The sequence below is a fragment of the Homalodisca vitripennis genome, chromosome 5 (assembly GCF_021130785.1).
Source record: "Homalodisca vitripennis isolate AUS2020 chromosome 5, UT_GWSS_2.1, whole genome shotgun sequence".
Taxonomy (NCBI): Eukaryota; Metazoa; Arthropoda; class Insecta; order Hemiptera; family Cicadellidae; genus Homalodisca; species Homalodisca vitripennis.
This window is the reverse complement of record NC_060211.1, coordinates 142,717,465-142,789,553: the sequence shown is the minus strand read 5'-3', so window position 1 is coordinate 142,789,553 and position 72,089 is coordinate 142,717,465. Positions and strand designations below refer to the sequence as shown.

At 35.3% G+C, this 72,089-nt stretch overlaps 2 protein-coding genes across 3 annotated transcripts; one reads left to right on the top strand and one right to left on the bottom strand.

Moving 5' to 3' along the window:
* Positions 1 to 3,674: 3,674 nt before the first annotated feature.
* LOC124363643 (piggyBac transposable element-derived protein 4-like) lies at positions 3,675 to 4,694 on the top strand. The gene has a single exon (XM_046818904.1). The coding sequence runs from the start codon at positions 3,675 to 3,677 to the stop codon at positions 4,692 to 4,694; it is 1,020 nt and encodes a 339-aa protein (XP_046674860.1).
* Positions 4,695 to 44,450: 39,756 nt separating this feature from the next.
* On the bottom strand, positions 44,451 to 65,575 carry LOC124362946 (acyl-CoA Delta-9 desaturase). 2 transcript variants are annotated; one of them, XM_046817844.1, is made up of 6 exons: positions 65,471 to 65,575; positions 57,507 to 57,680; positions 55,189 to 55,319; positions 54,130 to 54,335; positions 46,916 to 47,101; positions 44,451 to 45,964 (listed from the first exon to the last, which is right to left on the bottom strand). In XM_046817844.1, exons 2-6 carry the CDS (start codon positions 57,676 to 57,678, stop codon positions 45,655 to 45,657), a joined length of 1,005 nt encoding a protein of 334 aa, XP_046673800.1. In that variant the 5' UTR covers positions 57,679 to 57,680; positions 65,471 to 65,575; the 3' UTR covers positions 44,451 to 45,654. The 2 variants fall into 2 exon arrangements, with proteins under 2 accessions (XP_046673800.1, XP_046673801.1); XM_046817845.1 differs by lacking the exon at positions 65,471 to 65,575 and adding an exon at positions 65,400 to 65,421.
* Between the last annotated feature and the right edge of the window lie 6,514 nt (positions 65,576 to 72,089).

Genomic DNA, 72,089 nt, shown 5'->3' with positions numbered 1-72,089 from the left:
AGCATGTTTTTCGCGGCTTAAATCATTTAAAACTAGCTGTAAGACAAGCAAATAAATGTTAAATCAGCGTTATCCAACTGGTTACAGATAAAGAGAGTGAAATGTCTGTCACTCTCTTTATCCGGTTATTTGACGATGATATAACTAATATTTCTATAACGTTTTAAATGTCACAGGATACGAAATATAGTATCCAAAAAAGTTATTTTCCATATTTGTTAACCCTATTGATACTGTTACATTTCGACCTTCACAAAAACTTCTTCCAATTCGAGGGAATTCCTTTGTCGATTTCAAGAAAACCAGGTTATGGGCTACAAAATTGTCTCTCGGATTCAGAATATTAAGGAAGGATACACGTTTTAGTATCTGAAGTGCGCATATTAACAGTTTATTTATTAAGTTGGTTTTATAGAAGAGTTCCAATAATATTTTCAATGCACATTCGTTATTTGTGCCACCTGTAATAATGATTAGATAATAGTTCTTTAATAAGATAAAAGGTATTACTTCTTTGAAAAGCACATCATTGTACATCATAACTGCATCATAAATCTGAGTGATATATGTCTCTTAGATAATTACTCACGTTTACACACCTGTCAATGGCACGGTCCAAACCACTTAGGATGAACCGCGGTTCTGGTTCTTCAGTTAACAGGCTAAGGTTTTCAATTAATATAATGGAATTGGGATTGGGATTAATAAAGGTACAAGTCATAACTTTGAAAGACTTGTCAAAAATTTTAATCCTGTGGCGGGTTATACGTAGAAAGTATGAGCAGCGCGAGTGCTTCTTGAACTTTCATGAAAAATGAATTTTTCAGTCGTTTACAAAATATTTTGGAAGTCCTGTTTGAAATGAAAAAACTAACGTGTTTAGTATTCCTTTTGTTATTGTTTCTAGATTGAATACTAAGGGAATAGAAGAATGAACTTGGGAAGGAAGCAAGGACATATAATTTATACTTTACAATAAAAAAACTCCGAAGGTACAAACTAGCACAGCAGCCGGATAACTCTGCAGAGCAGCTAGGAATGTCGTTTTATGGACATATCCTAATCGTAAATATTATTAATGTAAAAATGGGAATGTTTTATTTCTATCAAGTATATATTAAGATGACAACTGTATTGGCATTTTTCTTGAAGTTAGTGTAACATAGAATACTATTTAAATTAATTGTGTCGATTTACATTTTACAATAATTATTCCAGAACTTCATGGTATTACTAAAATGTGCTCTCTAAGAAAGAGATATGGACGTCAAAAACCATGAAATTTCGCACAATGATTCGATCCATCACATTTTTGGTGCTGATAGAACAATTTCACTCTCAGAATTTAAACTTATGTATATAATTATTCACGAGTGGATATTAATATGGAGAAATCTGTCATCAAATTACATAGTTGGTGTAAAATTGGAAAGGAGATACACAAATTATACAAATTACAATTACAACCTACACTTATAGTGGTCCTATCATATACCTGGGAATCGCAATGAAACTGCTGGTAATAACTATAAAAAACGATGAAATTGATTAATTATTGTATATTTTTACAAAAACTGAGTATCATGCAAAAAAGTATAAATGAGGTCACGGGTTCAATACCGTGAGAGGTAAATAATTAATTTTGCAAATGGGTTTGAACCGTGTTCCGTTAAAACTTGTAATAGTATAGAGAATATAGTTGGTGTAGAGCAAACCTCTTTTTTAAACGTCTATAAATCTATTCGGTTGTAGAAAACAAACGATTTATAGCTTTCGCTAGTGAGGAGAACATCTCCCAGAGTATATTCAAACCTAACCTAACCTTTAGCTTTTTGGTGATTTTTTGTTTGTTTATTGTTGTCTGTTAGGTACAAATATTGTATCAATTTAAACTAACTTACGCAGGCCTAGAGTCTTAAAATTTATAGCATAGCTTAGAACTGGATAGCAATGCCATAATAAGCAATTTCATGATTTACCCACAAAAAAAGTTCGTGTGTTCTTATATAAGTGTTTGCACATTCCTAGGATAGTGTCCTTCAAACTGAGGGAACATCTTCTACATAACTAGTAACTCGATAGTGCATCTGTAATGTACTTGAATAGTTTTGCAGACGCACTTGAATAGTTCTCTGTGTCTACTTGAGTATAGAATATAAAATGAAATACTATCAAATTGGTCATTGTAAAATCTACTAAAGAATATAATTTTTCCACTACAAAGTTTAATTGGCTGAGCGTTTAGCACAGTCTCTCCTACCACTTGATGATAAAGCAGATGTTTCCTTTGTTTGCGTCCGTCTGTATACATTAAACGTAATTAATTCATTAACTTTGACTGTTTGAAACTCAAACCTGTACTAACTCTGTATTACAACAGTAGACATTGGTCGATTGAAATTCTCTCTCTGAGCCGGGACGTTATCAGTTGTGATGCAAACTCAAAGACTCCCTCGCTGACATGAGTTCTGGCGTACTTTAAACTTACACGTACCTTAACACGTTCGCTACCGATATGTTAAATAAAAAACATATATATAGACCAGCTGTCCCATATATGCGCCGTACGGTTTTTACTCCTGGACCAGCGTCCCACATATGAGCCGCTCGGGCCCGCTGATACAGACCGACGGCGCATATTTGGGACAGTGTTCTATTGTTACTAATAATATCCTGACAAATCACTGGTCTATTTTAACGGTTTAATATTTTCGTATCGGTCTCTGGGGGTGTCTGGCGCAAATATGGGACGGTTGGTCTCTGGATAAGTCAAAGTCAATGACCTGTATTTACGGTATATATTTCACTGGTCTCAACAGTATTAGTTTGTGAAATGCTCGTCCGGCCGCGCCACTGCAGCAGAGCACGTGGTTCACTAAGTTTGAGGTTATGTTCAGTGAATGAGGTTACGTTCTGTGAGTAAGTTTACGTACTGTATAAGCTTCTATCTGATTTTTTTATGAACATGGAGCCAAATAGAAAACGAAGGCGTGTGTGTACCAACAGTGAGATTGACCGTGAGTTAATTGATAGTGACAGTGACACTGAAATAAGTTCTTTATTTTCATCAGATGGTAACAGTGAGTACATTCCAACCTCTAACAGTAGTGATGATTCTAGTAGTGAAGTAGACCGCAATGAAGTTGTTACTGAAGTAGAGGCACATGAATATGTGCAGAATCAAAATAATTTTACCGATGATGTTAATGTACAGTTCGTTGCCAATGAAGTCCACAATGATCATATCAGTATTAATGGTTGTTGGACTGACACGAACAAAGTCCCACTAATTCATGATTTTGTGGGTGAAGAAAAAGTGAATATACAAACAACTGATCCAGTTGAAGTGTTTGGCAATATTTTTGACACCGCCCCTGTTAGAAAAAATTGTCACATGGACAAACACCAGAGCTGGAATCATGCGAGGGACACCTCTTTCCAAACATGCTCATCTAAACTTTTGGGAAAATGTTTCTGTTGAAGAATTGAAAAAATTTTTAGGTTTGTGTATGTTGATGGGTAATGTAAACCTTCCATCTATAAAACACTATTGGTCCAAGGACGGCTTATATGAGCATCCTATCTTTGGCCGGACCATGTCCCGCAATCGTTTTGAATGTATTTTAAGATGTTTGTGTTTTTATGATCCAAACATAGACTCCACAGACAATAGGATGCATAAAATTGAGAATGTCCTCAATGATATCTTAGCAAACTCTGTTAGGGTTTACAGCCCTGGGAAGTCACTTTCTCTAGATGAGGCTATGGTCCTCTTCAGAGGCCGACTGTCGTTTCGGCAGTATATAAAAAACAAATCACACAAGTACGGTATAAAACTGTACGAACTGACAACATCTGATGGATTCATTTTAAATATCATCATCTACTTAGGAAAGGGGACACTTATTGACAAAGAAAAGGGCCACGCCTTTGAAGTTGTGAGAAAGTTAATGCAGAACTACCTCGGCAAAGGCCACATAATCTTTCTCGACAATTTCTACAACAGCGTGGACCTGGCCGAGTACCTCATGACCAACCAGACTAACATGTGTGGTACTCTACAGTCAAATAGAGTTGGGAATCCGCAAGTTGTGGTGCAAACAAAACTGAAAAAGGGGGAGTGTGTGAGCCGTCAAAGAGGTGACGTTACCGTCATGAAATGGCGAGATAAAAGAAATGTTTTGACTATTTCAACTTCAAATGGCCCCGAGATGGAGGAAACAAGAACAAAAAGGGGAGAAGTGATCCAAAAGCCCAGCATGGTTGTTCGCTACAACAAGGGTATGAGTGGGATTGATCGCAGTGATCAAATGATCTCTTATTATTCCACTCCTAGAAAGTCTCTTCGGTGGTACATAAAAATATTTTTCCACCTGCTAGATGTATCACTGTGGAACAGCACATTTATTTTTTCCAAATTGACAACGAAGACAACCTATCTGAATTTCAGAGACATTATTATAAAACAATACATTCATGTAGAACCCATTCCACGGAAACCTCGCCCCATCCGCTCTTCACAGACGACTCATGCTCCTGTCAAGCTGGAAAAGCGACTGAGGTGCCATGTCTGCCGAGAAGCACACAATACAAGGAAGCAAACCTTTTATGCCTGCTCTATTTGCAAGGACTCTAAAGACAAACCATTTGGCCTTTGCATGCCAACTTGTTTCAATCTATGGCATGAGAAGTAGGCCCAAACATCCAATTTATCTCAAGTACACTTTTGTTTGAATTTATTTGTAATCTTTGTAATGTAAAAGTTTGATTTATATGTCTTATAAAATATGTAAAATAAACTTGTTCATGGAATAGGTGTGTTTTTTTGTTAAAAATTATCCTTGAATCTAAAGTATTTCAACAAATAAATAGTGGCTCATATTTGGGACACTCGGTCTATGATACCATTTTGATGCTATAGACCGACCGGCTCATATATGCGCCGTAATAAAATAATGCTAAAAACCGCAAAAACAGAAATATACATCAAATATATATATAATTAGGGTTATTACAAAGTATAATAACCTATTTAAACAAAATCTTACCATCGGTCTGTGATGAAGGGCACACCAATATTAACTTGGTCTGTGTGTAAAGATCGTATTTCTGACGTCGGTCTCTCGTAATAACCCGGCCGGCGCATATATGCGCCGCTCGGTAGCGAACGTGTTAAACATTGCGTATTCTTATTTGTAGCCAATTTTCTGAGGGCTTAGTAGAAGATTCTTCCACATACTACGCTTACATTGCCTCAGAAATTATCTATCACAAAGATATTTTTCTTATCCTCGGAAAAAAAGTTGGAGCTGTGACAGAAATATTATTTTAAATTTAATTCTACAGAAATCTGATTGCACGACTGTTTTTAACTGCGAAAAAAACAAAAAAAAGAGCTTTAAATAACAACATCTTTATTGAAATTTTGGATAGGAGAAATTAGTAGGTACATATTTTGATGATTTCAACCAGTCACTGAAGTACTACACACAATTTATGAACCTTCTTGTACAAATTTACTCTTCAGTTGTAATGTTATCCGTGTTGGAGAGGCTGCAAGTGCAAGAGATGCTCTTCACTCTTCAACACTGCCTCTAATGAGGTGCTCAGCTCATAGCTGGGAGGAAGTCCAGAAATAGTTGTACTCCCCAAGTCGTTCCCTCCGGAACAAGTTCATTTCACGGACATCACCGTCCCGACCGAGTCTTCACTATTACTATCTGACGACACGGATTTCCTCTGTTAAAATTATCAGGATCTCACTGTGTTGTACAGGCGATGACCTAACCTTAGTTTGAATAAAAACGTAGTTGTAAGTTCAATAAATTTAATAAATAAGTTTCAATTTTTAAAATAATTTCAACACATGAGTACATATTTGAAAACTAAAAAAAAGTGTTTTAAATTAAATGCCTAAGACAAGAGTAAATATAAACACACTACGTCCAATGATGACGAAAACAAAAATTAAGGATCGTAGGTTATATTGGTTCAGTGGCGTAGCTACCTTGGGTGGTACCCGGTGCGGAAGGTGGTGGTGTCACCCCATCGAAAGTAAAAAACAATACATTTTATATGATAAAGGTCATGGATATATTTTTTTTATTATCTATCACTATAGAATAATACACACGTTTAACAATTCACGCCAACCAAACACAACTCACTTCACGAAACAAATGAGAAATGTTGCAACTGAAACGTCAAAGATCGCGAGTATGGGACGGGGAATCCCCCACGACAGCGTCAGGCTCTTTTGCGGGAATCCCCGAATTATACGTAGAGCTAAGCTAGTGCTAGTTGAGGAATCTCCGAAAAAGAAATATTTGTGCTAGTGATTTATTTTTTGTTTGTTTGTTTGTACATTGTTCTTAAAGTTGGGAGACCGGGTGGGTGTCACCCCAAAAAAGGTGACACCCGTTGCGGCCCGCCCCCGCCGCACTTTGCTACGCCACTATATTGATTATGTTGCTCGAATTCAAGATATTAGTTTATAAAATGTTTAAATGCAATTTCATAATGAACATTTTCAAATCAAGCAAACACATATAAAATTAAGAGTGTTTCAAATACATCTATTGGAATTGCAATATTGTAATCATGTAATCATGTCACTAAAATTAGCTTTCTTGTAATTCTTTACAGCTGTAGGCCCTAATAGTCCTCTTCCGTAGACTAACGGATATAGTCTCGGCTCTCTAACTGAGAGATCACGGGTTCAAATCCCGGGGAGGTCCAATCAGGCATAGACACGATTGATAGTGTACTTTGCGAGTAAATACCAGTATGATAAAATAAATCGGTGTAGCCTACATTGAAGCCAGCATAGCTTAAAGCTGAGGCTTAAAAAAAGAAACAAAACTGTAATAAAAGCCTCTTGAATATTGTTTCTCGAGGTGAATAAATACAACTTTCAAATGCATTTGCTGTAGGTTTATCATAAAAAGGTGAAAAAAATTAGCAGCACATAATCTAATCGGCTTTTAATTTCGTTGCTTTTATAAAATTTCACACAACGCTCTTTAAAATTTCTCCACTGATGTCAGAAAAATTGAAAACATGTTTTATAATCCCAGAAGTAATAAATAGAGGTTGATTTATATCTGATTTTAAAATATACATAACTATACCTATTCCCAATACAAAAGGTCCTGGTTCATTTTATTTTAGACCAAGTAAAAAAATCAAATCTTTTCCAATTCTTTAAGATATTTGAAACAATCGTGTACAACCGATTACGGAAACCTTTCTAGAAGAAAACCAGTTTTTCTCCTTCAGAGCTTGGTTTCCATTAAATTTCTCTACAATTATAGCCACTTCATCTTTCCTCAGAAAAATGATCACTGCCGCCGAAACTAGTAACCACTCTGTAGGCCTCTTCTTAGACCTGACTAAGGCTTTCGACGTTGTCGACTATACCATATTATTGCACAAACTTCATTACTATGATATCCACGAAAACATAATACATTAGTTTCAGTCGTATTTAATAAATTGAGTACAATCTATTAAAATCATTAAAATGGCAAAATCCACAGACAGGACAACCATTTTCAACATTAAAAACAGGATTACTGCAAGGCTCTATTTTAGGTCCCCTCTTCTTTAAGTTTTTATATAAAAGGCTTCTTTCTTCGGCTGGCTCTTTACATAATACATTATCAGTAACCCAATTCGCAGATGACACCAACTTGAAATTTTGTCATAATGACTCTTCAATTTTGTCCTATAACTTTGATTCCACAGTTCACTTCCTCCTGGAATGGGTCTAAGAAAATAGGTTTACATTGAATATGACTAATAGTGAGGCTGTTACTCGTAAATTTTATCAGAAACACAATACAATTGTCAGTTCGATTTCTCTGAAACTAAGAATTCTGACATTTCCTTATTATTAAATTAAGGAATGTCTCATAAACCTGGAACCTGATTCGGTGGTATTAATAGTGAAGACCGCTACTTATATAACATAGGTGAATGAAAATACACACGTTAGTTAATTGTCACCGTACCATAGTTGTACCATAATTCTGTCACAACTCATAATGCTAGAATAAACTGTATGGTCTAATTTAACCATATCTCCAGGATTTAAGATATCTCAATTACTTAAATAATAAGATGTTAATCACCATTTTCAATATAAGATGGTGGGGTAACCCTCTGTCCCTAAATTCAAATCTGGGAACCCCTTTTGTTGCATATTATTATATTGCTCTGTGGGCAGTAAAACAACAAAACTTATACGAATCCATCTGATTCTTATGACGTAATTTAAATATTTTACTTCTAAATGACCCTTTTTCAGCATATAAAAAATCTTGATTTCTTTCTCACCACACTACCATTCGTATGGGTATAATTGTATATAACCACAGAGATATTTATACAAAAATAATTTGAAGTTATATTAACAAGTTTCAAAATTATATTTCCTTTACCAAATTCAAGAAGAACTATTGAGTTCCATCTCTTGTGGTGTTAAATGTCTTGACCCAACAAAATGTAAAACTTTTGATCATGTCCTAAACGACATTGCCTATCCTCGGAGAAATAATTACTCTGACACTTATTTTTAATCGAAATTAGCGTATGAAGTCAGTTCAAACACACCTTCAACCTTGAACACTGAGGAAGGTCAAAATTCAATTTTGAATAATCATACAAATTCCTGTGGAACGCGAAATCGAATAGGAGTCCTTCCTTGAAACGACAAGAAAAGGATGTGAAATAGGATATTGTGGGAGACAGGAGACTTGCAGACCCCCTTCACTGCGTGGGTATCGCTTCTGACATTGTTTATAGCCCTTCTTCTGTAAACAATCCTGGGGATCAACACATTCACCTTCCGTCCATCTTTAGTTCTCTCTAGAAGAGCCAGTTATTTATTCTAGTGGTTTTAGACAATTAATTCGCTTCACCGTTATGGCTATCAAAGAGTATTTACATTGTAATTCCTCTATGTACAATTGATAATGGTTATGATTGATATTTTGTTCAATTTATAATAAGCTACTTACAAACACATTATACGTGTCGATGTGATCGTCATATCTAAATGATAAAGTTCCTAATACTGTTTTGAACTTGGGTCAGATTGTTGTCATTGGAATATCATACAGCGTTAGTATTCTTTCGTGTCAGACCTTTATGATATGACATCCATAATATCAAAGTTTTTTTCGATGTACATCAGGGCCTGTAAGATGGACTAAAAAATAAATATACTTTGCGAAAAGGTAAGAGGTAGAGTAGGATTTGCTCATACTACTTTTGCCTATAATCCTTCGAATATTGATACTGAATCAACGCCAATCATGGTTGATCAGTAAATACTTTTGTTTGACATAGTTTCCGTCTGCCGTTTGATCCGTCATTTTTAAATTATTTTTTTAATGTAGATAATGTATTGTGATATGTTTTTTGGTGTACTTTTTCGTTCAAAAGAAAATATATGTTAAAAATATAAATAGTACATGTAGCCTATGAGTTTGTTTGTAAATTGTTTAAATTGTAACGCTTCAAAAATTCAGTACATGATAATCAATAATAAAATTTACTAAGTTCTGACTTACGATAATGTCTTATTTTAATCCCCCAAGTACATAATCCATACATATTCATACGTGTTCATCACGTATCAGCATCAAGACGTAGCCTACTCTTCTCCTGGTATGTTTCTAGACATGATTGATGGTACGAAACCTTTATACTGTACCATAGATGAAAACCTAAATCTGCATTTACTGTATATGCGTTTGTGATTAATATTCTTAACATTCCTAAACATTTGATTCTTAAGCTGCGTTGACGTTTTAATCCCGCACTGGGAATTGAGTTTGGTAACCAGCCCAATATTTCACACTTCGCTCGTAGCGTATACGGATTCAAGCACCACAAACATAAACTTTTACTAACCACAATTTTAATAATAGGATATTTAGCAATAAAAGTAAAATGACCATAAACACTGCTGTATATAAAATAAAGTATATAGTATAAAAGTAAATTACAATTAATAAATAAAATTTAAATCAGAAATTGCTTAAATAGTAGCTGCACAACTACGAGACAAGAAAGATAAAAGAGTAACAACAGGAATAACCAAAATCAAACTGATAAGGAAAATAGGGAAAGAGAAAAAATACAGAATTAACAACAATAAAACATAGAAGTAACAAGCAGCGATATAATTTAAATTTGACATCTAAAGTACTATGTAAATCTGGAAGGAAGCAATAATATAAATAAAAACAACAAAATAGGCTAGTAAGTGATAAATAATATAACAAGTATAATTTGGAGTAACATGAGAGTAACGGTGAGTTAGGAACAAAGCGACGGGTGATTGAGCAGTATGTGCCTATGACACTGATGAGTATGGAATAAATTTCCAACTGCTCGAACAAAGGCATGGGTATCGAGAAATACCCACTTCACTACCGGTTCTATGGAGACGTAGGGCGCCGATGAAGGAATATCAGACAATCTTGAGTTTCCGTTGGAACAAGATATTCGACTTTATCTTGGAATGTAAATTTAAATATAACACAAGGTGGATGGCCACTTTATTACACCATTAATGGATGTATACAACGAAGAGGCAAAAACATAGCCAGGAAAAATGGGGGAGGGGGTCAAGACAACTGCCCAATTTTTCCAAAGTGGACAGAAAGTAAGGCCCCATTTTCTTTTTTTCTTAAAAATTTCTTTACCCATATCTCTGTAGAGAACGATCTTTCAACAGTAATTTCAGTGATACTGAATTATTTAAATAATAATCGTTTACTAAAAAAGTAATTGAAACCATTAAACATTTGGGGGAGTCCGGACACCTAGACCTCCTCGCTGGCTATGTCCTTGCGAAGGGGTTTCAAACCCTCTTCCGAATGGAGAAAGGCAGCAAGTACCCTATGAACATGTTACTGGAGTCCCATTATAATTGACTTGCTCCAACAAGTCACAGTAAACTACCTGGACTCTGATCAACAAGTCGAAATGGCCTATATGGAAGATGGATAAAATCACAAATTGATATTCCAGCATAGAGCGTACTATTTAATATTATAATAGTATAACATAATTGTGTATGTGTGTGTGTGACTTCTGTTAGACCAACACACAAACTTCTTGTTCATTTCAGGTGTTTTGTTTTATGTTTGAAATATGTAAAAAAGTGCAGAAAATTGGGCAAAGCTTAAGGAATAGCGTTATTAAAACACTATATCCAAAGAAGCGAAAATCAGTTAAAAAATATATATATATATTACTAGGAAATGTAAATGCTGCAAATAAGGATTTGGGTACGTAAACAAATTAAAAATAATTTTCACCATGGAACCTCCATTATTATTTCTAGGGGGCCTGTAAGTATAATCTTACTTAACACTACGCTCATATGTGCTTTGCTTCACAGAAGGTTTTTGTTTTTATTGTATTATTTATAAGCATTTCAGATAGTAGGTAATAGAAAAAAATTCATTATATTAAATTAATAATCTAAAACGAAACAATTTTACGAAAATTTTCAATTTGATTTATTTACAGCTTTAAAATCAAAATTGTAATTTTAATTTTAGGTCTAGTTTATATTATTTTGAAACAGTATAAAAATTTATTTCAATCCATTCTTCTGAAACATCTCAATATGTATTAAAATGTATGTTCATTATTGTAGACAACTGCGTAAAATATAATGGAATGGATGGAGTTTCTAAAAATATAAAAAGAATTATTTACTATTGCTAAATAAGACAGAAGTAAGACAGTGGAACAATTGGAGCAAGACAGAGGGATTAGAGACAGTCGCCAACAATCGGGAGGCAGAATCAAAGACAAGAGAGCGCAGTCATAATTGGCTGTCATAACAACAATGGGAGACGCCCGCCAATCATAGTGATTATAGGCGTGGCTTCTCGGCTTCAATTAGTTTTATGTGGAACCAGAACCCGGTTGGGACAGAGTGGAGGATGTAGTCATGCCATACCTAGATGGGCATGTGGCGTTAAATTGAATCTCGAGCGCTCGTTCACATTTAGATCGAATATTGACAGGGGGTATTTTTGGTAAAACGGAAAACCTCCTTGAGAGAAAATTTTGTGGGCGACAATATCTCTACTTCGGTAAAAGACCTCTTTATCCAAGGTGTAAAATGTTCAGGTTACATTAAATTTCTGATCATAATATGACATAATCGTCATATGCAAGTTACAAAATCAATTTTTTGTTTGCTAAAGGCTTCACGCTATGAATGAAATATAGGGAGAACAGAATGCGTCGAGTAATTGTCTACGATAGTTTTGTGTCGATCTTTATTGTATAATCACAAAATTTGAAATTCAACGTTAACTGTCCAAGACAACAAGGCTACTGTTACTGTATCAAGATTGGATGTTGCCACTGCTGTAATAAGATAGACTAGTGACTCTGTTTCATGATGGGCAACAGCTACTACTGCTACTGTTTCATGATGGGCCATTTCTACTACTGCCTAATAGACTCCTGATATACTGCCTGCTAGACTCCTGATATACTGCCTGCTATTGTTTCATGATATGTTAATGACACAGCTGTATGATAGATAACTGCCATTGTTTCATGCTGGACCACAGCTACTACTGCATGATATACTATTGCTAGTGTTTCATGGTGGGTTACTGCCACTGCAATATCGTATACTATTGCTGTATGACGACTGACGACGTCTGCCGCTGATACTACCACTGCTGCATGATGAGGTACTAATCCCGATTGATAAGCCACTGCTGCTGACTGATGGATTACTGTTACAGTACACTTTTCTACTCTCGCTGTATGACGAAGTACTGCCGTTGATACTGCCACTACTGCACGATGAGCTACTACTACAGATTGATGAACCACTGCTGCTGACTGATGGACTTACTGTCACTGCACAATCCTCTACTCTCGCTGTATGAAGAAGTACTGCCGCTGATACTGCCACTGCTGCACGATGAGCTACTACTACAGATTGATGGGCCACTGCAGCTGACTGATGGACTACTGTCACTGCACAATCCTCTACTCTCACTGTATGAGGAGGTACTGCTGCTGATACTGCCACTGCTGCATGATAAGGTACTACTCCCAATTGATAAGCCACTGCTGCAGACTGACGGATTACTGTTACAGCACACTTATCTACTGTCGCTGTATGATGAGGTACTGCCGCTGATACTGCCACTGCTGCATGATGAGGTAATACTCCCGATTGATGTGCCACTGCTGCTGACTGACGGATTACTGTTACAGCACACTTATCTACTGTCGCTGCATGACGTGGTACTACCGCTGATAATGCCACTGCTGCATAATGAGCTACTACTCCCAATTGATGAGCCACTGCTGCTGACTGATGGACTACTGTCACTGCACAATCCTCTACTCTCGCTGTATGAAGAAGTACTGCCGCTGATACTGCCACAGCTGCACGATGAGCTACTACTACAGATTGATGGGCCACTGCAGCTGACTGATGGACTACTGTCACTGCACAATCCTCTACTCTCACTGTATGACGAGGTACTGCTGCTGATACTGCCACTGCTGCACGATGAGCTACTACTACAGGTTGATGAGCCACTGCTGCGGACTAATGGACTACCGTCACTGCACAATCCTCTACTCTCGCTGTATGACGAGGTACTGCTGCTGATACTGCCACTGCTGCATGATGAGGTACTACTCCCAATTGATAAGCCACTGCTGCTGACTGACGGATTACTGTTACAGCACACTTATCTACTGTCGCTGTATGACGAGGTACTGCCGCTGATACTGCCACTGCTGCATGATGAGGTAATACTCCCGATTGATGAGCCACTGCTGCTGACTGATGGATTACTGTTTAAAACACACTTATCTACTGTCGCTGTATGACGAGGTACTGCCGCTGATACTGCCACTGCTGCATGATGAGGTAATACTCCGGATTGATGAGCCACTGCTGCTGACTGATGGACTACTGTCACTGCACAATCTTCTACTCTCGCTCTATGACGAAGTACTGCCGCTGATACTGCCACTGCTGCACGATGAGCTACTACTACACTTTGATGGGCCACTGCAGCTGACTGATGGACTACTGTCACTGCACAATACTCTACTCTCGCTGTATGACGTGGTTACTACCGCTGATACTGCCACTCCTGCATAATGAGCTACTACTCTCCCAATTGATGAGCCACTGCTGCTGACTGATGGACTACTGTCACTGCACAATCCTCTACTTTAGCTGTATGACGAGGTACTGCTGCTGATACTGCCACTGCTGCACGATGAGCTACTACTACAGATTGATGGGCCACTGCAGCTGACTGATGGGACTACTGTCACTGCACAATCCTCTACTCTCGCTGTATGACGTGGTACTACCGCTGATACTGCCACTGCTGCATAATGAGCTACTACTCCCAAGTGATGAGCCACTGCTGCTGACTGATGGACTACTGTCACTGCACAATCCTCTACTCTCGCTGTATGACGAGGTACTGCCGCTGATACTGCCACTGCTGCATAATGAGCTACTACTCCCAATTGATGAGCCACTGCTGCTGACTGATGGACTACTGTCACTGCACAATCCTCTACTCTCGCTGTATGACGTGGTAACTACCGCTGATACTGCCACTGCTGCATAATGAGCTACTACTCCCAATTGATGAGCCACTGCTGCTGACTGATGGACTACTGTCACTGCACAATCCTCTACTCTCGCTGTATGACGTGGTACTACCGCTGATACTGCCACTGCTGCATAATGAGCTACTACTCCCAATTGATGAGCCACTGCTGCTGACTGATGGACTACTGTCACTGCACAATCCTCTACTCTCGCTGTATGACGTGGTACTACCGCTGATACTGCCACTGCTGCATAATGAGCTACTACTCCCAATTGATGAGCCACTGCTGCTGACTGATGGACTACTGTCACTGCACAATACTCTACTCTCGCTGTATGACGTGGTACTACCGCTGATACTGCCACTGCTGCATAATGAGCTACTACTACACTTTGATGGGCCACTGCAGCTGACTGATGGACTACTGTCACTGCACAATACTCTACTCTCGCTGTATGACGTGGTACTACCGCTGATACTGCCACTCCTGCATAATGAGCTACTACTCCCAATTGATGAGCCACTGCTGCTGACTGATGGACTACTGTCACTGCACAATCCTCTACTCTCGCTGTATGACGTGGTACTACCGCTGATACTGCCACTGCTGCATAATGAGCTACTACTCCCAATTGATGAGCCACTGCTGCTGACTGATGGACTACTGTCACTGCACAATCCTCTACTCTCGCTGTATGACGTGGTACTACCGCTGATACTGCCACTGCTGCATAATGAGCTACTACTCCCAATTGATGAGCCACTGCTGCTGACTGATGGACTACTGTCACTGCACAATCCTCTACTCTCGCTGTATGACGTGGTACTACCGCTGATACTGCCACTGCTGCATAATGAACTACTACTCCCAATTGATGAGCCACTGCCACTGACTGATGGAGTATTATCACTGTATGGTGGATTACTGTTGTTGCATGATGAGCTACTTTCGTTGACTGCTTGAAGACAAAGTGCGGTAAAGGTATGTTCTCTTTTTGATATAATATGTAAAAGAAGTGACAGGTTTTTGATCTGGCACTTCCTCAGTACGGATGAGGGGGATCTGTCAACTTACATCATTGTCCACTATAAATTGACTCAATTGGTGAAGCAACTAGTTTTTAAAACACCGACGAATTTTGTCAGAAATCGTTCTTATAGTCCCATATTGCTAGGGCAAATGAAAATCCAGATCCGGTTAAAATCAACGTCAAACTAGAAACAGTGCTGAATTTCAATGACCAACCTTTCCTGACATTAATATTAAGTGGTTTTGGTGCACGATTAACATTCGACATCCTATGAAATTCCCAATAAATTGGAAATTGAGTCCTATTGTCAACATCAATCCCAGCATGGATCCAATGATATGGTTGATGCGATGACAAGTCCAGCCAAGAAGAGAGAGCATTTTCTTCTTTAGCATGAACTTCCAAGATTCTTAAACTGGACTACTTGTTATCACTTAATTCTTTATACAACAAAATCATAGAGATTCCTTCTACCATTAAGATGCTGATGGAAGCTTATTAAATGTACCAAAGTTGCTTATTTTAAATTTCGTTAATATTCTGTATCAGCCTTAAAATTTTGGAAACCACCATACTCTTCTGCTCAGTCTGCAACATCAACTTTCTTTGCATGACTGGAGAAGTCAGCGACCCGCTCTTCGCCTGCCTCACCCTATATGGCTTCGTGGACGATAATGGTGGAGGTGGGAGGTTGATGGACGTCCATCTGAGTAGACTTGCTGAATACAGGCATGAGGTGGGTCCGTCCTTGGAAGTGGGCGGCTCAGAGGAGTGAGGTAGGCGCCTCTAGTGTGTGTGTGTGTGTGTGTGTGTGTGTGTGTGTGTGTGTGTGTGTGTGTGTGTGTGTGTGTGTGTGTGTGTGTGTGTGTTGTGTGTGCCCTTGTCCGCCCCTACGTACCCATACAAGGACGCGAGAGGTCTCTCCTCCCCCGACCACGGCTGATTTAGAGCAGTTTTCATGGTCCAATGAGCTGGGTCACACCTAAAGACTGTAATCCGATTTGAAACACCGTTCATGATCAAATTTACACGCTGTGTAGGGGTTAAGTGTCCTATCGGCTCAACACAGCGAGTGATGTATAGCCTACCTTAACACAGCATTGGGACTATTGGACTATTGGGAGTGAACTCATTTTATAGTCCTTAACACTGCAGTCCTTATGGGTGGTGCTGCTTGTTGCGGTCATGTGGTCAGAGGGTTGTTAGTTTTTAATGTCTTCTTGTTCTTCATTTTGTATTTTTCTTGTAATTATTACTATTATATATATATATAAAATCTTTTTCTTTTGTATTTTAAGTTTTTAATATGTAGATTTTTACTTTAATCTTATTTAATTTTATGTAAGTCAAAAAATTTTGTTATTTTAAATTTAAATTATAATTTAATAATTTACCAAAATTGTATCATTTTCAATTTCTTTTATTTTTTTAATTTTTTTTGGGAGTGCCGATGGCCTAGCGGTCTAAGTCGTTGGACTTTGGGTCTGAGTTAGAGATAGCGCAGGTAAGGCTTTCGGTCTCTCCTTTATGTGTGTGTGTGTGTGTGTGTGTGTGTGTGTGTGTGTGTGTGTGTGTGTGTGTGTGTTTGTTTGTTTGTGTTTGTGTCGGTAAAAGTTTTTCGGAATATCCCAATGGATCAATATGGAAGCTGGCTCTTTATGAGCCAAGGAAGGTTTTCATAAAGAGAAAAATCGGAAAAGTTTGCCGAAATATTTAAGAATTTTGGAAAATAATTATAATACTTACGCAATCCAAAGTTAACTGCAACTAAAACAGCTGTTGACACTTCCAACTGGAATGCACCAAAGAGATAGACACATTTGTTTACATTTAAATTATAGAAAATATTAAATATACAGTGCTTAGTGTAATGCAGATTGCAAAAACGAAGTTACTATATAATATTTACTTTAGATTGCATCAGTGACGAATAAACTGGATTAGAAATATTATTTCAACGCTTTTGTTCACTCTACCTTAATTAACAATAGTGAGAATATTTGCATATTAGGTACTCAAAACTGGTTGGCTCCTTTGATATGATGTATGGGATATTGACTGTACCTTAAGGAAAAACAAAAGGGATAGAATACTCTTCCCCTTATACCGGAAGCAGAACACAAGTGACGGAAGTATATGTTTTATGACCAAAGTACTGTAGTCTTTTTAAGCTTACTTATGCATAACATTTCTTGATCGGGGTATAAAAATCAATTGTAGCATCAGAAATATCGTAGACCAACCAGGAATATACTTATCTTCTTGTTTATTGCAACGACATGTCGACTGTGGAACCGTAAACAAAATTAGACCAGAAGTGAATTTAAACGGCCGGAACTGACACTTTCTGACAGCAATAACGTTTCAGTTTTACTTAAGTTATATATTTCATTCTTTGGGGCAAAAAGGCAAAAAATAACTATGGCACTTGAAATATCTTAGACAGAAAGTAAATTAAAAGAACCGGAAGTAGACGCTATTTGGTCAAAGTTGGTTTTAGGTGGTAAAAAATTTCCTTGATCGTGGTGAAGCACAAGGCAAACTCAACTATGGCACTGTAAATACCGTACAGAAAATGAAAATGAATTTAAACAGACGGAATTTGACACTTTTTGAACAAATTACGTTTTTAATTTATAGGTATGTAAATGCTTTATACAATAATATCTAAAGGAGAACTAGTCCAAATGTTATTTATTTTTTTTAGTCTCTTAACTATAGATACTGAAATGATATGTACATGGTATGTTTAACTCTGTTTGAAAAAAATAGTAGACTTCCATAATATTACATAGTGCTAATATTATGGAACGCTTTCATATATTATATCAGAGACACTTTAAAACTGATCCTCTACAGACTTTTTCATGTATACGGAACTCCAGTTCTCCGACTCTAGAAGAGCTCCAAATTTATCCCTATTTTGTTTACTGTGTGTTCTTATATACTGTATATTGTTTTTATTTAGATAGCTCACTTTGTGATAATGAAGAAAACCTTTATATAATCCTTTATGATCAGAATGGCAAATTGGAAGAATTTCAGAGTAGAAGTTTAGTTCAGACATGGCTGTAAAAATGTCATCAATACAAGAACATTTGTTTCGTGTGTTGCAGATTTTCTAGTTAGTATGTTTATTGTTGGTTTGAAGCAAAAGCCAGACGTTACGTCCATCAACGCAGCAAATTAGTCATTATCTAGGAGAATACTGACATTAAAGTCCCTACTATTATAAATTGCTTCTACTTTATAGATAACGCTAGAGGTACCATGTCCAGCTCCTCCAGAAAAAGATCACGCAAACCATCCGGAAATCTATATACATATACGTAACCGTCACACACAAAAACTCGGGATGGACAATGCCGAAATTGCCGTGTGAACATCCAGAGTAAGGCACGCAACGTCCCGCCTGTGTCGCACGGCGCGAGCGGGTGGCTGGCTAGAATTGCGGCTTTTCCATTTTTATTTATCTACAATAATTGGAAAATAACTTAAAAACCGTCTACTGAAAGTGCCCCACTTTGTGCAACTGAAAGCCAGTGCTTGATGAGATTTTGCTAGCTAAAAAATGTGTCCATATGTTGAAGGCCTATTTAACTGGTCTCTTCTCTCGTCATTTCAGGCAAGAATATCCAGTAAAAGATGACTTCTAAATCCTCATTTTTTGGACAGCACTTTTTAAACCATCTGGAAATGACCATCAATTCAATATTCTAGATCAGAAAGGTAAACTCCTTCACTACTTCACCGGAACTCGAACACAAATCACGATCTTGCCGTTCGAGTATGCTACCACTACACCACAGAACCCTTACTTTTTAGGTACGAATAAATTATTTTCTATTTGACAGTTTGTGTAAAATACGTGTTTAAATAACCAAACAGACATATGATCCGAAAAGGAAATACCTGTTAAACGACAATTAACATTTATAAAATGTCTATTAACGACAATAGCCGACAATAGTGTTATTACATTTTGTATAAGTGACAATAGCCTGATTTAAATTTTCAATAAACACTGACTTGCAAAAATTACTTGCTCCGCCGGGACTCGAATTCGGACTCTCACTTGCCGAACGAGCAAGTTTCCATTACATCTTATTTTTTTAAATAATCTCATTTAAGCCTCAGCGTCAGCTATGCCGGCTTCGAAGTGCACTGGTTTTTATTTTCGAAGTACATAGTACATGATTGGACCTCCCCAGGATTTGAACCCGTCATCTCTCGGTTAGAGAGCCGAGACTATAACCATTAGTCTACGGAGGAGGACAACTACACATTAGAGCTCTTACTTTTTAAGATTCAATTATTTTTTATTTGACCGTTTCTATCTCATGTGTGTTTAAATAACCAAACTAACGTGTGATCGGAAGGACAAATACCTATAAAAACGACTTTTAACATTTGATTAAATGTGTATAAATGGTATACGAGCATATATTTAGTTTATAAATATATATATATATATATATATATATATATTTATTTATTTATTTATTTATCCTACATATATATGTGTTTTTATATATATATATACACATATATATATATATATATATACAGGGTGGAAAAAAAGTATGGAAACGCTTTCACTAATTTTGTATGGCTTCACTTATACAAATTAAATTTTGTACATCACCACTTGTATTAAGAACCTAGTTTTTGAGACCAGTGGGGACATTTTATCTTTTCAGGGGTACGGCCCGTGAGGAGTCGGATGGAAATCTTAAATGTAAGCATAGGCCGAGATTGGTATCAACTTAAAGGTCTAGTAAAGAGAAACTCATTACCGCAAACCGCACTTAAAAAGGTTGACCCTATCCAGAGTACGGGCCGTTTGAATTTCATAAGTAACGTTTGATTAATTATTATTTCTCCGCAATTTCACAGTCTCAAGTTAACTGTTCTGACTGAAAATGACACTTTATGGAACACAATTATCCAAAAGAATTAAATTTAAAATTATCTACTGATGGACTACTGTCACTGCACAATACTCTACTCTCGCTGTATGACGTGGTACTACCGCTGATACTGCCACTCCTGCATAATGAGCTACTACTCCCAATTGAATGAGCCCACTGCTGCTGACTGATGGACTACTGTCACTGCACAATCCTCTACTCTCGCTGTATGACGTGGTACTACCGCTGATACTGCCACTGCTGCATAATGAGCTACTACTCCCAATTGATGAGCCACTGCTGCTGACTGATGGACTACTGTCACTGCACAATCCTCTACTCTCGCTGTATGACGTGGTACTACCGCTGATACTGCCACTGCTGCATAATGAGCTACTACTCCCAATTGATGAGCCACTGCTGCTGACTGATGGACTACTGTCACTGCACAATCCTCTACTCTCGCTGTATGACGTGGTACTACCGCTGATACTGCCACTGCTGCATAATGAACTACTACTCCCAATTGATGAGCCACTGCCACTGACTGATGGAGTATTATCACTGTATGGTGGATTACTGTTGTTGCATGATGAGCTACTTTCGTTGACTGCTTGAAGACAAAGTGCGGTAAAGGGTATGTTCTCTTTTTGATATAATATGTAAAAGAAGTGACAGGTTTTTGATCTGGCACTTCCTCAGTACGGATGAGGGGGATCTGTCAACTTACATCATTGTCCACTATAAATTGGACTCAATTGGTGAAGCAACTAGTTTTTTAAAAACACCGACGAATTTTGTCAGAATCGTTCTTATAGTCCCATATTGCTAGGGCAAATGAAAATCCAGATCCGGTTAAAATCAAACGTCAAACTAGAAACAGTGCTGAATTTCAATGACCAACCTTTCCTGACATTAATATTAAGTGGTTTTGGTGCACGATTAACATTCGACATCCTATGAAATTCCCAATAAATTGGAAATTGAGTCCTATTGTCAACATCAATCCCAGCATGGATCCAATGATATGGTTGATGCGATGACAAGTCCAGCCAAGAAGAGAGAGCATTTTCTTCTTTAGCATGAACTTCCAAGATTCTTAAACTGGACTACTTGTTATCACTTAATTTCTTTATACAACAAAATCATAGAGATTCCTTCTACCATTAAGATGCTGATGGAAGCTTATTAAATGTACCAAAGTTGCTTATTTTAAATTTCGTTAATATTCTGTATCAGCCTTAAAATTTTGGAAACCACCATACTCTTCTGCTCAGTCTGCAACATCAACTTTCTTTGCATGACTGGAGAAGTCAGCGACCCGCTCTTCGCCTGCCTCACCCTATATGGCTTCGTGGACGATAATGGTGGAGGTGGGAGGTTGATGGACGTCCATCTGAGTAGACTTGCTGAATACAGGCATGAGGTGGGGTCCGTCCTTGGAAGTGGGCGGCTCAGAGGAGTGAGGTAGGCGCCTCTAGTGTGTGTGTGTGTGTGTGTGTGTGTGTGTGTGTGTGTGTGTGTGTGTGTGTGTGTGTGTGTGTGTGTGTTGTGTGTGCCCTTGTCCGCCCCTACGTACCCATACAAGGACGCGAGAGGTCTCTCCTCCCCCGACCACGGCTGATTTAGAGCAGTTTTCATGGTCCAATGAGCTGGGTCACACCTAAAGACTGTAATCCGATTTGAACACCGTCATGATCAAATTTACACGCTGTGTAGGGGTTAAGTGTCCTATCGGCTCAACACAGCGAGTGATGTATAGCCTACCTTAACACAGCATTGGGACTATTGGACTATTGGGAGTGAACTCATTTTATAGTCCTTAACACTGCAGTCCTTATGGGTGGTGCTGCTTGTTGCGGTCATGTGGTCAGAGGGTTGTTAGTTTTAATGTCTTCTTGTTCTTCATTTTGTATTTTTCTTGTAATTATTACTATTATATATATATAAAATCTTTTTCTTTTGTATTTTAAGTTTTTAATATGTAGATTTTTACTTTAATCTTATTTAATTTTATGTAAGTCAAAAAATTTTGTTATTTTAAATTTAAATTATAATTTAATAATTTACCAAAATTGTATCATTTTCAATTTCTTTTATTTTTTTAAATTTTTTTTGGGAGTGCCGATGGCCTAGCGGTTCTAAGTCGTTGGACTTTGGGTCTGAGTTAGAGATAGCGCAGGTAAGGCTTTCGGTCTCTCCTTTATGTGTGTGTGTGTGTGTGTGTGTGTGTGTGTGTGTGTGTGTGTGTGTGTGTGTGTGTGTGTTTGTTTGTTTGTGTTTGTGTCGGTAAAAGTTTTCGGAATATCCCAATGGATCAATATGGAAGCTGGCTCTTTATGAGCCAAGGAAGGTTTTCATAAAGAGAAAAATCGGAAAAGTTTGCCGAAATATTTAAGAATTTTGGAAAATAATTATAATACTTACGCAATCCAAAGTTAACTGCAACTAAAACAGCTGTTGACACTTCCAACTGGAATGCACCAAAGAGATAGACACATTTGTTTACATTTAAATTATAGAAAATATTAAATATACAGTGCTTAGTGTAATGCAGATTGCAAAAACGAAGTTACTATATAATATTTACTTTAGATTGCATCAGTGACGAATAAACTGGATTAGAAATATTATTTCAACGCTTTTGTTCACTCTACCTTAATTAACAATAGTGAGAATATTTGCATATTAGGTACTCAAAACTGGTTGGCTCCTTTGATATGATGTATGGGATATTGACTGTACCTTAAGGAAAAACAAAAGGGATAGAATACTCTTCCCCTTATACCGGAAGCAGAACACAAGTGACGGAAGTATATGTTTTATGACCAAAGTACTGTAGTCTTTTTAAGCTTACTTATGCATAACATTTCTTGATCGGGGTATAAAAATCAATTGTAGCATCAGAAATATCGTAGACCAACCAGGAATATACTTATCTTCTTGTTTATTGCAACGACATGTCGACTGTGGAACCGTAAACAAAATTAGACCAGAAGTGAATTTAAACGGCCGGAACTGACACTTTCTGACAGCAAATAACGTTTCAGTTTTACTTAAGTTATATATTTCATTCTTTGGGGCAAAAAGGCAAAAAATAACTATGGCACTTGAAATATCTTAGACAGAAAGTAAATTAAAAGAACCGGAAGTAGACGCTATTTGGTCAAAGTTGGTTTTAGGTGGTAAAAATTTCCTTGATCGTGGTGAAGCACAAGGCAAACTCAACTATGGCACTGTAAATACCGTACAGAAAATGAAAATGAATTTAAACAGACGGAATTTGACACTTTTTGAACAAATTACGTTTTTAATTTATAGGTATGTAAATGCTTTATACAATAATATCTAAAGGAGAACTAGTCCAAATGTTATTTATTTTTTTTTAGTCTCTTAACTATAGATACTGAAATGATATGTACATGGTATGTTTAACTCTGTTTGAAAAAAATAGTAGACTTCCCATAATATTACATAGTGCTAATATTATGGAACGCTTTCATATATTATATCAGAGACACTTTAAAACTGATCCTCTACAGACTTTTTCATGTATACGGAACTCCAGTTCTCCGACTCTAGAAGAGCTCCAAATTTATCCCTATTTTGTTTACTGTGTGTTCTTATATACTGTATATTGTTTTTATTTAGATAGCTCACTTTGTGATAATGAAGAAAACCTTTATATAATCCTTTATGATCAGAATGGCAAATTGGAAGAATTTCAGAGTAGAAGTTTAGTTCAGACATGGCTGTAAAAATGTCATCAATACAAGAACATTTGTTTCGTGTGTTGCAGATTTTCTAGTTAGTATGTTTATTGTTGGTTTGAAGCAAAAGCCAGACGTTACGTCCATCAACGCAGCAAATTAGTCATTATCTAGGAGAATACTGACATTAAAGTCCCTACTATTATAAATTGCTTCTACTTTATAGATAACGCTAGATGGTACCATGTCCAGCTCCTCCAGGAAAAAGATCACGCAAACCATCCGGAAATCTATATACATATACGTAACCGTCACACAAAAACTCGGGATGGACAATGCCGAAATTGCCGTGTTGTGAACATCCAGAGTAAGGCACGCAACGTCCCGCCTGTGTCGCACGGCGCGAGCGGGTGGCTGGCTAGAATTGCGGCTTTTTCCATTTTTTTATTTATCTACAATAATTGGAAAATAACTTAAAACCGTCTCTACTGAAAGTGCCCCACTTTGTGCAACTGAAAGCCAGTGCTTGATGAGATTTTGCTAGCTAAAAAATGTGTCCATATGTTGAAGGCCTATTTAACTGGTCTCTTCTCTCGTCATTTCAGGCAAGAATATCCAGTAAAAGATGACTTCTAAATCCTCATTTTTGGACAGCACTTTTTAAACCATCTGGAAAATGACCATCAATTCAATATTCTAGATCAGAAAGGTAAACTCCTTCACTACTTCACCGGAACTCGAACACAAATCACGATCTTGCCGTTCGAGTATGCTACCACTACACCACAGAACCCTTACTTTTTAGGTACGAATAAATTATTTTCTATTTGACAGTTTGTGTAAAATACGTGTTTAAATAACCAAACAGACATATGATCCGAAAAGGAAATACCTGTTAAACGACAATTAACATTTATAAAATGTCTATTAACGACAATAGCCGACAATAGTGTTATTACATTTTGTATAAGTGACAATAGCCTGATTTAAATTTTCAATAAACACTGACTTGCAAAAATTACTTGCTCCGCCGGGACTCGAATTCGGACTCTCACTTGCCGAACGAGCAAGTTTCCATTACATCTTATTTTTTTAAATAATCTCATTTAAGCCTCAGCGTCAGCTATGCCGGCTTCGAAGTGCACTGGTTTTTATTTTCGAAGTACATAGTACATGATTGGACCTCCCCAGGATTTGAACCCGTCATCTCTCGGTTAGAGAGCCGAGACTATAACCATTAGTCTACGGAGGAGGACAACTACACATTAGAGCTCTTACTTTTTAAGATTCAATTATTTTTTATTTGACCGTTTCTATCTCATGTGTGTTTAAATAACCAAACTAACGTGTGATCGGAAGGACAAATACCTATAAAACGACTTTTAACATTTGATTAAATGTGTATAAATGGTATACGAGCATATATTTAGTTTATAAATATATATATATATATATATATTTATTTATTTATTTATTTATCCTACATATATATGTGTTTTTATATATATATACACATATATATATATATATATACAGGGTGGAAAAAAAGTATGGAAACGCTTTCACTAATTTTGTATGGCTTCACTTATACAAATTAAATTTTGTACATCACCACTTGTATTAAGAACCTAGTTTTTGAGACCAGTGGGGACATTTTATCTTTTCAGGGGTTACGGCCCGTGAGGAGTCGGATGGAAATCTTAAATGTAAGCATAGGCCGAGATTGGTATCAACTTAAAGGTCTAGTAAAGAGAAACTCATTACCGCAAACCGCACTTAAAAAGGTTGACCCTATCCAGAGTACGGGCCGTTTGAATTTCATAAGTAACGTTTGATTAATTATTATTTCTCCGCAATTTCACAGTCTCAAGTTAACTGTTCTGACTGAAAATGACACTTTATGGAACACAATTATCCAAAAGAATTAAATTTAAAATTATCTATGTATTACAAAAAATTAACCATACCTTTTAAATGAGGTTCTCAAACTGCTCTCCGAACACTTGTTGGCAATGAGCTAGTCTAATATAAAAACCTACTGCAGTCACATTTTGAAGCATCTCGGGTGTAATTCTTCTTGCTTCTTCTAATAAAACGATTTGTCAACTCCTCAATGTTGGCTGGTTTAGTTTTATACACGTTATCTTTTAAGAAGCCCCACAAAAATACATCTAGTGGATTAAGATCCGGTGACCTAGCCGGTCACTCAACGGTACCTCTGCGACCAATCCAACGGTTAGGAAACACTTCATCTAACAGATTGCGCACCCGCAAATAGTAATGGGGCGGTGCTCCATCTTGCTGAAACCATACTGCATTAAAATTTGCCCCAAGAAGAGCACGCACTGCTGGCAAAATTGTTATTTGTCAACATATTGAAATAAATTTCGCCTGTTAGATTTAGGCCTGCCACTTCTTTCGCGAACTTTGACTGTTCTAGTTTCTTCAAATTTTTTTACTGTCTTAAACACTGTTGACTTACTAATTGGGGGTCTATCAAGAAAAGTGTCATCAAACAAATGCGCTGTTTCTTCATAGGGACGAACTAGATATCCATACCTACGCATTATAAGCAGCGTGATTCTCTCAAACTCACTAAGTGACATTGCTTTTAAAACTAGAAGAATAAAATGTAAACACTTAAGTAAACATTTGTAATACATAGATAATTTTTAATTTAATTCTTTTGGATAAATTATGTTCCATAAAGTGTCATTTTCAGTCAGAACAGTTAACTTGAGACTGTGAAATTGCGGAGAAATAATAATTAATCAAACGTTACTTATGAAATTCAAACGGCCCGTACTCTGGATAGGGTCAACCTTTTTAAGTGCGGTTTGCGGTAATGAGTTTCTCTTTACTAGACCTTTAAGTTGATACCAATCTCGGCCTATGCTTACATTTAAGATTTCCATCCGACTCCTCACGGGCCGTACCCCTGAAAAGATAAAATGTCCCCACTGGTCTCAAAAACTAGGTTCTTAATACAAGTGGTGATGTACAAAATTTAATTTGTATAAGTGAAGCCATACAAAATTAGTGAAAGCGTTTCCATACTTTTTTTCCACCCTGTATATATATATTCCAACATTCCTTGATTAATTTATTGAAGTGCTCCGACGATTTCAGTAACAATAAGAGTTAGCCTTTTTATCCCAATGACGAAAGTGAATCGTCCAACTAAAACGTTGCTGCGGTCAATATGAGTCTGTTCTGGTAGTTTAAATTTACCCTCGGTATAATCTATTTACAGTTCCACAATTGATTTATGCTATTGCACTAACCAAAACAATGGTCTTATATGTTGGTTTCGAAATTTAACTTAGATTAAATTTTTGTGATTAAGTGATTTTTACCGATCAATAAATATGTATAAGGGGTATATACTTCTAGTATGAGGGCAAGAGTGTGTTATTCCCATTTGCTTTTCAATAAACTACAGTAAAAATGCCAGACACAATTTCGTATTCACACAATAGAACAAGTTATGAACATCAAAACTACTATTAGATCAGTCATAAAGTGTCATATTAAAGTTAGCATTTTATTCGGAAACTCTAGAGGTTTCATGTGATATTTTGCATTTAAACTCGTGAAATGTTATTAGAATGATTTTAAATTTAGTAGAACACTTTGTGTAGTAGCATACCAACAAGTTAGAAGAGGGATTGTGTAGTATCTGGATTCATTATTGCGGCAAACATGTTTCAGAGCTACTATGTAGACTGTCAGGCTGGAGTATCTCAAGGATCTGATCTGGGACATTTGCTGTTTCCGCGTGGGACACAGCGCCACTCCACGGACAGCGCCACTCCGCGGGCCGGCGCCACCTGACACGTGACGTAACAATTCCAGTCCTCTTTATTGATATTGCCACCCATCCGCTCTCGCTCTATCACTAAACTGCTCGTTTACTCCGCCTTCGAGAGTTGTCCTAGTAAATTAACCTCTTTCGTGGGTTTTACTTAAGTCCCGGTTCAGTTCACTTAGCGCCCGCGCTTCTTAATTTCTCTATCTTAAAGGAAACTCTGCCCTTTTAAACGGAAACTTGTTTGTGATTTATAGTAATTAGTTGTTGGATCCGGTTAAGTGGATCGGCTCTGGCACTTCTGGTTTGTATCAATGCGGTGATATAATAGTGAAACAGAAGAATTGGCCACACAGCTTGATGATACTCATTAAATATAGATTTTTACTGTCTTATCAACTGAGTAAATTTAAATAGAAGTGACTCGTTCTTTGAAAAATATGTTTTGTTATAGTATTAATTTAAAAATGACATTTCATTGGCCAAATTAACGTATTCTTGGAAAACTACTGCCGGGGCCACTTATAAATCCCATCATAAATAACATTTAGTGGATGCAGTCACGGCTCTCTAACTGAGAGATCACGGGTTTAAATCACGAGGAGGTCCATTCATGATAGGAATAACAGCCACAATGACCAAAAACAAACCAGCCAAGAGCTGAGGCTTAAAAGAGAATAAAAAAATGGTAATCATACGTCATAAAGGTCAGATAATATTTGGTTTCGATATTTAGAAAAATCTTATGGCGTTTTTTTCTTTACTTTTTGTATTTAACTAAACAGAACCTTGTTGTAAACTATTACTATCGATATGCTAATATTGAATGTATACTTGTTTATAAAATATATTTTTTTTCTGAAGCGTATATACTTTATATTGTTAGGAATTTTGGGATGTAACATCAAAGACGTCAGAAATCAATCAATGATCAAATCGAGTTGGGAAGGCGCTGGATGCAACAATAGAACAACTGTGTACTCATTTTGCCTGCAAAACTGTATTCAAGGCGCAGTTTCTCACCTGCGTGTCTTAAAAATAAGGAGCGCAGTGTTGAGTGTATCAAAATGAACTTTCAACAGAAATGATTAATTAAAAAATAAAGGAGTATGTTTTTAATTGGGTCTAGTATTTCTGAAATCCGAGGAACGCCTACGTAGAATCCACAGGTGAAACCGGGAGGTCGTTGCTTGTTATTTGTTTATCATCAGTCGAGATGTGTATCGGGCTTATAACTCAGCGAGATTTGGAATGGCGCAGCGGCGGGGTAAGGTGTGTATCGCGTGTAGGCCGTCACGCGTAGGCTGCGGGTAGGGCGGGCAGCAGCAAGTGGCTAGAGGCAGAACGTTGTCGCCAGGTTTGGTTGTGCCGCGCCGTCGTGCCCACAGGTCGCGTGGGCGTCGTACCCGACCGAGCCGCGGCTAGACGCAGTACATCGCCTTGTTTACACCCCTTCGTGACCGTAAAGTGCGTGAGAAATTCGGTGCGAAACGTTACAAATCTTGCAAATTCGGCCGGCCGTGGGTGATCGTATTATTTACCGGCCACACCTAGCAATTACACTAGTCTCCCACACCGGCCGCTAGGCGGCGCCACCTGTGTCGCGTTTCGCGGTGTGGGAGTAACGGGCCCGGTCTTCACCTTATCTGAAGACACGGAGATCCGAGTAGAGCGTAGGCAGGAATAAATCTTTCAGATAACCACACTATAGTTACATTTTGTTTAGGAATCAGGGAAAATATAAATTGCAGGAGAAAATTTATAGTTAGAAGGTGTAAGGAATAAAATGTGTAAACAACAGCAATATTACTGAAAGTACAACTTTATAGTGTATTCCGTTATTGCATAACTTCTGCCTCTTCTACACCAACATCGTAATAATAGTCACAAACATAAATGCCAATTTCTCCAAGTAACAGCTCTACTCGTAAAAGCTACCGTTTGCTATTATCATTCGGTAGGCGAAGATAGCTGCTTGTAAAGTTCCAATGCAGGCTGACCCACATTTACAGGGAATATCCACTCTTTTGTTGGGCTGCAGACCTCTTGGATCCTCACCCTGGACCGACGTCCTCGAAGAACTAACAAATATTCCTCGTGGCCGATTGGAGTTCATTACTGTCCAGAATATCACTTGTGCACATAGCATTGGCGTATGAGTATTGTAATATTGTGTAAAGAAAACAATGTTCATAGAACAAATGTGAACTGTACGAACTTAAATTCAGTTTTAGCAGCCAAGTAAGTGAAGTATATAGATTCTTATCGTTACGTCTACCGCATTTACAACTCGATTTGGTTCATTGACTGGATTGAACCAAAAACACTCCGTGACACCAAACCAGCACGATTAGTTACGATAAGCGGGCTTGACAGGGTTGGGCTTGCAGGTGTTGGCGGCCAGCAGTGCCTAGTGTGAAGTTATGATCCGGATCGAGAGTGACCGCTACTGGTCGGACTTTGTGTCCGGATTGATCGATTATTTGGGCCTATGTGAAGGTTCTCACGAAAAGTGGCCGTGTGCGATGTGAGCATTACTTAACCTTACACTTAACCGTCGACGATTTCCTCGACCCTTATTTTGGGATACTGCTATAGACGTTTGACACGTCTTCTGGTAGGAGGGAAGGTCAAATACAGCACGTGCATGTCTTCCAGGGTGACAATCCTGCTCGATGACTCGGGCAAATATCACAGCCTCACTCGGTCTCGTGGTACAAGTCCTCCCAAGAACGACGAACTTTGCTGGCCTTTAACACGGGGAACCCCGTGAAGTATATTCCCCAGGCCTGTGAAGATTGGCGGTTCGGCCAAACCATACTCGTAAGACTTTGATAGTCGGGTGTAATATCACCTGCCGCTTTGACCTTGCAACAACACACGAAGGTGACATCAAAAACCTCTATATCATTGTCAAAACGGAATTTTTATGAAATAAAAAATACAATGTTTATAATTTGAACAGGAATACAGATGTTGTTTTTACACCTAGTAACAATTTCGTGGCTAAAAATAATAACGCTTAAATCATGAGAACCAGCAAAATAATTTGACCGTTTGAGCGGAAAACGTACAAAAAACTAATGTTTAAACTAAACACTCACAAAAATTTATAAAATATTTGAAAATTTTCTAAACTTTTTTTGTTCTCTTAGGGCAAGAAGCTTAAAAAAATTGCACCTAGTCCTATAAGGACCTTTGCGCTGCTTCCGGAGGGACAGGATATTTTGGATGGGTAAGGTTGGGAGTAGGGGCCGCCTCCAGTCAAGATTCGTGAGGAAAGGTTTTAGGGCACTAATCTTAAGTCATGTTCTCTCGGAAGAATAGAAGCCAGCTTTGAAACAGCCTCTACCGTCAAAGCAGGCAGGGGGTTGCACACGCCTATGTATAGGCTTGCAAGAACCTTTGACTCTTAGGGAACAAACCCCACAAACTCCAACAGTCATCTCCCGCAGTAGACTAGACCTATCGAATTACCCCAGAATCTCGACAATTGCGGTTAGTGATGTGCCACTCCTGGACATTCATAAGGTTGTGGAAGTGACACATCGGTTTTTGCTGTACCCACTGTGGGTTCAACTTGAAGGTATAAACCAGCCAGAAGTGAACCCTCCTGGATTATTTATAACTTATACGCAATTTACATAACTAAATATTATTAAGCCCAGTTTTATTCTCTCTATCTCCATTGAGGTTGAATTTTACCCTGAATTGTAAATTAATATATAAGGTAAACAGTTTACTGTCAGTATGTAAAGGCTAGTCCTATGCTTACCTAATACACACACTCATATACGTATATTTTCTAAAACCTTTATAGACATCAGAATGTTACAAACAATGTTATTGCAATATAACGTTTTCAGCAAAATATTATTTCATTTCCGTTTGTGCTAAATTATTTTCAGGCATGTACCTGTATATTATCAGATCTTAGCGGAAGTATTGGCTACGGCGTATTACGAACTAATTTAATCTACACAATTCCTATAGAGCAGTGTTTAGGGAAGCTTGTTCTTCTAGGGGCAGTAATAAATGTATCCAGACTTTTCAAAAAAAGATTATTATGGTTGCAAAATAGTATTTATGGAAAGTCGTGCAGACCAGCTTTAAGATGATTCCAATATTTTTCTCTACCAAGTCTCTAGGACTTGAAACAATTTTGTTCTGTGTGTTCAAAATATCCTTGACCGCAGGTGGGAATATAAACACATAATATACTAGATGCAGAAATACCTACGTGACTGGATGGCACTACTTTATGAACTGACTTCTTCAGGCAGGTGTTCATTCGCCAATAATCTGCCTAATTCAATAATAAATGTACCAAGGCGTTAAAAACTTCCCTGAGTTGTTGAAATTTTACTGCGAGACGAATAATTTATAAGATTAATTCCTGTGCTGCAACTGGGCAGGATTGGGCAAATAATGAATGAGGATTGGTGAAAGTATTATTGTACGTCTGAATGTTGCTTGTGTTGTATGAATCTCCAAATGTTATATTTAACCTTGATGTTTGCCAAGGAATGCATGTTGTTCGTACAAATAAAATATTTTATTTTATATGACACGAGCCGAATAAAGGGTGGGGGGGGGAATTACCAAGTTCTACCGGCGTTAATTTAATGAAGGAACAGTTTTGATTAACCTAGATTAATTTATTTTTCTTAAGGACTCTCGTGTGTCATATTCCCAAAATGGGATGTAGTTAGTTTACGTAGACATAGCTGAGATTTATTCCCAAGAAACCGCCATAATGTAGGTGAACGTCAGAGCCCAGCGCGTGCCGAGGCCTTCCAAGGCTCTTGATTAGTGTTGACACTGTGGCTGAATAGCTGATGAGTCATCCTCTGCCTGTTCTGGCTTGAATCAGATCGTTTGTTATTTAGTGCACAGCTATGTTATTCGGTTATATAACACGTGTATGGCCGCTGCAAACCACCAACACACACGTTTTCCTATTCGTACCACGTCAAAACATTAAAACACAATACACTTTTGAAATTTGCGTCGTCGTTACGGAGAACCATCTTCAGTAAACAGATTTTAAACCAAAACTGCCAATAATATACATCCGGTTATACAGATGAGTTGGAGACGGCGCGGCGGAGCTACATTATGATTGGCCAAAGCTTAACCAATGAACAAACCAACATTAAGTAACTGCGATCAGTATGGCTTCTTTATCGCAGACCGTTAGTGTTTTTGATCATTTGAAAACTGTCTTCTATTCGGCAAAACAAATCATCGACCGCATAAGCCCACAAACTAAAATCAACACGATGCAATCTTGAGGAGGGCGTAGGCTTAGCGCAACATCTGCCCCAAGCACTTTCAAAAAATTAGAGCCAAACAAGAGAAAATAGTTTTGCACTATAAAATGTACATAACTTTGCAATTACATCTATAAAAACTGCAGAGTTTTATACGTTCTATATCATTACTAATTTTAATCTATTCCCTCCATTTTTAGGCAAGAGACGTTAAACTGAAACACTGACGAGCAATGCTTGTCTATTTGGAGAGAGACCTTACCTCATATTCAGGGCCGTACTCAGGTTTGACGGTCCGGGGAAAACATATGTGGCTGGGCGGGCCCCAGTTAAATTGTTCAAAAAGTCCGGTCTGAGTACGGGCTTGTACCCGGTTTAAGCATAAAAACTGAGACGGTCAGCGTTTTATGTACTCGAAATTTAATTCCTTGAATTGACAATTTTAAGGTTACTTCACAGTATAATGTCTTTTATTTCTGCAATCTAAATTCAAAGGCGGATAGGAATGTTCACTGTTGAACGCAACCTTACATTTTGTACTTTATTTTTGAAACTGAATTATTCGTCACATAATTATTGCAAGTGCATATTTGCACGCTAGATACACGTGTGTGACCATGCCCATTGTTTTCTTCTTCTTCAGTTATATGCGCTAGTTATGTACCAAACCGAAAGGGAGCGTCATTGGTAGGTCAAGGGTTTTGAATGTTCCCAGGCTTAATACTATTAAACTTCAAGTATCACTTATCACAGCTGTCACAAATTTAGGTGGTGGGGGGGGGGGGGGGTGGGGGGGGGGGGGGGTGGGGGGGGGGGGGGGTGGGGGGGGGGGGGGGTGGGGGGGGGGGGGGGTGGGGGGGGGGGGGGGTAAAACATTTAAAGCTACACCTGCTTAATTTTGAATTACCTATTAACGATAAAGTACAAATTATCAAAAACAATACAGGGAATGATGGATTGTTTTTGTGAACATGAGTACAAATTACCGTTATTGTAACCGGTCGTATCCGTGTGATAAGCGACTGTTAGTCATCCAGTATTAACAAGGCTACTTACATGGTGATCTTCTATTCTCTATTAACCTTGTTACATGTGTCCGTACGTTGGGATGTTTGTGCTGAATCTCATGATGCCATTTTGTACATACGTCGATGATTATATTATACACTGGCAAAGTTAGCTTTATCTACTCTAAAATCAAACACTAGAGAATATTATTTTGTGGCAGCATTTAGAGCGTTCAGTTGTTACATGTAAGTGTAGAGTTATTGTTAGGTTGTTATATGTCAAGTACTTAGCATTAGGCTTCTAGGCAGCTCATTATACAATACTCGCCACACTTAATTAAGTGCAATCTCATTATGAATCTATTAACGTTAAGATGAGAGAAAATTGTTACTGTCAGAGAAAAACTTTTTTGTTATAATTTAATTTTTAAATGTTGATTTTGTCTATTTCTATACCAGTTTATTATGCTTATTTTATTGATTATTATGATTGAATAGTTGCCACGATTATTGAGAAGCAACTATGTTTCTTGGCTATATTAGAGTTTATGTAGTTTTTCTGGAAAAAAACTTATTGTTGTTTTTAAATCACATACTTTGTGAAATTTAGTTTATTTTTATTTTTAAATATTGATATTTTTGTTCAAGTAGTTATTTGTTTATGATTTCCGTCCCTATTACACATGGCAACTGCATCTTTTCAAATTGTTAACTCATTTTAAAAACTAACACTTAAAATTAGGGTTTGTTGAGAAGTACCCAGAATGGGGGTGAGTTTTGGTTACAGGACGTGTTGACAGTTTGTTATGTCACGTCAGTAATATCATCACAAGCTTACGTACAAATAATGCAACTTTGCTGGATTAGCAATATTGTTGGTCTTTTAGGCTAAGTCTGTTTAATTATCAAGGTCAGTAATCAAGAGATATTTATCGCAACCGTTAGTGTTATCACAAATGAAAGTGTTTTAATTTTTATGTTGTTACGAATGAAAATAAAAAGTTATCTAATTTTGTCTGTTAAATGTACAGAAAATCCACATCTATAATAATGTACTAAATGTATACCTTTCTGAAAATTGTTGGCATTTCAAGATGGTTAGTCAAATTCTTACATGAAAATAAAAAAATAAAAACCAGTCAAAGAAGTAGTACTGTACCAATATTATATACACATTTATTTAAATTAGACCATCCATTTTTTTGTATTAACCCATTGGCCTTTGACCCATTGGCCATTTGAGGCCTTATGTATATCAATTATAAAATGAGAAAATTACTTCATTGTATAAGACATTTTTCTAACTTGACTTGAGTGATGTAGTTTACTTTATTTTTAAAGTTGAATTCTACACAAATTACAGTACGGTAATAATATTGTTTAGAAAAATTATATATAAAGTAAAAAACATATATATGTAGATGTTATATAAATAGGTTTTTTACTTTGTTTTATATATATATATGTGTGAGTATAGATGTGTGTATATACATATATATATATATATATATATATATATATATATATATATATATATATATATATAAAACAAAGAAGCAACTTATCTCATATATAAAACAAAAGGTTTTAAAATAATGCAACTATTATATCATTAAAAAAATGTTTTTTTTTAAGCAAATAACACTTTTAAATAATACATTTATTTTATCAGTAAAATCAATTAAAAACCAAAAATCCAAACTGTAGAGTAGTAAACCAAATACAATGTGTTAATTATATTTTTGAATATAGAAATATAAATCAATTAAACAATTAAAATAAATAGAATATAAATATGTGAGTGTGTGTATATATCACCCTGTATATACATAGGGTAAATGGAAAAAAATATTAATTTTTAAATAGATTTAAATGGTAACGGAATATAATGTAAATATTTAACTAACATTGAATTATAATTGGCCAAGCGTTAGCAAAACCTACCATAATTGTAACATTCTTGTGTAATGTAGGCCTATATAGTTCACTTAAAACCATGGAGAACACGGTACCAAGCTCTGTCTATATACATTACTGAGTGTTTGGCTGTTTTCACCCAATTTTATGCTGACAACTACCACATAAGTTTGGTACATCAAAAAAATCTTTAATTAAGTTGTGTGAAATTTGTTAGATACAGGAACATTAGTTCCATAGAGGGATTAGTTTCCTTAAGCTAAAAATGGGATGTGCTACATCCAAACTGAATGGTTCCATCAATCAAGGCCAGTGGGTTAACACATACACCTCAAGCACCAGTAGTCTGTACAATTCATTACAGCAAATTCTTTATTGCTTATCACGATCATGCAGTAGTGAAATTGTTATCAAGTGAATGTAAATAAAACACACGTAAAAACTTGAAACACTTTTTCTGCACATTATTAATAAAATTAGTACATTTCATGTTAAACTGCTGTTATAACCCATTAAAACAACCTTAATGTTGGGTTGTCAGAAACAACCTTTCTTTGAGTACACATATGAAGATAATTAGGTTAAGTTTTTTAATTTGTTAAGGACACCTCTAATAAGTATATTATAAATATACAAAATAACTTAATTTTTGTATTTACAGGGACTTAGATATAAATATTTCAGAACATAAACATCTTAAAAAAAATTAGAACTTTAGTTTAAAATTTATTTTTGGCAGAAATTACACTCCTATAAGTGTGAGGAACACGAAATTGGTTTTGTAAAGAATAAAGTTGTGGAAATACTGTGTATTTAAGCTATAGAGTTGATATAGGGTACTGTGTGCAATGAGATACGGTGCTAGGTTGTTTGGAGTGTCTGCGCGTGCGTATGTGCGTGTGTCTGCGTGTGTGTGAGTGGTGCTTCACCGTATACCTACGCTCTCTAATAGTTGTTACTTATTCTTCAGAGTTTACATCAGATTTTATTGTAGAGATTATTTTTTAGTTAAATATTGGTACATTTATTTGTTAGTTTATATTTGTAATGTTTATTTAGTTTTTGATATACATTATTTCGATGTTGTCATTATAGTTGTGAAACGGAGTAGAAAAGTTATTTTTGTCTTAGGCTTATGTGGGTCACAGCCTCCTAGATCAGTTTAGTTGTGTTGTTCCTTATTAGTAATATTTCAAAAGGAGTTAAGAGAATAAATACTATTGTAGAAATATGCCATAGGTAATTTATAAGTGTTATTTTATTAGTAAATCATACGTATTAAATGACATTAAGCAAGAAATAAATATTTTAATTTTGACATTTGAGACAGAAAATGTAAGGAAGGATTCAATTTTATATGGTCAAGACCATTCAAAACTAAATTAAAATCATACATTTTTTTTATTTATCTTGATAAAAAGTAAATATATCAAATGTGATCATTCTATAATGGAATAGTTTTATTTGTAATATCAATTCAATGATAATCTGATATCTTTTTAACATCACTAATATATCAAAGATTTTGTTAGCATCATTATGTTCCTTATAAAAAAAAACTAATTCGTGAATTTGAAATAGGGGCAGGTTTAAAAAAACAGTGGCTCTAAAAAATATATTTTTATGAATTATCTTGAAAATAAATAAGAACAATATTGAGCCTTGGATATTGCCTTCACCTTAGGTACGGGGTTGTATGTTAAGTTTGTGTAGGATGAGGGGGTTGTGACTCTGTGCTGCTTACAAGCTAGTGTGACGTGCCATTGCGATTCGTTATCACCACCCTGTGGTCTGTACATACTCAGCAAACTTACAAGCAGATTATGTTTTCAATAAATATTTACCAATCTTACTTGTGTGTTTTATTCACCTAAACTTTCTGTTAGATTTGTTAGTTATCAATGTGTTGTGCATTTCACATGGCAATTGCTGCATCCTAACTGCATAGCAAACTCGCCTAGAGTAAACCGCACGAAAATAGTTCCATGTTGGGGTTGTTGAAAACCTGAATCCTCTTTCTATAGAGGGGTGCACCTGTGTCCAACTTTCTGTTGCGAGATTTACATGTATGGAAATTTACTGATCCGTCTCAACATCTGTTGCAATCAACAAACATCACCAGCTGTTGCCATTAACAGCAGGTATACTTGCATTTCATTTCATTCATCTGTTTGCAGACAGTATGTAAATCAAGCAGGCAGTATGTTGTGAACATAGGCATGTTACAGTGTGAACAGCTGGTGACCAACAGTGATATAGCATCACATCTCAAATGTCATCGGACTATTTTTGTGCAGTTTACAATAGTCTAAACAGTCCAATGGGGCTATGCATAATTGTAAATTGACACTTCAGTTTGGTGGTGAAAATCCAAATCTAGTCAATTCAGAGTTAAAATGAAAAAGTGAAAATGAAAAGTGAAACTTGGCACAAGTTAACTCAATCCTTTTTCACGACAAACTCCCTATTGTAATATCAAGTGGAAGTCAATGAACCGAAGTGGCATTGTGAATTGTTGAGAAGGACCACCTAATTTTGTAACCAACTTTTTCAATATACAGCCTGTTATGTTATTGAATAGAAGTTAATGAACTGAAGTGGCACAGTGCACATCATTGACAGTCAACATCAATGCTTTTAAATTAAATCAAAATCAAGGATAGTGGATAGGACATGAGAATATAACTAAATTTGAAACTTTGGTTCTAATCAAATTGTCAAAGCATGGTCATTAGTGTCCCAAACCCGGTTTTCAAATTTGGTGATGTAGGAGAGTAATCTTTTACCCCTATAATTAACGAAATACTTGCAGCTAGTGTTTTGCACAAAAGGATTTTCCTTACACATTTTAAATTTAGTAACTTATGATGTAATACATTTGACTATATCAGTAAATCCAGAAAGACATTATGAATATTTTCATACAAACCAATGTAGTTTTGCATACTAATATAACTGAATAATAATATCATATAAGTTTAGAAAAATATTATCACCTGACGTAACATATAAATTACTGGGAAAATTTCATGTAGTATTCTATTTTCCAGATACATTATTTAGTTGAGTATATCTGTGTACTGTAACTTGTGTAAAATCAGGGTCAAGTGCCGAATTCAGATTTTGAAGAAAACAACAAGAACTGAGCAAGAACCTGTAAACAACAAAGTATGCAGAAAATTTTAGTAATCATCTTAAATCATCTCGTAGGTTAAAAATAGCCAAGAAAAACTAAGACCAAATTAAGTTAAATAACTTGAGTCTGCACTATGACAATGTGATAAGATAAGAGCATTCCAGACATTTCCCAGGAGCAGGTGAGTCACAGTTATTGGAATAAGGCTTACTTGTAATAATAAGAGTTGGTGGTTTACTTAAGCCACATCTAGTCTTACACTGATGAGTTCATTCATGAATAGTTACAATAGTTGGGAATATAATTTTTTTTTTCTGAAATTCTTTCTAGATTTTTTTTCTGATAATTAATAAAATGTATTATTATTATCTTATTAGATAATTTTACTGGTTATTGTTAGATAATTATACTTTTACCAAATAGAAATTAAGTACTTTTTTATTTTAGTATCCAGTATTTTACTTTTAGGCAAGAAAGCTTAAAAATTATGTTTTTTCAAACCCAACCATGACCAATCACCTAACAATATGCCAAATAAAAAAAAAATCAAGTCATTTATATTGATTATTTGGCCTAAGGGAAAATGCTATCTGCTTCCTATCTACTTCTGGTACTAGGGGGAAATCCTTATTAAGTTTAACATTTCAACAGCTGTTCAGTGTCAGTTGAATTTGAATTATGAAACACTAGCGGGCCCGGCGCGCTTTGCTGCGCATTTCAATAATTTTTTGCAAAAGTTGCCCGCGGCTTCGCACGCAATTTCCCGTTGAAAACAGTACACTATATTCACTTATTCTTTTTCTATCACATTCTAAACATTGCTGAGATAATTGATAGTCGTTCCATCGTGAGCCTCTTGGGCGTATTATGAAGGTATGTACCATATTCCTGCCTCTATCTAGCTGTTACCCACGGCTTCGCACGCAAATCATAAGAACCGAAGTCCTTATATTACTTAGTAAATTTTTTTTTTTACTATAATAAATTTTAGATTAAATTAGTTATATCTCCGATGCCACGATTGAGCTTGCTTTGTTGTCTCGATCGAGAGAATATGTACACACGGAGTTTTGAGAACCATACTTCTGTCAAAAAAAACAACTAAGGTTGATTTTATAACATTCTTTATATTTGTAGCCAACGTAAGATAGTAATTATGATATCTGCATTGCTCTTCTGATCAAGCATGAGCATGGTTTATATTAAATAAATATTGCAGTTAAAGGTGAATTTTTACGTCAAATTTGAATTGTATTATCTGGATAGTAAAGTCTATGTTTAACAGTGATTGCAAAAACAGTTTAAACAAAATTTGTCGTTTCTCTTAAGCTTACTCTATGCTTTAAAACTATAAGTGTAATATATGTTTACAAAGAACAGCTGATTAAAAATTTGAAAAGACGTTAACATATGTTTGCTGCAATGCATTTCTTATGGGTATTTCTGTAACCAGTGGGGCGGAATCCTGAATCGGGAAAGGGATGGGCATAGCTTATAAACCTTCTCCGTGGAAAAATACATATACGTACAAATTTTCATCATGATCGGTCCAATAGTTCACGATTCCATAAAGGACAAACATACAAACATTCATTTTTATGTATATAGATTAACCCTTTGAGTGCCAAGTATTTATTGAGTGGGTATACTGAAAAGTGCCAGGTATTTTTCTAGTGGGTGTACCTAAAAGTGCCAGCCCTTTTTCAGGCATTTTGCAAGGTTTTAGTAAAAACTTCACAGTTCGATTATTTAATAAGCTATCAACATGATTCTTTTTTATTTTTCTCTGAAAACTCTGTTTAATTAACACAAAATAACAAAGTTACCATAACACTAAATTTAGGAATACCAAAAATGGACACATTGTTTCTGGTAGCTATGGCAACCAAAAATGTTTATATGTGAGTTTCATAATTTAAAGTTTGATCGGAAGTGTACTATAACAATTTATTTTGAAAAGAACGATTCTTCACAAACATTTCAATGTGATATTATTTACAAATATTAAAGGTTACAATTTTTTAGTGACTTTTTCCCGAACGTCTGGTAAAATCGGACATTGGCACTTTTCGGCCAACTTTTGTCGTCCGGTAAAATCGGACGTTGGCACTCAAGGGGTTAATACTATAATTTTTTTCTTCATTCTAAAATATTATCGGTAACTTTTCTAATCCTTCTCTTCATTTTGACCTTCCTCGGATTTCAATGAATAGTTTACAAAAAGAATTAGCTGAATAGGTCCAGTGGTCTCAAGATTAGCGCTTGGCAACAAATTTTCTAATTCACTTTTATTTATAAGATTCTATCTTCATGATAATATATTGAAATTATATAAATCTTTTCTTGTATCTTTCACAGTATTAATTCATAAATGTTACAATCTTTTCTATGATCGAAGATATTATTTCGCATTGTAGAATTTTTATAAAAAAGTTCATTCTTGAATAATGTTTTTCAGATCATGTTTTTCTTAGATTAACAAACCAAAGATTGAAAGGCCAACAAAACAATTTTTTTGAAAACTTTTTTAGTTCAATGATGATCCTTATAGATTTGTATGTGGTGAATCCAAATCTGACCTCAGTTTTTTGTATCACCCCAAGCTTTTGAACATTCTGATTTTTATTATATAGTATAAAATCCCTATAAATGGTATATGGTGAATTTAATGAAACACATATGCGCATATTCCAGATATCACAATAATAATGTTATCAATGGATTGAAAAGTTTGTAAACTTTAAGTTTTGATTAGGTACACTTAATTGGTAGTATGTGTTGTATTTTTGTATATAAATAAATATTTAAATAATATATCAAGCAAAAGAAAGAAATCGGGTATTAAGGACTATCTTGTTACAGACCTTAACTTAAAACTGTTAGAAATGTGCTTTAGATGCTTTGTCAGGAGTTGACAATGAAAAATCTTTAATGCATCAATTAATTATCAGTGGCTAGGTGAAGGTCATGCATGTTATGTATGTTGATACCGTATACATTAGTGAATAATTCACACCAAAAAAAACTAGCTGAAAACTCCACATTACTGGCACATTGCACATTGTAGATTATAATAAGCTCAACAATCCCTCAAAAATTGTTTCCAAAAAAGTTAAAAAACAGAAAATATTGCCAATTATCACTAGGGAACAATGGTGAAAAAATGGATAGAGTGGTTTATTTATAACATATCCAATCAATATGAAATTGAAATTGTAAACAATAAGAGAGGAAAATGCAAAACTCCTGCCCATTGCTAAATACAACCAATATATGAATGGATTTATCCAACATGGCGAGTTACTAAACAATTAAACTGTTCTATCCAGAAAAATCGAGGGGTAGTATGAGAAATTGTTCATACACATTTAAAATTTGGATATGTATATATCTTAATTTTTTTGTATAATACCAATAATATAGATGCAAATATGACACTATTAGAATTCAGGATGGAGGTTCTTGATGGTTTTTTGACTCAACTAAAAACTTATAGTGATAAACAGCATCTTCCTCCTAAATTAAAAATCTATGAAAAAGACTGTTCTCCGTGATGGTGCTATGTTGTTTGTATTGGCACTGGAACAAGAAAGTTACAAACTCTGCAGAGCATTTGTGTGCTATTAACTGAATAAAAGTGTGTTGTAAAATAATGTTATTTTTAGAACTTGACTATTAACTGAACCATCAAAATTGGTAATTAAAAATATTTATAAGAAAGAAGTCATCACATTTTTTATAAAAAATACAAATAGAATGCCTATTTGCATTATTAATATTTTTGTATAAAAAATCGTTAAAATTATACTAAATAACAAAGACATTTAATGTGAAATACAACAATCAAATAAAAATGACTCAAAATAACAATTTTTTTATTGCATTAAAAATCATAAATATTACTGACATTGTCACATTTACAGCTACAGCCAAGTCTGTCTTTATTTGAAAAGGCTAGCAAAAAATTTAGCTTAAACATATGTCAAACGCATATTCAGTGGGTAGAATTACGATCTCTAAAAAAAAAATACAGATTCATGACAGTTTGAAATTTTTAAGTTTTAAAAAGAGGTGTAAATGTTCTAAACTATGTGTTTCAATAATTATTCATTTGGCCTTTTTTGAGAATAAGTGTATTATTAATCTTGCTTGTGTTTCTTCATACAATCAGCCCATAGGTATGGGTGGACGGAAAACAGACAAAATAAGCAGTTTTACATACTTATCCTTGACACGTTGATTAACTCACAGAAGAATAAATATTAAGAGGGTTCCTGACAGTTGTGTCACACACGTACATGATTGTCCTAGCTGAGACTGAAAAGAGTAGGTCATTAATACATATGAAAAACAGCAGTGGCCCAAGTATGTACCCCTGTGGTACTTTATGTTTCCCTGCTGTCTCACCAGGCCATATACCATCAACATTCATTTTTTGTTTTTTACTATTTGATTAAGATTTTAAAAATGAAATTGATCTATGGCCAAAACCGTAAAGAGAGAATTTTGTAATGAGATCGTCTACATCCACACAGTCAAAAGCCCTGCTCAGTTGGCATTAGTGACATTTTTATCATTCTTAAAATGCTGACTACCAAGGACTGCTTCATGGAAGGATCAGAAGATAATTTGAGAAAGGACCTGGTCAAGGCTGCAAGGATTGTGAAAGACAAACATTATTGGGGAAACTCATGAACACAATTTATAGTGAACTGTTTAATTTCAGATAGAGAAAATCATTGAATACTTGTTTATAAATTAGAAACTTGTTAAAAAGAAAATAAATAGTGCCACAGTATAGCAGAAATTGTATCTCTTTATATAATAAAAATGGTATTTTCAACCAATTCAGAGCTGTGGAAGCTCTTCATGGAAAGTTTATTTATACATTTATATACAAAATAAAAACAAACAAAAAATTATAATTTAGTGAGTAATTTTAGTTTTAGAAAAAATAGATGTAGTTTATGCAGTTTTAATTGTATAATGGGACTAACAATAATAAGTCAATTAAATTCTTCAAATTATTTTTATTAATATTTAGACAAAAATATATTTGGGTAAAAAAATCATAATATATAAGTGGGTTATAGACCTAAGACTCTCTGGAAATATTTACAATTTATTTTTACATTCTAACTTTAATCCAACAATTAATTTTGTACTGTTTCAAATGCATTTCCAAAATATAAATCCTTTATAACTTTTGATTAACAATTAATAGTGAGACACAGTTAACCCTGCCTTTTTAAGCTTCAAATGGACTATAAACAATTCTAATTTAATTAAAACCATTTAAGCGATATTTTAGAAAATTTTAATTGTTTAGCCAATTATTTTTAAATATTTAAATGTTCAAAGAATTCATAATCGTATCTGGTGACATTAATTATACCCCAATACCAAATTTGGTCAAAGTCTATTTAATTATACACTCACAAAAAATGGGCATTTCTCAAGGCCCAAAACTTAAATTGCAATTTGGAACTAAAATTTGAGTTTTTTATAATTACAATGCTCTCTACAGTACGGAGTGTCTCGAAACACTACCAGCAGGTAATATGGTAATGCACTAACAAATAATATATGATAATGTGTGTCCTATCTAGCTTGGTTTTGAAGTTGTCTTTCTGTATGTGTGTTTTTGAATGACATTATCGTCTCCTGAACAGTTTAAGGTAAATTCATGAAACTCAGAAGAGACCTTTATCATACTGAGTTACACAATCATTTGTCTTAAACTGTTCATTAGATATATGTTTTTAAAAAACACACATACAGACAGACAACTTCTAAACTAAGCTAGATAGGACGTATGTTATACCTGCTAAACAACGTGGTTAAGTTTGATGAAATGGTTGTGAGACACCTTGTATACAAAATTAACAATGTGAAATTGTGACCCAGTTAAATTTGTATGTCAACTTTCCTTACTAATTCCTGATTGATGATGCTGTTCTCCATTTTTCTCTTCATGGATATTTGTTTTAACCTTCATTAAGTTTCTACAACCAGTGTAGCTACTACATCACTCATCACATTATCACCAAATCTGTTATATTATTAAACAATGTAAACAGCCATAGGGCCTACACTGCAACTACGTGGAATTGTAGTCTCACTCTGCTTTAAAAAGAATTTTTGTCAGACATGCTTCTTACAAACTAAACATTTACTGTACGTACACAGAATTAGAAAAATGCGAGTCCTTCAGTGCCTAAGCGCCATGCTGTGTACAGTCCAGCACTTCCGGGAGTGTTGCAAATCTCTTGTTCTCTTCCAGACACTCGAGTACAGGTCGGCCAGTCGCACTCGCAGTGGCCAGTGCTCGTTTGACCCCGTCGCTACTGCAGGTGGTCAGCTCGTATGCCACCCCCAGTGCCGCCCACACGCGGATCAGAGCAGTGGACAGCCCGGTGCCGTAGCCGCCATACTCCCCACTCTTGTAGTCCCAAGACAGCAGATAGTGGTACTGCGGCCATAGGGACTTCTCAAAGAAGAATACCAGGATGGTGTCTCCTGATTTCCTGTGGAGTTTTGGCATTCATTATCTCCAGAAATTATTAAAACATTTATACACTTGAATCATGCACATAGTCTGCCAGAGTTCTAATAGCTCTAAAATGCCATTATACGAGAATACCTGTCCCACTCTCTTAAAAAAAACGTATTACCAAAGCTATATTACAGTGTATTGTATGTAGAATGAATGTAAATGGCTTGTGTTGTCCTATTGCTCAGTACAGTCAACAGTGTTGCATTGAAGAAAAGAAAAGTTGACTCATAATTAATTGTACTGCATCCAGAGAAACTGAAGGTTGTTCTGAACTGCTTGGGTTCCAAACCCCTCAGATAATAAAATTGCTATGATTAAAAGCCAGTTGATAATTTCACAAATTTGACCGCAGTCCTTTCACTTACTGAGGTCCTAGTCTAATAACACCCTTTAGCCACACCAAACTTATCCAGTTATATCCACCTGAAATAGTCAGCTAGGCAGTGGTACCATGACAATATCACCACTGAGGTAAAACCTTTCACCTGTAATATCCAGCCTGCACTCTTAAAAAAAGCACTCTCTTCATCACAAGTATAGCAATAATATTAACATAAGAAATTCAACTTTGATGTACCCAACAATCAAATATTAATTCAATGAATTTAATATTAATTACACAGGAATTATTTTGACACAGGATTAAATGTGTCAACAATTACACACTTAATTACTTTTTTTGAATTTACAAAGTGGCATATTATGAACACTGGGATGGAGTAAATGACTCGGAGCAAAATAGGAGCCGTTGGAAGAGGGAGTTGCTAAGAAAGCTATTCAAGTCTAAAACAAACTGTTTAAAAGCTGTAATTATTTTAGTTACAGAATATATCTTGTTCAAGTTAAACAATACAAAATTCGTGAGGTTTAAAAATACTACTACAGTAACACATACACTATGTTTTTGTGTATTAATAATCACCTGTCTAAGGGATCCAGGCCCCAGAGTATGTTGGCAGAATTAACCAACCAGGCAGCATGCCAGAGTACAGACAGTCTCAGGAACCCCACCAAAGACAAAGACACTAGCACAGTCTCTCCCCAGTACTCTACTGGAGCGTTAATAGGCAGCAACAGACCCACTATTGGCATGACTAGCCAATATAATCTGGAAACAGGGCACAGTATCCAAAATAAATCATCACAGACTCTCCCTAGTATTCTGCTGAAATGTTGAGGGTAGTACCAAACCCACTATTGGCATGACTAGCCAATATAATCTGGAAACAAGGCGCAGTATCCAAAATACATCAGCACAGACTCTCCCTAGTATTCTGCTGGAATGTTGAGGGTAGTACCAAACCCACTATTGGCATGACTAGCCAATATAATCTGGAAACAAGGCACAGTATCCCAAAATACATCAGCACAGACTCTCCCTACTATTCTGCTGGAATGTTGAGGGTAGTTAGTACCAAACCCACTATTGGCATGACTAGCCAATATAATCTGGAAACAGGGCACAGTATCCAAAATACATCAGCACAGACTCTCCCTACTATTCTGCTGGAATGTTGAGGGTAGTAGTACCAAACCCACTATTGGCATGACTAGCCAATATAATCTGGAAGAAACAAGGCACAGTATCCAAAATACATCAGCACAGACTCTCCCTACTATTCTGCTGGAATGTCGAGGGTAGTACCAAACCCACTATTGGCATGACTAGCCAATATAATCTGGAAACAAGGCACAGTATCCAAAATACATCAGCACAGACTCTCCCTACTATTCTGCTGGAATGTTGAGGGTAGTACCAAACCCACTATTGGCATGACTAGCCAATATAATCTGGAAACAAGGCACAGTATCCAAAATACATCAGCACAGACTCTCCCTAGTATTCTGCTGGAATGTTGAGGGTAGTACCAAACCCACTATTGGCATGGACTAGCCAATATAATCTGGAAACAAGGCACAGTATCCAAAATACATCAGCACAGACTCTCCCTACTATTCTGCTGGAATGTTGAGTGTAGTACCAAACCCACTATTGGCATGACTAGCCAATATAATCTGGAAACAGGGCACAGTATCCAAAATACATCAGCACAGACTCTCCCTACTATTCTGCTGGAAATGTTGAGGGTAGTACCAAACCCACTATTGGCATGACTAGCCAATATAATCTGGAAACAAGGCACAGTATCCAAAAATACATCAGCACAGACTCTCCCTAGTATTCTGCTGGAATGTTGAGGGTAGTACCAAACCCACTATTGGCATGACTAGCCAATATAATCTGGAAACAAGGCACAGTATCCAAAATACATCAGCACAGACTCTCCCTACTATTCTGCTGGAATGTTGAGGGTAGTACCATACCACTATTGGCATGACTAGCCAATATAATCTGGAAACAGGGCACAGTATCCAAAATACATCAGCACAGACTCTCCCTACTATTCTGCTGGAATGTTGAGGGTAGTACCAAACCCACTATTGGCATGACTAGCCAATATAATCTGGAAACAAGGCACAGTATCCAAAATACATCAGCACAGACTCTCCCTAGTATTCTGCTGGAATGTTGAGGGTAGTACCAAACCCACTATTGGCATGACTAGCCAATATAATCTGGAAAACAAGGCACAGTATCCAAAATACAATCAGCACAGACTCTCCCTAACTATTCTGCTGGAATGTTGAGGGTAGTACCAAACCCACTATTGGCATGACTAGCCAATATAATCTGGGAAACAAGGCACAGTATCCAAAATACATCAGCACAGACTCTCCCTACTATTCTGCTGGAATGTTGAGGGTAGTACCAAACCCACTATTGGCATGACTAGCCAATATAATCTGGAAACAAGGCACAGTATCCAAAATACATCAGCACAGACTCTCCCTAGTATTCTGCTGGAATGTTGAGGGTAGTACCAAACCCACTATTGGCATGACTAGCCAATATTAATCTGGAAACAAGGCACAGTATCCAAAATACATCAGCACAGACTCTCCCTCGTATTCTGCTGGAATGTTGAGGGTAGTACCAAACCCACTATTGGCATGACTAGCCAATATAATCTGGAAACAAGGCACAGTATCCCAAAATACATCAGCACAGACTCTCCCTACTATTCTGCTGGAATGTTGAGGGTAGTACCAAACCCACTATTGGCATGACTAGCCAATATAATCTGGAAATAGGGCACAGTATCCAAAATAAATCAGCACAGACTCTTTCTAGTTTCTGCTGGAATGTTGAGGGTAGTACCAAACCCACTATTGGCATGACTAGCCAATATAATCTGGAAACAGGGCACAGTATCCAAATACATCAGCACAGACTCTCCCTACCTATTCTGCTGGAATGTTGAGGGTAGTACCAAACCCACTATTGGCATGGACTAGCCAATATAATCTGGAAAACAAGGCACAGTATCCAAAATACATCAGCACAGACTCTCCCTAGTATTCTGCTGGAATGTTGAGGGTAGTACCAAACCCACTATTGGCATGACTAGCCAATATAATCTGGAAACAAGGCACAGTATCCAAAATACATCAGCACAGACTCTCCCTACTATTCTGCTGGAATGTTGAGGGGTAGTACCAAAACCCACTATTGGCATGACTAGCCAATATAATCTGGAAACAAGGCACAGTATCCAAAATACATCAGCACAGACTCTCCCTAGTATTCTGCTGGGAATGTTGAGGGTAGTACCAAAACCCACTATTGGCATGACTAGCCAATATAATCTGGAAACAAGGCACAGTATCCAAAAATACATCAGCACAGACTCTCCCTACTATTCTGCTGGAATGTTGAGGGTTAGTAACCAAACCCACTATTGGCATGACTAGCCAATATAATCTGGAAATAGGGCACAGTATCCAAAATAAAATCAGCACAGGACTCTTTCTAGTATTCTGCTGGAATGTTGAGGGTAGTACCAAACCCACTATTGGCATGACTAGCAATATAATCTGGAAACAGGGCACAGTATCCAAAATACATCAGCACAGACTCTCCCTACTATTCTGCTGGAATGTTGAGGGTAGTACCAAACCCACTATTGGCATGACTAAGCCAATATAATCTGGAAACAAGGCACAGTATCCAAAAATACATCAGCACAGACTCTCCTAGTATTCTGCTGGAATGTTGAGGGTAGTACCAAAACCCACTATTGGCATGACTAGCCAATATAATCTGGAAACAAGGCACAGTATCCAAAATACATCAGCACAGACTCTCCCTACTATTCTGCTGGAATGTTGAGGGTAGTACCATACCCACTATTGGCATGACTAGCCAATATAATCTGGAAACAGGGGCACAGTATCCAAAATACATCAGCACAGACTCTCCTAACTATTCTGCTGGAATGTTGAGGGTAGTACCAAACCCACTATTGGCATGACTAGCCAATATAATCTGGAAACAAGGCACAGTATCCAAAAATACATCAGCACAGACTCTCCCTAGTATTCTGCTGGAATGTTGAGGGTAGTACCAAACCCACTATTGCATGACTAGCCAATATAATCTGGAAACAAGGCACAGTATCCAAAATACATCAGCACAGACTCTCCCTACTATTCTGCTGGAATGTTGAGGGTAGTACCAAACCCACTATTGGCATGACTAGCCAATATAATCTGGAAACAAGGCACAGTGTATCCAAAATACATCAGCACAGACTCTCCCTAGTATTCTGCTGTGGAATGTTGAGGGTAGTACCAAAAACCCACTATTGGCATGACTAGCCAATATAATCTGGAAAACAAGGCACAGTATCCAAAATACATCAGCACAGACTCTCCCTAGTATTCTGCTGGAATGTTGAGGGTAGTACCAAACCCACTATTGGCATGACTAGCCAATATAATCTGGAAACAAGGCACAGTATCCAAAATACATCAGCACAGACTCTCCCTACTATTCTGCTGGAATGTTGAGGGTAGTACCAAACCCACTATTGGGCATGACTAGCCAATATAATCTGGAAATAGGGCACAGTATCCAAAATAAATCAGCACAGACTCTTTCTAGTATTCTGCTGGAATGTTGAGGGTAGTACCAAACCCACTATTGGCATGACTAGCCAATTATAATCTGGAAACAGGGCACAGTATCCAAAATACATCAGCACACAGACTCTCCTACTATTCTGCTGGAATGTTGAGGGTAGTACCAAATCCCACTATTGGCATACTCTCCCTAGTATTCTGCTGGAATGTTGAGGGTAGCATCAAATCCACTATTAGCATGGCTAGCCAATATAATCTGGAAACAGGGCACAGTATCCAAAATACATCAGCACAGACTCTCCCTACTATTCTGCTGGAATGTTGAGGGTAGTACCGAACCCACTATTGGCATGACTAGCCAATATAATCTGAAAACAGGGCACAGTATCCAAAATACATCATCACAGACTCTCCCTAGTATTCTGCTGGAATGTTGAGGGTAGTACCGAAACCCACTATTGGCATGGCTAGCCAATATAATCTGGAAACAGGGCACAGTATCCAAAATACATCATCACAGACTCTCCCTAGTATTCTGCTGGAATGTTGAGGGTAGTACTATTGGCATGGCTAGCCAATATTGTCTGAAAACAGAGTAATATCCATGATACACCAACATAGAATTATAAAATCCTGTCAATGGTACGATCAATACTGTGATAATGTTTATTTTTGAGTTCACATATTTTAGTATGACTATAACTTTCTTCAAACTTAGTTTGATCAGGACTGAATAGAAAGATTGTTCTATCATTTCAGTTCTATCAAACTTTTTGTCAGCTTCTAAAATTGCTTCAATTAGTGCAGATTTATGGTTTCTTCATAAATTCATTTTCTTTATAACATTTGTAAGAAAATAAATCTATTTCCTTTACACACTGCTTTCTATTTGGTTCCAATCACAACATGATATTTTTTGTCAATTCCTTCAGTACCATGATTAATATCTCTTAACCTGGTAAATACGTTTTCATTAATAGAAAAACATTGTATGTTTTCAAATGGTCTAAATGAAATAAAACAAAACAGAATACTATCTATATATATAAAAATGAATGTTTGTATGTTTGTCCTTTATGGAATCGTGAACTATTGGACCGATCATGATGAAAATTTGTACGTATATGTATTTTTCCACGGAGAAGGTTTATAAGCTATGCCCATCCCTTTCCCGATTCAGGATTCCGCCCCACTGGTTACAGAAAAACCCATAAGAAATGCATTGCAGCAAACATATGTTAACGTCTTTTCAAATTTTTAATCAGCTGTTCTTTGTAAACATATATTACACTTATAGTTTTAAAGCATAGAGTAAGCTTAAGAGAAACGACAAATTTTGTTTAAACTGTTTTTGCAATCACTGTTAAACATAGACTTTACTATCCAGATAATACAATTCAAATTTGACGTAAAAATTCACCTTTAACTGCAATATTTATTTAATATAAACCATGCTCATGCTTGATCAGAAGAGTAATGCAGATATCATAATTACTATCTTACGTTGGCTACAAATATAAAGAATGTTATAAAATCAACCTTAGTTGTTTTTTTTGACAGAAGTATGGTTCTCAAAACTCCGTGTGTACATATTCTCTCGATCGAGACAACAAAGCAAGCTCAATCGTGGCATCGGAGATATAACTAATTTAATCTAAAATTTATTATAGTAAAAAAAAAAAAATTTACTAAGTAATATAAGGACTTCGGTTCTTAAGATTTGCGTGCGAAGCCGTGGGTAACAGCTAGATAGAGGCAGGAATATGGTACATACCTTCATAATACGCCCAAGAGGCTCACGATGGAACGACTATCAATTATCTCAGCAATGTTTAGAATGTGATAGAAAAAGAATAAGTGAATATAGTGTACTGTTTTCAACGGGAAATTGCGTGCGAAGCCGCGGGCAACTTTTGCAAAAAATTATTGAAATGCGCAGCAAAGCGCGCCGGGCCCGCTAGTACTTTATAAAACATCACCATCAAATAGTTACATGAGTGGTAGTGAGGGAGTGCTAAGGTAAACTGCAATATTTACATATTTATTAATTTCTGCTGTGTAGTTTTTAACAATGTTATACTGTTTAAGTTTGGTTTCAAAGTTACAAAAAGAGTGTTGGTTTTTATCATTTAACATTAATATTAAATTAACATTGAAATTTTAGTTAAACAAGATGTCAACAAATAAAAAGTTGTAATCACTGAAATACACCATCCAAATACACAAGACAGTAATGATTTTTTAATTCTTTTGCTTATGTCAGTACGTTTTATTACTTGGAAAGTATATAAAAATGTGCTATAGTTAAACAATTAACTATGCACAATTAATTAAGATATAATTATTTTTATTCTGATTTCATTTCAAACTATACAATCATTCATAAGAACTCAGAGAAATATTAAAGCAGTGGATTGTGCCACAGAGATAGCAGTTGTTTATTTGCATTAGTGGTTGATTGACAGCACAAAGATAACAGTCACACCTCCAGTAGATCTCTGCAGCACTACAGCTGGTGGCACTACAGACCTCAACAGAAAATAACTACTGCAGTCAATTACAGATCTTTACACTACCAGTATTCTTGAAATTAAAACTAGCAATCTATCTGCAACACCAACTTACTGAAGTTCTCAATTTGTATTCAAGATAATTTTATTGCCGTTAATTTCTTTTTAGCCTCAGCTCTTAGGCTATGATGGCTTGTTTAATCACTGTGGCTATTATTCCTATCATGATTGGACTTCCCCGGGATTTGAACCCATGATCTCTCAGTTAGAGAGCCGTGACTGTATCCACTAGTCTATGGAGTTCCTTTAGGAAATTTACCAATTTTATTGTGTAAGAAAACATGTGATTATACAAACTGAAAACATGGTTAACTGTTTATTTATATTGATTTGGATTATTTTACTAAAGAAAATGGAATTAAGTCATCTGTACAATCTAAATACTTACCGTATCCTTATTTACAATATTTACTAAACTATAATAAAAGTTATTTACACTTTTTTAAATTTAAACTGTTTATAGAAAACGAAATATACAATGCAAACTTACTCTAACTTTGCAACTGTCAACTCTAACTTTGCATCTGTCACCTATGTATATCTTGTCAAACATACAAGACTTGCTGTGTGGAGTGTTACTCACTTCTTCTGCCACATGACAATGCTGTCCTGCTCCAAGTCTGACATGTCAACTTTCTCCTCTTCCCTTTCTATCCTGGGGTCAGTGTTGATGCAATGGGACACAATGTGCGCAAACATGAAGCCCTTGCGGTAGTCGAACTTGTCAAAGTCTGTGTTCCGCAGCTTGTGGTGTGCCCGGTGTTCCCGCACCCAGTCATACACTGGACCCTACACAAGCCCACGTCATGTAAGTGTTTTCAACTTTATTAACCTTCCACAGAGTAACTGCTGAGTTATACAGTGTGTTAAAAATACGCAAACCAAAGTAACTTTCAACTGGTGTTCCTTTATTAGAGAAAGGAATGCTACTAAAATCTACTGGATTAAGTTCAGAAATTCTTCATTCCCACAATAGGCAGTCTATGAAGACCTCAAAATTAGATTAAGGTGCAATAATGAATGCAACAAAAAATTAAAAATCACCACTGGGCAAAAAATTTAAGTTTAATGACATATGATGGCCATTACATGTGCCTTACACTAACTAAACCGTACTTAATTAAATATTCAGTAATTTAATACTCTGTACTGAAAAATTGTGGAAACAGACTAAGCTAGAAACTAGCTACTAAATAAAATACTTAAGATGAACACAAGATTGCAATGAAAAGTGCAAAAACAAACCACTTCAAAGCTCCATTGCACATTGAGTAAAGCCCGTGAGTTCAAGATACATAAACCCAGGTATATGTAAAATTTACCCTTATTTCTAGCTGAAATATTACGTGTTGACTCCATATTGGGTATGAAAGTTTAACAATAATGGCCGAATTGGGAAAAATGTTTTATTAGGATAACTATCCAAGAGGTTATCTGTTCCAGTGATTTGTGGTCCTCCGGACAATTACCACAACTTTGCAATTTTTCATAATCTAAACCAAACATAATCTGTTCACTCATTGCATAAATCCTTTTATCTCTTGTACTACTCTGGCAACAAGTACTTAACAAAACATAAAATTGCATGTACTAATTGTTTCACCTTTCTTCAAAACATATTTTAGAATGTTATTTTACTTACATGACAACACATAGTGTGCAATGTGACCAGTAAGAGTCGGAGAGGCCAGACAGCCTTGTATGTGTTGTGAGCCCAGAGTCTGTGGCAGCCTGTTGTGATACTGATGGTTCCCAACATTGTCAGTATCAAGGCTGCAATAATACAAGTCTTATACATTACCTGCTAATTGAGGTAATAATCAATTATAATTGCTTTAAAGTTGTATAAACTACAAGTAATAAGGATATGACAAAATATAACAAAATCGTTATCGTACAGACAGAGGGATGGAGTGAGCTTTACCCTTTTGTCCCCAAAATCAATAGGATTCTTTCTTGGACCAGGAGAAACCTATGGACCAAAATACTATTAATTCACCTAATTTTGAATGTATTGATACAACATTATGTTGTGACGTATTTTATCAATACACCTAAGAGGTAAATCCATTTTTGTTTTAGGTATCAGTTTTATGCTACATCTAAATTGTATGTAACCATTATGAGTGATCATCTATGTAGGTCACAAGGTAGTATTAATTTAATGAAATAAAGAAGCTGATCACTCATTTCTAAAATGATTTGAATGTTTTTTATTGATATAATGCTTAAAACTATAATCATTATCATGAGATATTAACTCACATCAATGAATACCATTATTCCACTGCACAGAATGATTCAGTGTGGTAGGCTTGCCCATGATTGGTTCTAATTGAGTTTGATGTACTTAGGCATATAAAGCTTATGAGAATAGTGGTTAGACTCCAATACACTGACTTAAATTTGAGCACTTTATTCCCTTGTTATTTAGAATTCCAGTCTTTCCTAGGTCTTGCAAGATCATGAGATTTCTCCAGGTTTTAATTCATAGGAGATAATGAACATGATATTATCTGAGAATTTGTATTGTTAGTGTACATCTAGAATCAAAAGCCTTGTCTATTGGATACAGTTGTTATTATGAGATAACTGTGTCAGCAACAAGCTTGACTGTGTGACTGCTAAGTGATTCTGTCCTTGCATAAGCCCCTCTACCCAGATATTGTTTGAAGTCACAATTAACACCTGGTCCACTACATATAGAAAGCAAAATGGGTAGAGCTCTGAGGATCATTAAGACAATGCTGTAGATGAACTGTCCCTTTATTGGAGATTTCACATATAACTAAAAGCCTTACAATAGTTAATTTCTTCTAAAGTAATTCACAGAATTTCCTCTTATAATAGCCAGAAAATCAGGGATCCTCTATCCATGAATGTATGATTAATTAATTAAATTTTAATCTCTAATATGTTTACACTGTGATTCTCTTAGCTAGTTCACATCCTAACATTAGTAAGATAAATATATAATCAAAGTTTATCAGAGTAGGCCTTGGGCGTCTTTATTTCACTGCGTGAATATATTTTATTCTCTTGTTTTAATGAAAGTTATGAACTAAAAAAAAACCAACTTTTGTATTCAAACTATACTCATATATTTTGTTGTTGGTATGCATTAGCATTATCGTCTGGAGTCCAAAAGGCCAAAAAAATCAAAATCTGGGTTATATATATCCTGCATTTACACTCTTCCATAGATTTCATTGGGTTCCATTCGTTGAGGAAAACACACAACACACATTATACTGTCTTAAGATGGAATTTTCATTTATTAACTTTTTAATACACAAGACCAGTGCCAAATTTAGTGTTGCGCTGGGATCTCCCATTGCTGAGGATTCCCTCCTCCCCCCCATATATAGGGGATATGTTGTGGTTTTTCATGTACTATTAAACATGTTATTTAAAATTAATACAACTAGTAATTACACAGTTTTCAAATGTGAATATTTTTATTTGTGGAGTTGTCTGAAGATGAAATAGATGATTTCAAAATACAAATTCACATTGGAAAATTGTGTGATTATTACTAGTTTATTGAAATATAATTTTTCTAATTGCTTCAAGAATCTTATAGTTATTAAAGTTAATTTTTTAGAGAAAACAGTTGTCCACAATACTTATACTTTCAGTACTAAAAAAGGGGTTGAAAATATAAATGTATAATCAATAAGTCCCTTATTTACTGAACTATCGAAACTTCTAAATCAACAAGCAGGATCAAAATAATCCTCAATATGTAAAATAATAAACCAGCTTCATCACAAAACTGGTTATAAATTGATAAAAAGGTAAATTGTGTGTGACGTTAATTCATAGAATTAGTATTTCATATGTCTCAAATGTGGTAGTTAAATAGTTAAGTATCGAGTTAAATAGTTCAAAAAACTAATATTAACAGGATTTTTTCACCCAAAACAAAATTCCAAGATGATTTCTAAGCAGTAGACTCACTGAATATTGTGGTGTATACACGGGCCTCGGTGACTATTAGTACCAGACCGTACAGGGCAGACATGTGCAGGTAGATGTAGAACAACACTAGGGGCCAGTTTGTTTCTCTCCGTACAGGTCTGGGAGGCTTGGACGTAGCCGGCTCACTCTCGGACAGCAGCTCTCCACTCATCTCTGTCAACCAATAACATAAGCTCAGCTCATCAGGGTTAGTTATCTATTCACAATTCTTCTTTCAGTGCGGGTGGATCATACAGTGTGTAATCCAGCAACTCTCAAATATTGTTAGTGAATTCTCTTAGAGATGCGAGCTGTTACTGTTGCCATCTAGGATTGCATTGTATTACACCAAATATTTGGGAGTGGCATGTAAGAAACTAAACTTCAGCCTCATTTTATGTTCACAAATCAACATGTATCCTAAACAATCCTGGATGAGTTTATTAACTTTAAAAATTCAGGTATAAGAAGGATGTTTCAGAATATTTAATACAAATTAAAATTTTAGTGATATTTTTATGTAAGCTAATTTGTTTTAGCAGTTTTATGAGAAAATATACATACTTTTAAAACAGTGTCTTTCCACCTTAATTAGTTCTTGAGGAAAGAGAAAATAATTTTAAATAGATAAAAAATGCAGCAGTCTCCATAATGCTGCTGGTTGCAAAGATTCTCTGAACAACTTATCCTTATGCACAGTCCAACAAAACCTGAGTGTGGTGTCTGAGAGTTTATTCTGGTCCCAGAATTTATAACTTGTGAGACATATGGTGTTCGGCATGAGTTAGTGAAGTGGTGTTTAATTTAAATGTATCAAAATAATTTAAATAAAAATACATTAACGTTTCTGGCAGTAAAGTTTTAAATGTTCTAAGAACTGCTAAAACATCAAGATTAGTAAAGGTTTTCCTTTCCTTCCCACAATCGATTGTGCAAATTTGGCCTTCTAGCTCTGGTAATAAACTAGGAATTTTATTTCATACTGATTATAATTAAAATAAATAGTGTATTATTTCAATGTAGTACTTTAAAGGAGATTTATCGGTGCATGATCATGTTCAACACGAAGGCAAAGCTATTTGTGAAGTTTTATCACACATAAAAAAAATGTTGTTGATAAAAATTGTTATACCATATGCCTTGTCCAAAACATGTACTGTACAATGGAAAAGCCTCCTCGATGTGTGGTATATTCCATTTTTATCCCAGCACTTTTTACATTGTGTAAGTATACTTTTAAGGGTTTGTGCTGTATCACACAGTGTTCCGCCAGCACAGGAACATAATTATGCTGTAATATATTTTAGAGTGTCACATTCAAATGGTTCACGCATTGACTCACATGAAATGAGACCAAAAGGAGCAGAATACTTAATACTCTCTGACAGCCAGGCTGCACTAAAGGCACGTGATGCCTGTTCCTTTAGTGCAGTTCCTTTATTGCTTGAGTTTAAAGCAGTTTGGGAATGCAAGAATGCTCTGGTAGAACTGGCAAAGAATAATAGAGTTACACTCAGTTTGGTGCCATGAGGGCTTTCATGGTAATGAAAAAGCATATACCCTTGCCAAAACAGGAACAGAGTCCTTTATTATAGGGCCAGAGCCAGGCTGTGGAGTAGCTTTCTCCTACAGCAAAGCTCTTGTAAAAGATTGGGGAAAAGAGGATTAGATCCATTAACTGGAGTAGTGCCTCAGGATTAAGACAATTAAAAATGTTTATCTCTCCTTATTCAAAAGGGTCGGCATCTCTCCTAGGTCAAAGTAAGGTGGATATAAGAATGATAGAAGGGATGGACAGGACATGGCCCCCTTCAAAAACATCTTATGAAGATGGGTCTTATTTAGACTGATAAATGCAGAGTCTGTGGAGAAGCAGAAGAATCAGCGGGACACATATGGCTAAGTTGTCCTGCCATATCTACACCTAGGAAAAAAAATCCTAGGGTCATATTTTCTCAGCCCTGAGGACATCAGAGAAAATTTGATTGGCTTCTGTAAGTCTCAGATTCTGAGGGCAAAAACATGAATAAGGAAGGCGCAAAGGTCCTTTTAGGGCTAAGTGTGGAAACAACCGTCTCTTTGCCTCTGGAAAAAAATGTCACAGTACCTTACATGGCACTGGTGAAACATTGACAGGTGTCAGATAATATAGTGATGTTATATTAAACCAGCATGTTGCAGTATTTTGTTACCATTCTCTGTTATAGAAGTTTGAATGTTGTACGGTGGCCAACCCATGAGGTCCGTAGAATAACTATGGAGATTACGGAAAAGGTGACAACTGTCTAACCATCTGAGTGGCCTCAACCCTAACACAGCTAGCTTTAATAATTGGTTAATTTATAAAAATAACGAATTAAATAATGTTAATTTGTTTCAATGTAGACTCCGTCATTTACTTTGCATGAACTTTCCAGAAGTGATTAAATTACAGTTTTACAGTAAATACATCTCTAGACATAATTCACCACATCGCCCAGCCCTGCGACACCTCTCTTGCTCACCCTAATAATAATTTACATCATATTTATAATAATCAGCTGCCCTAAATAATTGTAATGTTATGCTAGTACTAACAGCCCTGAAGTGACACAGGTCTAGCCCAACCACTGACTGCAGTGTGGTTCGTGCCGGGTGTGGATAGGCCACCGCAACCTAATATTCCGTTTCTGGTGGTCACCGAGGCAATATAGTCTTGAAAGATTTATGACGGACCGCGGTTACAATAAGACCGTGACTATCCATGTTGGATGAGCGGTGCAGTTGTTAACTACAATTAAATAAGAGTAATTATAACAGGGTATTTTATGGGGAGGCAAATAAAAAATGTATTTACTTTAATACTGAATTTTTGTTTCAGATAAATAATAATGATTGAATATAGTGACATATTTATCACATTACTGTTTAAAATGTACTATAAATGCCTGAAACTATTTTAGATCAATGTAGAGCAACTCCAAAGTCAAAGTTCATAGTTTTCTTAGTGAAAGCACTTGTGGTGTAATACGATACGGTCCTGTGATATTTTAAAACCGGAATTAGTCATATATTGTGTACCAGGTAGGTATCCATTTTCATTGTGAGTAATTCTTATTTCAGGTTTTGCACTTCTAGCTCAAATTAACTATACTCCCAACGCAAATTTGGGGATTGCTATATATAATTTTGTAACGTGGTTGGATTCAAATCAGTATAGTTTTCTAAATCACACGGATATAGGTATAGGATATAGGTTTTATTGAACATTAAAAACTAAAATCAATATCAATAATATTAATACATTTCAATACTTACAATATGGCAGTTGTCATCCATATGTAAAGATAATAAATGATACAGTAAAATTTTTGCTTCCCAATCCATGTTCACTAAATCATACTATTTCCTCGGTCCAGTCTAGGAATTATATCAGTATTTATACACCTAATCAGTATACATAGTATACGTCATCAGTGAGAAATGGATGCAATGTTCCCTTGACGATTATTTGTCATAAAAATTGAGTTTACCAAAGATGTTGAAATAAGAAGTGTTGTTACTTTTATTATGCTTTCAATCTATACATGTAAATGCTTCACTTCTTCGCCACTCGTCACCGCTTACCACCTACACCAAGCTGTTCCTTTATACCTCAATCATATGGCCATCCACCACCTACGCTGGCCCTATGTGGTACAAACAGCTGGCCGCTACCCCCAGTAAACAGCTTGAATCATTCCAACACAGGGCTGTTTGCTTCCTATCTGGAACCCCTTGGTTTGTTCGGCATCTTTTTGACTCGGCTGATTTCTTGGAGTGGGATCACATCAGGGCCTGGTCTTCCCGTGAGGGCCCTGCTCCACTGCACAACCTGAGACGCCCTAGGGTATTGATGGAAGGTCGTCACCTCATCTAGACCTGCCGTCCATCCTCAAACTCCGCTCCATCTTCTTCATTGTTCATCTACTTGTTATCGACTTGACCCCATTAACTACACTTCAGCATTGTATCATTCTCCCCCAAACACTAAAGTGTATGCTGAAATACACTGATGCTTTTATCCAGCAGCCATTGGGACATTTGTTTCAGAAGCTGCTCTGAGGGGAATCAGTCTGTCTTCCACAGTTCAGTTCTATAAACGTAAACAAATTGAAAATATTGGTTAAAATAATCAAAAATATGGTCGTGCTGTAATAATACAATGTTTACATGTAACAGTTTAGTACATTTAACTGCCTCTTTGAATTCTCATTACACAACTTTAGACACTAAGAAGGGATTTTTTGCTGATTTAACAACCAGTGGGGTGTAGCCCGGAAGGGTTTACCAAATAAGAATAGGCCTGTATTCATCCTAGGGATGTCCATGTAAAATTTCAGTATAATCGGTTGAATAGTTTATACATGAAAGCAAACCAAACAAACTAAGGCACTTTCACATTTATAATATTATTAGGATGAGATACCTTCAATAAAACTAAGATTAAAAATTAGGGTTAAAAAGTGTTCAAGGCATAATATTGTCTAAAAAGCCATAGTACACGGCTCTTAAGCAAAAAAATACTGAATGTGATTTATTGCTTGTTAACAGAGAACAAATATAGATAATCCATATATAGGCCTATAAAGTTTATATCATAAAAAATTGTTTAAGTGGTAAAAACGTTGACGTGTCAAAGTTTAAAAATGTGATGTATTCTAGGTCTACTTGGCAGTCACCCACGGTTTTGCATGCAATTTCGTAGGCTTTGTACATGTATTAGCATTTTTGGTTCAAATGAATTATATCTCTGACACCAGTATTGAGTTTGCCTTGATGCCATGATCAAGAAAATATGTCAAAAAGTGTGTATTTATGGCCATTGCAATTTATTACTTAGTATTTTTTTTATGCCATAGTTGATTTTGCCTTGTTTTCCCAATCAAAAAATATATATACACAGTTCTAAGAAGCCTACTTGTGTCAAAAGAAAACTAAAATATAACGGTCTTTAAATTTATGGTAAAAGTTGGATAGTAACTTTGTATTATTTGATATCAGCACTGACCAAGCACTGCATACTTAATATTTCCCAAAATGTACAGTTAAAATATATTTACTACAACTTTTTTTCTTACTCTGGGCAGTGTTGTTACTATAAAGCTTACTCTATGCTTTCACACTATGAATGTATACAAATTGAAAACTGTGGTTATTTTAACCATACATGGTTGTGTTATCATAAAACAATATTCACACAGAATAGTTGGTTGCATTTAACATAATATTTGTTTGCTGTAACGCAGCTCTAGAGACCAAGATGGGATTTTTCACAATTTCAGAGACCAGTGGGGGAAGGAATTTTTGAAATAAGAACAGACCAACTAGAATTTTAACCAGGGTCCATCTAAAATTTCAGAACCGGTCCATTCATTTTTAGTGAAAGCGTAACAAACAAATTCACTTTCACATAGAATAGAATATATTTTATTGCGTTGACAATATATATTACATTGTATTGCAATAGTCAATAATACCAATTTTTTTACAGTATTTATCTTAAAAACTAAATCCATTCACTCGACTTTCCATACAGTTGCACGCAGGCACACACATTCATACACATACAAAAAAACAAAATTCATAATTCGTGGGATCAACCCCCAGGATTGCAACACCGCCGCGAATATCAATCCCAAGTGTGCTCCATAAACTCGCCAACTGAGTAAAAAGCACAAGACACCAGGTCTTGTATAGTATTCATCTATACATGTCATGTATCTTCATGTATACATCTATAGTATTAGTTAGGATGTACTAATGTATTCTTAACAAAATTCTTGTGATATATTTAAACGAAACAACACTTATTTCCAGCTCATCTAACTCCCACTAAACACCATTCGTCTTGCAGCTCAAAACAGTGATATATTTTACTCATATCACGTCAAGGGTGAAAAATTGACAATTGATCCAATTCGTTGTTTTAACATAATATTTGACTCTATTTTTATAGAGGTTATTATAATACTTGCAACAGTGTACAAATAAATTGTATTAAAAACTTGATTTCAAGCTATATTTATGTATTCATTTTAAATATTTACTATTGTAATTGTTAGGAAACATATAATTTCCGTTATCAGTTTGATACCTTGCAAAATGGCTGATAAAATCATACAATAATTTCTCTTGCTTCAATAACAATTATCTTACTGTGGAAATTGTTTATGCAGTGAGGAAAATTCCAGTGCTTATAGACTGAAGGTATATATCAATCAAGAACAACCTGACTTCAAGAAGCTGTAATAGTCTCTAACCTCTTCGGAACATTGTAATAGTCTATAATCACTTCAGTTTGGGCAACACAGTATTCATAATAAAAAAATCTAACATTTACCATTAATGAGTAAAATCATTGTCAAAACACCTAGGTACAGTAAGTAGTCTCTCAAGACATTTTTAGATGCTAAAATGGTTTTGTACTATTTTAAATGCCACTTTGAATTAATGAGTAATTAAATTGTTTGTCTGGTTCTATCCTATGCTATGTGGTAATGAATAAACATCAGCTCATGACTTGCTAATTCAGCCCGTTGCTTTATTGTAGTCAATGAAACATTGCCTTGCAGTATTGTGTAGCTTTTATTAATGACTTCCTGAACACACTTTACTAGAGTTTACTATTCGCTTTAATACGCAGTAAATGTTAATTTTATAAGTTTTTTATATAATTTATTTAATAAAATATTAAAAATTGCATTGCACATGACTGAAGTATTTTATTAAAGATGAATATTGCGTTAACAATGCTTATGTTTTAATATCTTTATTTTAAATCCATTTATTTTACTGCACAAAAGTTCTAATTAAATATTAAATAATAATAAAAACAATAAAGAGTAAACAGATTATTTTTCTTTGGAAATTTATTGCAGTATCTGAAGGAATACCTTTTCATTTTGCTCTTAGTAAATAAAGAATACATTTGACTAATTCCTATTTTTGCTATGTACTAATTGTTAGTATGTGATTTATGAATTTTTTAAACTGTTAAATGCTCTGAATATAAAAAAATGTAAATCTTTTAAATGAGTTTTTGTTTATTTCATATCTATACAAGTAAAATATTAGATAATCTGACTCCATTTCGAATAGGAACCTTCCCAAATGCATTTAATGTATATTATGGGAAATTTTAGTTGAGCTACAAAATTCGTATTATTGTGTAACCCATTTAGATGGGGTTTTCATCTCAAACGCAAGCTGGGTGAGCAGATAATGATTTTGTTAAATTTGATTTTTAAAGTTTAACAGTAGAAATACGATTTGAACTCAGAGTACAGATGTTTGTTATGTTTTTAAAAATACGTAGAAACCTTACATGCTGACAATTAATTTAGAATTAATGTTTTTCGTCATACATTTGTTTTTGAACTCTTCTATCTCACGGATAATTGACAAATTAATAGTAACTATAGTAAATAGTAGCTTGTTCTGGAGTTCCAAAGCACTATGAACAGACTGTGTATTATTGGGCTCGACCTAATAGTTTAGTTGCCTTGGGGAACCCATAAGACTCATGTATATGTCTAAAACATGCGCGGATTCTGATGAGGCGGAATGTAATCTAGACCTACGTAATCTAGAGCACAAAAAAATAAAAGAAAACAGTGGCATGTAGGTAGGCAGTGGCCTTTCTACATTCAAAACTACCAAAAGAGGTATAATGAGGAACTGCTGATTTAATTTTACTTTCATACTGCATTTTTTTGTAAACGTTTTAAACAGTAACATCAAATTTAATAATGCCACAGAATTTTACAATTGTATTGAAAGCAACAGTTATTTTAAATGTTTGTTTCAACATAAAAAATGGTTTAAAACACAATATTTTATGAATTAAAAAAGACATGCTACTCATTACTGTACCTTTTATTAATGTATTAAAAAACTGTATTATGAAATAATAAAAAGGACGGAGAGTAACTAATGAATAGTACCTGTAGTGTAACAGCTCGTTCTGGTGTTCCAAAGCACTATGGGTAGACTATGTGTACTATGGGGCTGAGCCTAATCGGACTTTCAAATGAACAAAGGTCAGTCCCCCATGACTTGACTCTTTGCACTTAACTTGCTTGACAGACATAGAATTCCTAGTACTAGAATGACTCCATTTAAAAACTAATTACAAAAGATAAACAAGCACTGCTAGATAATGTTAACAAATCCAGTTATTGTATTTTTCAGGAGAGCAATCGCACAAAGAGTTTTGTAAATCTGTAGTTTCCTAAGGAAAACCTTGCCAATATTGGCATGTGTGTAGACTTCACAAACAAAACTTGCATACTTCATTTACAGATTCATACTAAAAACTTGGAATTTATCCTGAATCCTAAAAATGAAAGGTTTTAAAAGTGGGAAAATGTGTTCAAGTTGAATCTGAAACTCTTTAAATTTTGATAACAAGTGGTCATAAATGCCCAAAATGCATGAGTTTCCCTAAAATTATTGAAAAATTAAAATGTGTTGAGACACGATTAAATTGGGTATTTATAACACTTATTTTTTATGGTTTAATATCGAAATACTCAGATTTGAGCAATTCAATTATATAATTTTATTACAGAATAACAGTTTTAACAATATTTATAAATCTTTATTCACATATTCATTAAGGACTGAGATGAGTCAGTCAGTTAAACCTAAATATTTCTTTTATCTAGCCATGAGATAACATAATGTAGAAAATGTAATTTCCATAAAATTACTTCCACAAAATTTAAAAATCATAGTAGCCATGTACAAATTCAACGTGGCAGCAAAGAATGTGGATTGTCTTTTTCTGAAGTATCAAAGCTCTATGAAGTATCATTTGAGGAGCTTCCCCAAGCAGTGAGAAGCATCTTAAATGTGATTTGAACAAAGCATGGTAGGCTAATTTAACCGTGTACTCACCTGCTTAAGCCTTCTCAAGATATATAGAGAGGGGCTTAGTTCTTTACAAACGTGGTCAACATGAAGGTTCCAGCCATCTATCAGTGCTCCAAGATATTTTGTCTGGTACACTCTAGTCCAGAGGTTCTCAAAGTGTGGGGTGCGGCCCCCAAGGGGGCGCAATGAAGTTTGAAGGGGGGCCCCCTTATTTTTCAAATTACAACAAGTTTACGAATAACTTTTAGTCATCGTCGTAATAGTGCAGAATATTTTATTTTTCTTAGTTTATCGGCAGTAAAATACTGTGATTGTACACCGACATGTTTTCAGTAGAGCGCTATAGATGATTCGCGGTAGCACCTGGTTTTTGTGGTTTCCCAATGACTTGTGAAGTACCACTGTGACCAATCGGCCCCAGACTTTCCTGGAATCCTCATTAATCCTACCCCTACCGCCAATGCAAAACATCTAGTGCAGTTACATGTTTTGAACATAGCACCTCTCCATATTTTGTGGTTATTTTCATAGATACTTTGGTTTCGCATAAGCTTTGGAGTACAAATGTATATATTTTCTTCGAAATGAAAAGATTTCTTGTAACTGTAACAAGTGGTGGAAGTGGAGACGCATCAGTGAAGGCAAGTACGAAAAGTGTCATCAGTGACAGTCAGGGAAAAATGAAGACCCGGGAGTCATGACAAGTGTAACCAATCGTTCTCCAAGTCCAAGTGGACAACATAGACAAAGTGCGCAAGTTTGGCAACAGTTATTTATCACTCGGTTTTACAAAAAATCATAAATGGCCAAAAACGGCCCCATTGTGTAATCTGTCTAGCCGTGCTGGCCTCTGACAGCATGAAACCTAACAAAATAAACATACATTTTAACACTAAACATGGAAATATCGCAAACAAACCTAAAGAGTTTTTTTAACAAAAATTTAAAAGTGTTAAATCTACAAAAAATGCTTTTTCCAACATCTAAAGTGTACCTTCAAAGGCTTTGTTGGCATCTTATTAGATTTCTCACAGAATCGCTCAGAAGAAAAAACCACACAATATCGGATAATACCTGATAGTGCCAGCAGCAATTGATATGGTTTCAACTATGTTTGGAGAATCCATGGGTCAACAGTTGAAGGCCACACCGATGTCAAATGATACGGTATCAAGAAGTATAGCCATATAGACGTATGGGATTTTGGAAGATCTTCACGCGCAATTGATGGAGAAGGTGAAAAATTCTCATTTTGTCATACAAGTTGATGAAACTACCGATCTTTCGTCGATGGTGATGTGGTGCAAGAAGAGTTGCTTTTTGTGAGACGTTTTCAGCCGATACCACTGGTGAAATCATTATCCGAATGATTGATACATTTTTGCAGGATATTGACACATACTGAATAAAATATACAAGAATTTGCACAGATGGAGCCTGGGCTATGTAAGGAAAGTACACTAGACTTCGAGGGTTGATTAAAAATGTTTGCTCCAAAAGCTAGATGGACACACTGCATAATTCATTCTGAAAAGTTACAATGTTGAGCTATTTCCTAATCTTAAAATTATGATTAAAAGAAATGGATTTCAAAATTATTCCAACGAATCCAAAGAAATGTTTTCTTAAACACAGAAATCCTCAGATCTCGTTAAAAAAAATATTTTGATGACGACTTGGATGATTTGGTATAGATTCAAAACCCGTTCAAACCATCCGTAGTTGAGTGCTCCTTCATGATGATAGAAACTAACTTCATTGACCTTCAGGGTGACACTGAGCTTGTAAGTAAGTTTAAAGAATCTTCTCTCACACCCTTCTGGAGTGGTGTACAAAATGAACAACCAATTTTGAGTGAAAATGCATTGAAAATACCCATTCAATTCACCACTACTTATTATTGTGAAACTGGGGTTTCTGCTCTAGCTGTCATAAATATTGCTTAAGACTGGATTTTACTAAGAAACTGAGTAGCATTATCAGAACTGACAGCGTGCTTTGAAAAACTATGCTTAAAGAGAAAACAAGCAAATACTTCACATTGAAGCCCTTTTATTATTATTACTTTGAGTTACAAATAGCATTTATGTACTGTAGTAGCTGAAATAAATAAATAATAAATTATAATTATTTGTATAGAATTTGTTGTTTGATTATGATTTAACCTATTGCCCCATTAGGCTCTAATGTAGTACTTATGCATAAAATGTGCAAAACTAAGCAAATAAAAGTTTACTGTAAAATTTCAAAAGCGACTCACTTATATAGTACGCTACATGTAGGGGGGCCCGGCTACCATCTGGATTATACAGGGGGGCTCAAAGTAAAAAGTTTGAGAACCGTGCAAGGATCTTATCAAATAGAATAGGGAGGAAAGTCAGTGCAGTACATTACAGTCCAAGGAAGTCTGAAATTTAGTCTGTGACGCCATTAGCTTTCCAATTCATATTTAGGGATGGCCTGAGATACTAAATATTGATTTGAAACTACTTTCCTGGAGTAAGCTGAAATTTTAAATAGATCGTGAACAATAAAATCTGAAATTTAATCTTTTACGGACAGACTAATCAGCAAAATATATAAAGTTTTTAATGCTTGGGGCAACATTTTTTCATAAAAACACATTTTTCAGATACACTGTGATGTAAACTAAGTGTGCGATAGAAAATTTGCATCAAATTATTTTGGCGGTTTTATGGCAAAAAAAGCATGCTGGTTTATCCAACTGTAGTTTGCTAATGCACAAAACAAATTTCTCTCAAAATATAATAATTAAATTCGTGTTTAGAGAGTTTTTATTTTTGTAAATTACCTAGAATCAATACAGTTTTAAAACATTTTACAACAAAAGATTGGTATGGTTTTGACCTAATTTTGGAGATATATCCACATAACATTTACTACAAACACAGTCTTTATCGGATACATCTGAATCCGCTTGCAACCGGTTAATCATTTCAATTACCAAAATCTCAATAAAAAGAATTTGATAGGGCCATTAAATAAATTTTTAAAGTCTTTAATTGTGAACACAGTTTAATTGTTTAATACACGACATACAGACAACTACAATGGTATATGGTCTTTAGCAGAAACAGAAAGCTAGCAAATTATAACAATAATCTACAGGTACGTACTAACTAAAATATAAAAATATAGATTTATATATTAACTATAAATTCATTTCATTATGTTTCAAAATAGAAGAAACAAAAATGAGTGTCTGCATTCTACTACCCTGCGTCATAAAATAAAACAACTTTGTGTTGGTAACTTCATATATAAAAATATGTATAAGATACTTTATTATCTACAGTAAAGATATCAGAAAATTTTGCTTAAATCTAGATTGTGTGTGTGGTAATAATAATTTGTGGAATTTCTTTCATTTGGTAAGTATTCAAAAATAAAACTAGTTTTTAAAATTAATTACAAGTACAATTTGGCGTGTTATCTAGTAATTGAATTAATTTTACATAATTAATGATATAATTTACCAACCCTCTATCTACTGTCATTTGAATATTTATCTAGTATACTTTTAGTATACTAAACTTATTTTCAAAAAGATACAATCATTGATTTTACCTGTCAAAAACTGATCAGATTATTGTATTATGTGAGATATATAGAGTACAGAACTGTAATAAAATATACATCCCTTTAATTTTTAAGTCTTTTAAGTATATATACATATAGTCAGCTGATTTAGCCTTAAATCTGTTGTTTACTTGTTCACTGTTATTATTTCTTTCTTTGCAATAAGATTTTTGTAATTAATAATATTGTAAATATACACATATTTTAATCGCAAAATGCTTACTTTTAGAAAAAGCCTGCCAAATTCATTATGCATAAAAACATATTAAAATAATAATGCATTATAATAACAATTTGGAAACAAAATAAGTATACCTTTCTTTTTAATTTTAAAAGTATTTTTTACAAATTATCTTTCTTTTTCTTTTTATGTTTGTATGGTATAATTGATTGTAGGCTATAGGAGACTGTATTTTAATGAAAAGGTTAAAAAACCAATAACTTACTTTTATAAATAACTAATAATGTTACAGTATTTTTCCAGACCACTGCTAAAATGTAAATTTCGACAAGGCTCTTCTTGTATAATCAGAACAAATGTCTGGCACTGAAAGGGTTAACATTGCAACTGTTGAGACAACGCTATTTGAGACACTTTCTGAATGGTTGTGGTTGTAGTATAGTCTACAATGAGATGTAGAAATTTATGACCTTTGTAATACAACTAATATTAGGGAATGTTTGCCATTATAACATTTTTATCTTTTCAACAATAATTTATCAGATAGAGGATTGGTAATATTGACAACATTAGTGCTATGCTTCAGCACTAGGAAATTAATGCAATCAACATTAAAATATTGCTGAATTTACCACTGCTTGTAGAAATACATATCGCTATTTTTGTAATATGCATGAATAATGCCTCAAAGCATTGAAAAGAATAATTTACTGAAACACAGGTATATAAAACTAGTGTAAAATTTACTGCCATTATTTAATTTCATGCCTTAATGATATAACTAATTTAAATCATAATGAAAACATAAATCCCACAGGTAAATTCAGTATTAAAGCAATACTTAAAAATAGAAAATTATTAATAGACTCAATTGTAAAAATAATTGACGTAATGAAGTAGGAACATACAAAAGTACAATTTACTATTTAAAGTATACAAAACAGTACAGCATTTTATAATATATTATGATATAAAAAGATTTCATATTATACAGTCTTGAATTGAAAATTGGAAATGAGGTAATGTTAAAATCAAATATGAAAATAATAACGTATTATGTTATAAAATATATATTCAAAAATAAAATAACAAAAATAAAACAATGAAATACTAAAACTATCTTGTGAAACAGTAAATTGTAAAAAGTTCTCTTATAAATAATTTTAAACAGGGTAGTAAATATTGTTATTTTGAGTTATGTGACTATATAAAATAATCAAAGAAATTAAGATTATTAATTATATTTCAGATCAAAATTTTATCAGATGTGATTTTTTTATACACAACATAAAACTAGAACTTACTTTAAAAACAATATTTGAATAACTTCTTTATTTGTAAAACATTTTAAACTTCAATACATTTTAAATTAAGAAGTTACTTTTTAGAAATTAAAAAATACCTTTTTGAATACTTTAAGGTAAATTATTTCCTTGCTGAAATGATAAAAATAATCTGCCAATAGTAATCACTTTAGATATTTTGTAGCAAACATTTTCTACAATACAGAAGTTAGACAATAGATTTTTAATTCAAATTAGTTAAAATTTACATTGATGAATACTTTAAATATACAAGGGTTTTTTTTTTAAGTAAGAACCATTTTATGATCCAACACTTTATGAACACAACTTTACTTTAATAAGAAATAAAAATATTAATATTTAAATTTTTCATTGTCAAAACCTTTAACAATACCTAAAGATTCGGCACAGCATTTAAAAGCTGATATTCAAAAACCTATGTCCTTTGGCCTTTTAAAGAGATAGAAGGATAATATTTTACAACATTATCCAAATGCTTTACACAAAGAAACTCCAAGTGTTTGGGAGAAAGGTGATGGTGTGAGGACACTACATCATAATTGTAAAATGAAATGGTCTAGTAATTTTTATAGAAACTCTCCA

Coding starts and splice junctions, on each gene's coding strand:
- LOC124363643 (XM_046818904.1), top strand. CDS start 3,675: ATGCATAAAATTGAGAATGTCCTCAATGATATCTTAGCAAACTCTGTT.
- LOC124362946 (XM_046817844.1), bottom strand. CDS start 57,678: ATGAGTGGAGAGCTGCTGTCCGAGAGTGAGCCGGCTACGTCCAAGCCT. Junction 54,336..55,188: donor TGCACACTATGTGTTGTCAT/GTAAGTAAAATA, acceptor GGGCTTGTGTAG/GGTCCAGTGTATGACTGGGT. Junction 47,102..54,129: donor ATTGTCATGTGGCAGAAGAA/GTGAGTAACACT, acceptor CCCTGTTTCCAG/ATTATATTGGCTAGTCATGC.